Source organism: Diabrotica virgifera, chromosome 8 (assembly GCF_917563875.1).
Source record: "Diabrotica virgifera virgifera chromosome 8, PGI_DIABVI_V3a".
In the NCBI taxonomy this organism is placed as follows: Eukaryota; Metazoa; Arthropoda; class Insecta; order Coleoptera; family Chrysomelidae; genus Diabrotica; species Diabrotica virgifera.
The window spans coordinates 19,472,325-19,544,413 of record NC_065450.1 but is presented as its reverse complement, the minus strand read 5'-3'; the positions used below and the strand labels follow the sequence as shown (position 1 = coordinate 19,544,413).

Here is a 72,089-nt window from a genome sequence, read left to right as displayed (position 1 = left end):
CAATACAGAAGAATACATAAAATTGAGAAAAATCATAAAAAGAAAATGTAGAAGCAAAAAGAGAAAATACAACAAGAACAAACTGAAAGAAATAGAAGAAAAATTAAAAAAAAAATAAGATCATTCTACCAGGAAGCAAAAAAACTGGAAAGAGGATATCAGAAAATCAACCCATATATTATGAGAGATGATAAAGGAATGTTGCTAAACGAGCTAGAAAAAATAATAAGAAACTGGCCAAACTATTTCACACAACTGCTAAATAAGAGCGAAGTACAAAAGGAAACAAACCATGAAATTGAAGATGATCATATAGAGAAATACCCACAGAACAAGAAATAAAAAACGAAATAAAGAGCTTAAAAAATAACAAAAGCCCAGGAATAACAGAAATATCGACCGAAATTATAAAATCAGGAGGGAAAAGACTACAGAAAGATATATATGACCTGATAAAAAGGATATGGGAAGTAGAAAAAATGCCAGAAGAGTGGACCATAGCAAGGATATGCCCTATACATAAAAAATGTGATAGAATGCTATGCGAAAACTACAGAGGCATCGCACTACTAGAAATAGTTTACAAAATCTTAGCACAAAGTATAAGGAAAAGGCTAAGCCAATATTCGGAAACAGTACTGGGAGAATACCAGGCAGGTTTTAGAAACAACAGATCAACGACTGACCAAATATTTGCCTTAAAAGTAATACAGACTACCTGTTACGAACATAAAATAGTACTATATACGGTTTGTTCATTGACTTTAAGGAGGCCTATGACACAGTAAACAGACAGCAGATGTACGAACTGTTGAAAGAATTGGGGATATCAAGTAAAATTGTCAGAATGGTAAAGATGACGATGGAAAACACAACAAACGAAATAGCTTGGAAAAGGTATACATCCAAAAAGTTTGAAACCAAGAAAGAATTACGACAAGGAGACCCACTATCCACAACTGCATTCAATCTAACATTGGAAGGAATAATCAGGAAAAGCAGAATAAACATGCAAGAAACGATATTTAAAAAGGGCCACCAGCATATGCAGATGATCTGACGCTATTAGCAACAAGCAAAAAAGAAATACAAAAGTTAATGAAAAACATAACAAGAGAAGTTAAAAAATTCTAACTTAAAATAAATGAAGAAAAGACAAAGTATATGATAATGGGAGAGATCCAAAAAGAAAAAGAGAATAACTTCATAGTACAAATATATGGAGAAAAACATACTCGTTCAAAAGAGCAAAAGAAATTATTTACCTGGGAGCCAAAATAGAAGAAAATGGTCATGAAGAAGGGGAGATAAAGGCAAGAATAGCTAAAGGAAAAAAATATGGAGCAGTACGCACACTATTAAAATCCAAATACGTATCAAGAAAAACAAAAATAAGAATTTATAAGACTGTTATCAGACCTTCAGTAACATACGCATGCGAAACAAGGGTGCTCAAAAAGTCAGAAATAGACCTTTGGAAAGATGGGAGAGAAAAATGTAAAGAGCAATATATGGAGGTGTGAAAATAGGTCACTGGAGAAGAAGAACCATTAAAGAATTGGAAGAACTATATCAAGAGCCAGCGATCACGACGACGATCAAAGCACAGAGAATACGATATTTGGGGCACATCGAGAGAATGGGAAGTAAACGAATGCCAAAAATGGTACTCTCACGAAAACCAATACAAAAGAGTAGGAAAAGCAGGCCAAGGAAAAGATGGAAGGACAGTGTCTACGAACACTTGAAGAAAAGTAACATTGAGAGATAGAAAGAACTAGCATTGGACAGAAGGAGATGGAGGGAGGTGGTGAAGGAGTGTATAAAAATACTGAAGTGCAATTAAATAAAATTTATAAGTTATGTAAGTTATATTCAGTTATTTATTATTTACGTAATCAGAAATTTAAACATTTTAGCCCTAGGCCTACAAGGCCTGTGGCGCTTAATAAATAAGTAAATATACGTAGAATAATAAAAAACCGCTAAATGCCGTAAAAATTAGTGGCGCACACAATATTCCAGCTACAAAAGAGCTGATATAAATATTACGTGGCGCAAAAAAGTATATTCATTTTGATGTAAACTAAAATTATAATTTTAGTTTGAAAGATTTTTCAATAATATTTGTTAGATTTGAAGTAACGATTGTCATTCTCTATCTTGTGATATCGTCAAGTTCTGGGACAGAATGTTAGGATGTTACCTAAAGATGATTTTCTATATAAATTTTTATTTACTAGGTACTAACAGTCTAGATGATTTTTGGCATTCTATACAATACAGGCTATATAATATATATTTATATACAAAATTGTTTTTTTTTGCGAGGAATAGATTTCTCCTTGTTCAAGATATATCTCTGGTATTTAATGTCCTCTTGTTGCAGCCAGTTTTTACTACCTAGAGTTATTACAGGTGAACACTTTTTGATATGAGTAGTTGAAATAACTTAAGTGGAATTGCTAAAAAAAATCACCGTCCAATGAAACAACCGAGGTTCCCCGGTACACTGTACTTCCATAATAAAACAGTGAACTAATTACTTTTTGTGTGGATAACGTTTAATCAAAAAAGTTTGGCAAACCGAAAGTTGATGCGTTAAATCTCTTTCTCCCCTGTTTTATGTAGACACTTCACGATCATGGATTCTTCGTGTTAGATGATGATTGTCAAAATATAATAAATATTTACGGAAAACATTTAGTCCTGTCGCCAGGGGGGGTACAACGGCCTCGTTAATTCAGATGGACTTACCCAAATTTTTTTTATGTATTTTGACCCGTAGAACACGAATTTTTTGGGTAACAGTTGATCCGGATGTCGATAAGATTGTTATAGACCAAGAACTTGAGGAATCAAATAACAGCGATTTTTGGCAAAACAAAACAATATTTTGTATTTTTTGGGTCATTTTAAGCAAAAAATATTTCTACAAGTTTTTTAGTAGGATGCACAGTTTTCGAGATAAACGCGGTTGAACTTTCAAAAAATCGAAAAACTGCAATTTTTAAACCCGAATAACTTTTGATTAAAAAATAAAATAGCAATTCTGCTTAGCGCCTTTGAAAGTTCAAGTCAAATTATGTCGGTTTTGATTATTTGCATTGCTAAAAATTTATTGTGTTATTGCTAAACAAAGCTACAAACAACTAGTGCGTGAGTGATGTTTCTATGATTTCTCATTTAAAATCGAACGAGTAGGTAGAATAGGTACTAGTGCAATCAAGACTATTTCTACGTTACATGCGTTAAAACGCATGTAAAAGCACGGGAAACCCTACGTGTTTATAGCTTTGTTAAACAATAAAAAAATAAATTTTTACCAATGCAAATAATCAAAACCGATATAATTTGACTTAAACTTTCAAATGCAGTAAGCAGACTTGCTATTTTATTTTTTAATCAAAAGTTATTCGGGTTCAAAAATTGCAATTTTTCGATTTTTTTAAAGTTCAACCGCGTTTATCTCGAAAACTGTGCATCCTACGAAAAAACTTGTAGAAATATTTTTTACTTAAAATGGCCCAAAAAATACAAAATATTGTTTTGTTTTGCCAAAAATCGCTGTTATTTGATTCCTCAAGTTCTTGGTCTATAACAATCTTATCGACATCCGGATCAACTGTTACCCAAAAAATTCGTGTTCTACGGGTCAAAATACATAAAAAAAACTTGAGTAAGTCCATCTGAATTAACGAGGCCGTTGTACCCCCCCTGGCGACAGGACTAATTGTATCGTTTCGTAAAATTTTAAAAACGTAAATCAAGTTATAGGGATAATTCGGATATACACTCGCGATCATAAAATCCGGGTCACCCCGAAAATTTCAACTTTCTTGAACATTTTTGCCTCTGGTACAGTAATAATATTTTTTTAGGCTAACCTAATGTATTTTTTATTTGTCATCAATGTTTGTTAGAAAAAAAAAACGGTTTTTTATTGAAACAGTAGATAACAAACAAAATTGTTGATAATTCAGACAAACGAAGAAAAAATGGAAAGTACAGAACGTGGTAGAACATCAGTGAAATTTCAATGTCTAATATCGTGTATTGCCTCCCCTTGCTCTAATAACCTCTTGCAGATGACGGGGCATACTCTCAATTTTACTCCGGATTACATGTTGTGGTATGTTATTCCACTCTCTAACTAACAGATCCTTAAGCTCCTGTGCGTTGTTAGGAGAAGGTATATGGGTTTGAATACGTTTTTTTTAAATCATCCCAGATAGGTTCGATAGGATTAATGGCCGGAGACCTAGCTGGCCAGGGTAACCTCGTAATTCCAACCTCGTCCAAGTATTGTATACTGATCCTGGCAACGTGCGGTCGCGCGTTGTCCTGCATAAAAACGGTATCTTCTCCACGCCCCACCATGGCGGGCATAACATGTTCCTCCAGAATCTCCGTAATGTACCTTCGTTCAGTTAAGGACCCATTTTCGACAAAAGATAACTCTGTGCGGAAGTCGGAAGCCACACCTCCCCAAGCCATAACCGAGCCACCACCAAATGGCATTCTTGGAGCAATGCAAGCTTGTCAAAATCGTTCGCCGGTTCTCCTCCAAATTTTTACAGGTCCATCGGATCGAGTTAGGCAGAAACGGGATTCATCTGAAAATAATACTTTGCTCCAATCGTTAATTCCCCAATGCGCGTATTGTTGAGCAAAAGCTAGTCGTGCAACTCAGTCCTCCCGGCGAAGTGGCGGTCCTGTAGCCATTACCCGAGAAGATAGTCCAGAAGAGCGAAGTCTTCTCCTGACTGTTGCAAAGCTAACGTTGCAATTTCATACTTCCTGTAGACGATTTCGATGCATAACTGCAGTTGAGGTCCGGTTTCGTAAAGCTTGACTCACAAGGAAACGGTCATCTCGTGCCGTGGTCTTTCTTCTTGGTCCAGAGCCAGGCCGTCTGGTTAGCAAACTCGTCTTCTGAAATCGTTGAGGTACTCGCTGAACCGTAGAAAGGCTTACACCAACAGTTCTTGCGACTTGCCGTTGAGCGTGACCGTCTTCCACAAGCGCAACAATTAGTGCCGTTTCAACAACAGTCAAAGGCATTTTTGGCAAAAAATAAACAATAATAAACAGTAATAATGACACTAATGAACAATTATAACGGCAATAATAAACGGTTTTCGCTGCGTTTGACAGTTATAGATACCATTCATTTTGACACGTTTGCACTTTTCTGCGAGATCGGCAATATAGGAATTCTTTGTTACAAAGGAAATCGCTAAGCCGACAACAATTGTCAGAAACATGTATTAGTTTGTATTTGTGTTACTATTATTTACGATAAAGCTCGTTAAAAATGAAATATCGGTGATTTTTAAGGTGACCCGAATTTTATGATCGCGAGTGTATTTTCTATTTCAAAAATTTGCATAGCTATTGAAACAAAATAGATTTTCAGAAACAGAATTCGGGCTATGTAAAGCTCACAGACTCAAAAGGTGTCGGTGAGGAACGCCGTATATAGGGTGAGGCAGATAACTGGCCTATTAGAAATATCTCGAGAACTAAAGGTAACATAATCATGAAAATTGGAATAAAGGGGTTTTGAGGAATGGTCTATTAAATGAAAATATTTTCATCTTTTTGCAACTTCCGGTTATACCGGAAGTGGCCTATAACTTGGTTTTTTTTAAATGGGACACCCTGTATATTTTTACATTTTTGGATTCTCCTCAATATCTTCTTTCTTAAGATATGAAATTTTGTAATACTATACAGGGTATTTTAAAAGATATTTACGTTTATTTTATTAATTTCGTAGCAATATTCACACCCTGTAGAATTGTAATAGTTTGACATTAAAAACTCTGCTTACGTTCAAGTGATTTCTAATATAGTTTATTATTGTTAAGAATTATTAGTATAGCTTATTTTGAAATTTTAGTATACAGGGTTGGTCGAAATTCGGAATTAATATTTTCTGAGTTTTCTTAAATAGAACACCCTGTATTTTAGTATTGTAATGAAATGATATTTCATAGTACTTTTTTATTTTGTAAGTATTCCCTATACCTAACTGCTTTAATTTGTGAGTTATTGGTGATTAAAGCTAAACATTAATTGCAACAAAAAATACGTAAAATTTTATTAGGTTGGCCGTGAAAATAATCAATTACAAGTAATTTTTCAGAAATAAATACATATTAATCCAGACTGATCCTTAAAATTACCAATAATGGTTTAGCTATCAAAATACATACGTAAATAAGATTGTTGGTGCGACTAACAATTAAGCACAAATTAAAGCAGTTAGGTATAGGGAAAGCTTAAGAAATAAAAAAGTACCATAAAATATCATTTCATTACAATACTAAAATACAGGGTGTTCCAATTAAGAAAACTCAGAAAATACTCATTCCGAGTTTCGACCAACCCTGTATACTAAAATTAAAAATTTAGCTATACTAATGATTCTTAACAATAGTAAACTATATTAAAAATCATTTGAACGTAAGTAGAGTTTTAGTTGTCAAACTACTAAAATTATACAGGGTGTGGAGATTGCTACGAAATTAATAAAAAAACGTAATTATCTTTTAAAATACCCTGTACAACATTACAAATCCTCATATTTTAAGAAAGAAGACATCGAAGAGAATCCAAAAATGTTAAAATATACAGGGTGTTCCAGTTAAAAAAACGAAGTTACAATTAACTTCCGGTATAACCGGAAGTTGCAAAGAGATGAAAATATTTTCGTTTAATAGATCATCCTTCAAAACCCCTGTATTCCAATTTTCATAATTCTGTTGCCTTTAGTTCTCGAGATATTTCTAATAGGCCAGTTATCTGCCTCACCCTGTATACACAGTGTTATACATAGTTGTAGGAATAACAAAATATATGTTGTATCTATTTGCGAAAAATAAGTGAAGCCCATGCTTTCAGGTTTAGTGCGGGTGTTGTCCGCTAGGAGAAATAAATAAGGGGACAAAAAATGTAAAAATTTTGAAAATTCAATTGTTCACCGTGATATATATTATATTATGTGAAATTTTTGAGGTTATGAGTGTATTATTAACCATCATTATAGATAAAGCGCTTATTGTATAAAGGGTATAAGTCCACAATACTTAGTTTTGACAAAATTGAAAAAACTATTTAGGTTAGAAACTTGATGACCTATCAAATTTTGTTCTACAGATGAAATGTAGGAGACTAGTAGAGCGACATGCGATACATCAAAGTTGGCTTTAAAAACCATTAAGGCCAAAAAGTCGTTTTTAAAGGCTGGGACTTGTTTCCTTTATACAACCAATGAATAAAAGACGAAATAATGCTGCTTCTCTACAGTTAAATTATCAATTTATTTATAAAAAAGGTTTATTATTGCAAACAAGACCTAAAATACATTGTATGAAGGATTCTACATATTATCATGCACTCATCGTTTCCGGCACGTAGCGTAGTCTCCGAAAAACCTGATTTTACAAAGAAGTGTCTGATACAATACGTTCCGGACAGTATGAATTGTTCATATTTAAAACCATTAAAATCAATATTTTTCGGAAACTAAACGCTACGCGCTAGAAAAGATGAGTGCATGATAATATGAAGAATCCCTAACTAACGTAAGCTAACCGAAGTAATAAAATAAACGACTCTGAAACAAAATGACACAAACGGTGGTGGCGTCACAAGAATCATTGTATAAAGGAGTCCCGGACTAGTTCCCTTTATACGCTCAACAAAAATTTTATCGTGCTAGATTTCGCTTATGGTGAGAGATACAAATTTCGTTGGTTTAACAAAATGTATATCTCACTTTAATTTCGTACGGAAGTGGACTTATTCCTTTTATACAATAAGCGATTCAAATAGGATATAGTTTTTGTAATATATTATGTATATTATTTAATCTTTGGATGTGTGGTTTAGAATAATTAATTGTATAAAAATATTGATTGAAAAATACATTGCGTTATCAAACAAGAAATTTCAAAACACAACATATCCGTAAGTATTAATACCTATTAATTTAAACTCTGCCTATTATCTTCAATATTATGAAACGAAATGATATCCTATCTCACTCTATCATATCTATCTCACGAAGAGTGCTGTGGAGAAGAATAATAAATTACATTCTATGATATTATGAATTGCATAGAATCTTCTTTGATGATAATAAAATAGAATCTGACATAGATCTGCTCCAGAAAGAGTAAGGATTTGACGTTTCGAGTTCTACTCTGCAGATCGTCCTCAGGAAATTAAAAAGAAAATTAGGTTTGAAAATTCTGGAAAAGTTCTCATAACCTGATCGTTTCAGGTTATGTGCCCCTTCCTTTTAGTCCAAGATCCGAATATAGGTCAAACTGGACCCATCTGCTTGCCGGATGAAAGATATTTTTATTAAATTTCATACATAGACAAATATTTCTAGCACGGGTTGCCTACCAAAATCGTGTCATAGCTATCCTTAAGGAGGGGCCGAAGAGGTTGAAATCAATATTCCAAACACATTTTTTTGTAAGTACGGTAGAATTATTTTATTTTTAAATTAAATAGTCATATTGAGTACACTTCATGGATTCCTCCAGGAAAAATTCAAGGAAAAATAATGAAGAATAATCCAACGGTGGCAAATTTTCAAAAAAATCCTCAAAATATTATGAATTTTACGGTGGAAATCAGAACTGATCATTGGATAATGGTGAACAAAAAATTCAAAAAGGTTTTATTAGCATATGAGTTTCTCGAGGTAACGCTATCGAGTTTTTTTTAGTGTTATCTAATTTTGACGTTTAGATATCACTCGATATCACTCAGAAATCAAAACAACGAATTTTTGCAAAAAGGGTGAAAATTAACATTTATTATTGTTAAACAAAAAATGAGCATACAACAAAAAACATCTCGACAGCGTTACCTCAAGGAATTTCTAAAGAAAATATATACAAAATTCCAGGTGGGTCGGTCAAGTAGTTTTTCAGTTACAATGTCTACAGTCTTTGAAAAAAGCAGTTTTGAGAAAAACGCGTTTAAAGTATTGTCAACTTTTATTTTCAATTTCTTTTTTGTCTGTCAAATCGTAAAATGATGCACACCGGCATATATTTTTGAATGGCGGAGTAATTTACAAAAGAACATGAGAATAGCTGTTGACCGTTGTTCACTACGTTGAAGCGTGCTGGCGCGAACCTGCTGCAAATCTAGTTGAAGGTAGGGCTATTACACACTATATCCCTACCTCCCTACCTTCGACTCGCTTTGCAGCAAGTCCGTGGCAGTGCGCTTGCGTGTAGTGAGAAACGGTTAACAGCTGTTCTTATTTTCTTTTGTAAATTACTCAGCGATTTTAAAACCTGTTCCGTTGTGCATCAAAACCTCGCTGGGTGAACCACTGTATAAAAGATAACGAACTGTGATGTTGTAGTTGCTGTTTAAAAGTGAGTTCACATTATGCTGATTGGCATGGCCGGTTGGCAAATTCCACGCTTTATGTAGACATGATACCGCTCAGCTTTTTCGATGCAGCTCTAAGCCGATCGGCTTAAAATACCTTTGGGCTTAATGGCGGCCTGTTTCAAAGGACGCTCTCTCTCGGCCTGCATAGTCTGGACACTCTGGCTACACATACACTCTGTATTTGTTTATTGGTGCTAATGCAGTCATTGAAGTGAATTATGGAGTGGACTAACGCAGATATTCTAAATTTCATCGAAATATCTTATGAAAAATAAATATTAGACAGAGAATTGTTCACAGATTAAAAAAAACACAAAACGGCATGATGCTCATATTGATTCCCATTTATTTCAAAGTGGAGAAGGTGTAAATTTAAAGGAAATTTCAGCAGAAGGAAAAAATAGCTGAACATGTGGAAATTGTATCGATAAAAATTATAAGTCGAAAATGGTTTTGTTTTAAGGTCATTATTTTAAATAGTTGGAATACACTGAAAAATCGTGAAGACACGAAGGTGAGTTAAAATGTATACTATTTATTCTAAAATTATTTTCTAATATAACACAAGATCCACGAATAATTATAATATATTCTGATCTTTAGGATCATCCAAACTTCCGCATCCAAAGTTGGACTGTCACTGAGAGCCAGTCCAAGTCCAACGACCGTTCCATTCTTCTTTCGGCCACTCTGAGTTTGGCTGCTGTTGTCTGGGTCAAAGCATAATAAACGGAACCAGCAAGGAGACACTACGATGCCGCCTTTGAAGTTAGAAAATACGAAGCCGACATTGATTGAGTTGTACATCTGAGTGGTGATATGTGATGTGTTCGTTCTTCAGTGTTGCCGATGTCACTATATGAAATTATAATATTAAGCCACTGCTAAAATGATCAGATTTTGCCAAAAAATATGTTAAAATTTTTGATCTTGGTACTCTCTAAGGATAATAAAAATACATTAAGAGAAAAGTTATTTTATTCAACTTAACATATTAATTCAAAAATACTTGTAACAAAATTATATGTAATATTATATATTATACTATAATAAAACTACATCTGAAACGCTTTCAAATAAAATTTTCTCATCTTGTGAAAAATAAGAGTTTATATGATTAAAATAATTTAACATTTTTTGTCTCTTTGAAAGGAGTAACATTCTTTTATTCCTTTACTTCTGGTAACACTAATTTAATATTTGCTCACATATCGCATTTAAACGTCGACAGACAACGATATCTAAGAAAATGTGATTTTTTTTATTTTTGCATTGCAGACAGGAAGTAGAATGATTCTACTTCCATCTTGTAACAATGTAGCACCTTAGTAGTACCCGGCACTCAAATTTATCTGTTTGTCCTTTGTTAAGTGTATTCGTAGTTGTATGTTAATTTAAGTTGCCACCAAAATATTTTCATATTAAATGACATTCGAGGATATCTTCATTTTATTGACGAAATGCCCCTGAAGATGCTCTAGATAGCAAAAGTATACTTGGGCAAGATTAAATAAATCCAGTGCTTGATATCTGCCTTTGACTTTGTAAAATTCATATATTCGAGCAGTCAAACATTTCCTATTTTATTCTCAATTTATTTGCATAGTATTTAGTCAAAATTATGGTTTCGGAACTATATGCATAACTAATAAAACATAGTACAGTAGACTCTCTCTTAACGGACACCTCTCTTCGTCGGACACCTCCTCTATACGGACGATTTTTAAAACAAAAATCATTCGGCGATATATGAACCTGTACCCTTTAACTCCCTTCGACAGACACTCTTAACAACGGACACGGACAGTAATAAATGAGGTGTAAATGCGGACAGTAAATGAAAAAAGATTAACATTTTTTTTTCAAATATTTTACAATATAAATGTGTATAATACATTTATTATTTCAAATCAATACAGATATGCACGACGTGATATTTAATACTGTTCAAGTTATTAACACTAAGTAATAAAAATTTAAGGTGTGTGTTCGGTGTCCGTCGATGAAAGATTGCAACACCAGGAACTTGTTAAATTATTGTTTTGACTGGAACAAGGATTTAATAATTTCAACCAAAATACCTGATTAAGCCTATTGAATAGAGGTAATAGTAGTTTTATGAGTGTTTTTGCAACGTGAATAATATGAGGTCCGCCAAAAGGAAGTTTTAAGTTTGAAAGGAAAAGTCGATGTGGTTCATTATGGGGAAACGCACGGGGAAGTTGTGTTAGCAGAAAAATTTGGAGCTGGAAAACCTCAAGCCAGTGAAATTTTAAAACATAAAAGTGATTTAATTCATCAGTTTCTAAGAGCTGCAACCTGAAAGCGAAAAGAAAATTTTTACCGAGGATGCTGCATTATACCTAGAAATAATTGTTTTCGATTGATTTTGTAAAGTGCGGTCTAAAAATATTCCTGTTTCTGCTAAAATTATTCAATAAAATGCATTAGAAGTTGTAAGGAAACTAAGTGTTGATAAGAAAGCTTCTGGTGGATGGCTCGAGAAGTTTTGTAAACGACACAATATTTTCTTCAAACCTGTATGTGGCAAAGCAGCTGCTGTAGATTTATCAGTGGTGTCTAACTGGAAGGAAAAACTGCCCACTTTAAAAAAAGTATACTCTCCGCGAGACATTTTTAACGAAAATGAGACGTGATTATTTTTTAGAGTTTGGAGCATTACCCAAGAAAACTTATACCCTGAAAGGACAAAGGTGCACTGGAGGTAAGGCTTCTAAAGATAGGATCACAATTCTATTTTGCACCAATATGATGGAGGACAAAGAAAGGCCACTGGTAACCGGGAACAGTAAAAGTCCTCGTTGGTTCAAGGGTTCACACAAAGAACAATTACCTATCGAATGGTACAGCAATAAGAAATCGTGGATGACAAATGACAAGGGAAATCATTACAGACTAAATAAATTTAGTATAAATAATGCAGAAAGAAAATCGAAAAGTTCTTTTGTTCCTAGACAGTGCTGCGTCTCATCCACAACATGTGTTATGTTATGTTAAACCATATGTATATACAGGGATGCGCGCGCTAATAACCTGCAAAAAAACGCAAAAGATGGAAAACATATTAACTTGTGAGATAAAAAGAGATGAAACTAGTAAAGGTGGGAAATTGAGCGATAAAAACAAATAAATTTACATTATATTGATTGTTTCTCACCTTTGGACGTATCAGAGGATTATGTCAAATAAAACTGTCACTGTCAGAGTGGTATAGTCTGTTCGCTAAACTCAGACGCAACTTTCTAGATATTTTAGTCGGTAATTTTGCCAATTTTAGTAAAATTGGCAAAAATAATTACAAAGTAGTTAATAATCACTAAATAGTTAGTAATTTTGCAAATTTTTGCAAAATTGGCAAAAAACAAAAAAATTATCGACTAAAATATATAGCCAGTTGCGTCTGAGTTTAGCGAACCGACTATAGTTGCCAAAACTCGTCCGATACGTCTAAAGGTGACAAGCAATCAATATAATATGTAATATAAATTTATAGGTTTCTATCGCTAAATTTCCCACCTCTACAAGTTTTATCCCTTTTTATCGCACAACTTAATATGTTTTCCATCTTTTGCGTTATTTTGTCGGTTATTAGCGCGCTCATTACTGTATATATAAATATATATATATATATATATATATATATAAATATATATATATATATATATGGATTCCGACTTTAGGAAGCCAAAAACGCTATATCGCACCGGTCATACGAAGCCCGACACCTCCTTACGAAGCCCGGATTCGGGCTTCGTAATTCTTTAATGTTATTTCCCCAAAAAACGTACTTTACACCATCTCTCGATATTTTAACCAAGCTCAGAACATGTGAATACGCTTGGGCTTCATATATATTCGGACAAATTTTAGAAATGTACCATAGGTAGCTCTGAAATCATGATTAACAATACGAAGCCCGGGCTGCTTATGCCTGGAATTATTATCAAAACATACACTCGTAGTTCATGGTATCTACCACCAGTTTGCGCTGCGAAAAGAAGTATATACTCTGTAGAAGTTCAGCAGCGTTAGGAAGCCCACATTGAGCTACCGATTATAAGAAGCCCTGAAGTTTGGCAACGTTTTTGCATATTCCTCAAAGTACTATTAGCTTGTAAACATTTTTATTATTACCTGGCAATGCACATTTTTTGTATTTTTGGGTCGTTCATCGTCATTAATCTTGTGTACTAAGACTCCCGAGAACAGATTATGGTAATTCTTAGCATTACCTGTACACAGTAAGATACCGACAGAAAAAAGATTTAAAAATTGAATCGCAAAAGAATTATTTATTTTAATTGATACAATTAATACAAATTAATACTTTGTATTATTAATTTACTATTTTAGTTTGTAATAAGCCACATAATTTGCTACCAAATTGGAAATTAATATGACAAATTAAATTATTGTTTTTTTTTATTTAAAAAAGGTTAATGCCTCGACAACTAATGGCCATTGGCATGGTAGGTACGGTAATTTTTAACAGTTAGGTACCTAGTGTAATGTGTAGTGTGTGTGTGTGTGTGTTGAGTAAGTGTCTTGTTACTTTGCAAAGTTGACGTCATTGTCTTTGCAAAGAGACGCTAACTGTATCCGAACGTCTGCGGTTCCTCCGGTGAGTACCGATCCCACAAGGACAGAAACTATTTTCATTTATTAATTTATAATAAATGAAACATTTCTGACCCTGGTGAGATTCGAACTCACAACCATTCGGATTTTTCGATCCAAAGGTAGGCGCTCTTACCACTCAGTCAAGGACGGAGTTAAAGTTATTATTATTAAATATTACTTTATAAAATTAAAAATAGTCATTCTTATGAATTATGCGTATTATTCTGATTCTGATACGATGAACACTTGTTTGATGGGTCTGAGCCACACAATTGAGGGTTAGGCCACTGTTTCATTCGTATTTTTAGTATTTGTCAAGGCAACAATACATTATGTAGTGCCATATTGCCAAATATAGAGCTAGATTGTGTAGACCACTGTTGAACCATATATCCAATTTTTCTGCTTTTATTGATGTATTAATCTAAAAATGCTCAATTTGTGGACTGTGCCACTGTTGCTCTGAGCGCCTCATTTAATACAAATACAAAATATTTAATACAATAATGCATATAGATTTTCCCTTCGGAAAAAATCAAACAATATAGATGTTTTTTAATTTCATTAAGGGAATGGGCACGTAGTTTCTGCTGAAATGCTACTCAAATGGAATTCATTTTTTTTTCGAATTCTGAGAAAACTAATAATTATTTTTGAAAATTTTAAACTCAGAATAAGAGATTACGTTATTAGCGAGGGCCGAAAGTCCCTGAGAACTTCTATAATGTTTATTTTAATAAGTTACAGGGCTAAAAACTAAAAGAAAATTTAGTGTGACTTTTAATTTCAAAATATCTCATTCAAAATAAACTTTTTATTTATTGTAAGAGACTTTCGGCCCTCGGTAATAATTTAGTCTTTCATTTTGCGTTTAAATTTTTCAAAAATATTTATTGTTTTTTTTTCAGGATTTGAAAAAAAATGAACACAATGTCCGTGGTAATATTTTCCAAATCTTTGTCAGTAGTAAATAGAATATTGCCAGCATATTGTCAGTCAGACAGTGACAATTTTAAATATTTGACCTGGCATTGGGAATATTTTCAGTTGTTGATTAAATAATATTGATAATGTGTTTAATAAATGCTTGATTTAAGACGTGAACTTAATAAAAAGTTATTTATTGTTTATTATTTATGGAAGATCCAAAGCAGAGAATACACCAGGATATATTCAGTGATCCAAGTATTGTGTTGTTACAGATGTTCAAAATTGTAAGCGTTTCATAGTAACAATATATTATTAAAAAATCACTTTATCACTTTTCCTCTTTTCTCGATTGATTATTAGCTTTTGTTGTACAGTAGATAAATTATTACTGAATACATAGGTAGTGAAAAAATTATCAGTAGTAATTGCACAAGAGCTCTGAAATTATCGAATTTTTCCCGAGTGACACTTTGACAGTATTAATTTCACGACCCGAAGGGGAGTGAAATTACGTCAAGTGGCACGAGGGAAACAATTCGATAATAATTTCAGAGATCGAGCTGCAATTTGCTGCGATTATTTCATGAATAAAACTGTTTAAAACCAAAATTTTATTGTAATTTATTTATGTAAGTACAAATTAGTACAATTAAACACACAGTTGTTATAAATATTTGACGATTGAAAGTCATCACTTTTGTAAGTTTTAAAACAGTAATTGTCATTAATGTCACTGAATGTATTTTTTCACAGCAACGAAGGGCAACTGACGTAATATACTTGACGATGGGATATTATCAAAAATGATCAATTTAATTTGTATTTCTGTAGCTTTCTATTGGTCGGATATATGAAATAATCATATTAATTAACTGAATTAACAATTAAGGCAATTAATTATACTAGTAAAAGTTATCCAAGATGATTCAAAAGCCATCTTTACAGTTAATGATGAAGTTGTCAAGTAAAGTTTAAATATCCATACCAGTGACAATTTTACTACACGTAATTTGCGGTGTAAAGACAGAAAGAGTGGGGATAGCCTTAAAATATTTGCGAATTATGTACCGATGGCCCTAAGAAATGTTTAATAAACAACATATTAAAAAGTTCTACTCTAGAAGTGGGCACTTAATTTTTTATTAAACAAATGAACTGCGAAATTAGATGTTTCTTTAAATAACCCCGAAAATATAAATTTTAGAAAAAAACTGACTTGACTTGAAAAATTCAGACAATTGAAAAAAACCTAAATATAAGATTAAAATTTTTATAAAATTAAATCTGTAGCTTCTATAATTTTTTATTTATAACGCTAAAGTCACCCTTCTCACAAACATTGGCGCACTGTAAACTAGCGAAGTGCACGGCTGAGTTATTTCAGTGTATTTCTCTAATTAATGGATCAAATAAAATTTTACAAATTGGACAAGAAAGAAGGAAATTAAGAGAAGGAACAAGAAAGAATAGCTTAATTGGAAAGAAGAACAATTAAGCTATCTTATGGTTATAATAAAAAGAAATAAAATGTATGGGCATAAGTACGGTGTGGGCTGAATTTTGTTTAAACATTATTTAAAAATGTGTAACTAATAAAATTTTTCTTATAAAGCTCTCAAATTTGCACAACTTACCTTTCAAACATCTTACTAAACAATGTTTCATTCAAAAAAATGCCAAAAATTTAATTCAAATGATATGACGTAAAAATGCAATTTTTGAAAACTTTTACGTAAGTTTTAAGGAAAAACGTAGTTTACAGAATTACCAGCACTTTAAAACGGTATTACTCAAGTCTGAAAAGATTTTTTACAATTTTATAGGTGATTTTTTAAAGCATTTGATGTATTTTTAAAATTTACTCAATAATTTTATTTTAGAAATGAAACTATGAAACTATGAATGAAACTATTCCTTTTTGACAAAAATTAAGAAAGATAACAAAAATGTACCTAATACAAAAACCGAAAATTACCAACTAAAAAATTGTTTATAAAAAGTGATCAAAAATGTTTTCTGTAAAACTTACCTAAAATATATTTAATAATAAGCTTGAACAATAATAAATTTTCAACAAAAAAATATTTTTAGCTCTTAAACATTATGTCTGCGTAACTTCGAACCTATTAATAACTTTTTTATTACCAGTTTTACGAAAAAAGTTATTCTTTATAAAATACTCTGCATCGTATATGATCTCAGATGCAACCATCAAATATCAAATTTTGTTAATTTTACATACGAGGTTTTACATACGATTTTACATTTTGACATACGAGGTATGTAAAAAAATATGAATTTCACTCAAGAGTAAAGTACCTTTAGATTTCACAATATCGAAAATTGTTATTAAAAAAAGTTGGTTGGAATTACAAAATATGTTTCACTGTTTAATTACATTCTTCTAAATGAGATATTGTGAACTATAAAGGTATGGTATGTTTAACAGTAAATGGTCGAGTTCAATTAGTTACCACTATAAACATCCTGGAATAACCGATAATAGTATAAAAGGTCCGGTTTCAGGTAAAATTTAAATATGTTTTCTGGTACAATTTCTTTGCTTTATTATGGGATTACCGTCTAGTCAGTGTTAATTGTCAAAAGACCAACTCTGTCTACCTCGGTTGCTTATCGCTCCGGGTGGGTCTTAACAATGGGCCAGGTCAGATAAATTTAATAATATTTACGACCGCACTAATTGAACTCAACCATTTACTGTTGAACAAACCATACTGAACTGTTAAGCAAAAGTCATATTTGTTTGATATCTGATGGTTGTTTTTTGGACTTTAGACCAGAATAGAGTATTTTATGAAGAATAACTTTTTTTCGTAAAATTAATAATAAAATAGTTGAAATAATTGAAATAAAATAATGATGATGGGTATCCGTAATTTGAGAAAACATTGAATTTTTTTTTCAATTATAATGATGTAATTATAATAAAACATAGTTTTTAATTCCCAACAACTTTTTATAATACCCATATTTTGATATTCTGGAATATAAAGATACTTTACTCTTTAACAAAATTCGTATTTTTGACATACCTCGTATAAAATTGATAAAACTTGATATCTGATGATTGGGTTTTAGATTTTAGACTATGCAGAGCAATTTATGAAGAATAAACTTTTTTTCGTAAAATTTGTAATAAAAATGTTTCAAATATGGTTCCTTACTACGCAGACATAGTGTAGAAGAGCTTCTTTATAAGCATTTTCAAATTGTAATGCCATATTCGGATTCAGCATAATCAAAAACAAAATAGAAACAAAATTTAACAATATTTTTAAAATTATTTTAAATTATATAATTTAACATGATTGTTTGGAATTAAGAACTATATTCTGATATGCAATTTCATCCTTCTAATGGAAAACAAAAATTTTGAAAATTTTTCTAATCAACATTATTTTTAGTTTTTTATTTCAATTATGATACATATAGATATTTGTATAACAAGGGAGGAAAGTGCTTCTTTTCCTCCCGAGAATGAAGTTTACTGCCCGACGCGTAGCGGAGGGCAGTAATCATTCAAGGGAGGAAAAGGCACTTTACTCCCATGTTATACATATGGTTTTTCCACCTTCCTCAAATAACAAGTCATTTTTTCATTTTTACTTAATTTATTTGTGTAACTAACCAACAAAATTTATTAGAACTAAAACTAATAAGTACGTACAATATAACTGTCAACTGTCAAATATAAGTCAAAATAAAATTGTAAACATTGTTAAATCAAAATAACAATTTACAGTTTTTTACCATTCTGTGAAATACAGAGTGTTTTATAAATAAACGTTAAAATGTATACAAACTTACGTAATAGAAAATAGATATTGTACAGGGCGTCAATAAGTTATATTTTTATGAATGAAATACCATGATGTCACTTTTACTTTTCTTCCCTAGGGAGGAAAAGTACAACTTTGCTCCCTACAATCAGGTCCGGAAAAGTATACTTTCGGTAGAGGTAGGTGGAAAACTCTTTTATTATTCATTTTACAAAAAACAGTTATTCTTTATAAAATGTTCTACAGGGTCTAAAACCTAAAATACAACCGTCTAATATCAAATTTTGTCAATTTTATACGAGGTATATAAAAAAAATATGAATTTTCCCAAGAGTACTTAAATAATATACCCTTATTTTTCACAATATTGAAAATTGTGCTTATGTAAAGTTGTTTAGAACTAAAAACCATAATTAACCCGCCAGTGGTCGCTATATGAGATTTTCTCTCACGGTTTCAGGAAATTGCACAGAATTTTTTTCTGGGAAATTATAAGATCTGTAGTTCCTTCTAGTCTCCTAACTATCCTCCCTCGACAATCTAATAGAATCGTCCGCTTAGATAGTGACTCAGTTGACCTAATATCACCCAATTGTTGAGTCAGCGCGCTTCAAGTGAGACATTCTCTCATCAAGCGACCACCCGCGTTACGAACTGTACATAAAAATTAATTTTATTTTGGCACTTAAAACCTAAAATAATGTAAAAAAAATTGTAATTGTCATCAATCAATTTTTCCAGAGCATTCTTGTTATATTTGTGTGCTGTGCCGTAAATTATCAAGATACGGAGATTGATTAATATTGGTTTAATTCCGATTATTTCTTTTTATTTTATTATATTATTATCTATATTATGTTACATTTTTTTTTCCTTATTATTAGTTAAGAAAAAAAGTTTAAAAACTGTTTTAAAAACTTTATTTTGTAAAAAAAGGTAAAATTTGGATATGTGAGAGAAAATCTCACGCGCGACCACTCGCGTAACAATCTACCTAGCGACCAATGCCGGGTCGCTAGGTTGGGAATCTATCTTTGGTTGGGAAATAAGCCACAATTAAATTGAACAAATAATTTTATTCGCGTTTGGACGCCCAAATCGGATGTCGTTGTCAAAATATAAAATATTACTAATATTTACTCGGTAATATTTTGTATTTTGACAATGACATCCGATTTGGGCGTCGAAACGTTAATAAAATTATTTTTTCAATTTAATTGTGGCTTATTTCCGAATCAAAATAATTATAAAAATGCCACAAGAAAATAGCTTCAGAACAACACTAAAAACCATCTTCCAATATTCCATCCTTCTCATTGAAATATTCTGAACTATAAAGGTACTTTATTCTTGATCGAAATTTATCTTTTTTGACATACCTCGTATAAAATTAATCAAAATTGATATAAGATGGTTGTATTTAAGGTCTTTGGCCATGCAGAACTTTTTACAAAGGATAACTTTTTTTTCGTATAATTAATAATAGACCAAGTAAGGATCTGTTTTTAGATGGATGTGAGAGGTGGCATTCAGATTTTTGCGGATATAGTTAGGTGATAACTTCGTTATTAATAATTGATTAATGCTCCGTCTCAAATATGCCCGGAACATTAATAAAAAAAATAAAATATTTAAAAATTTCAAAAAATTTCGTTTTTTTTTTCTAATTTTTTTGCTTATAACTTTAAAACGATTCATTCTGGAACAAAGTCGTATAGGAATAAAACAAAGGTAATTAAATTTTCTATCAGATGCGATTGGTTAAAAGTCTCTTAATTAATCACCCTTGCTGCAAAATAGCAATAAATATAAAATAAGAGGGCAAAACAAGCCTGTTATTATTCAATTATTTTCCATCACTTAGGTTACACTTGGAACCTTCCTAATTCGCTTAGAAAATTTTTGTAATGTGCTAAAACCGTACACCAAATTTCATTAAAATTGACTTACTAGATTTTGAATAATAATTTTGCAATCTAAACTTTTTTTAAAAAATTAAACTTTTTTAAAATCTTGCACAACAAAAACTAGTGTATACAAAGATTTGTAAATTTTTTTACATATAAAGAAGCACTCCACCTATCTAATGCACTTTACAGAATTAAAATCGGATTGTTTAAGCAGCCTCAGCAATGTTTTAAAGTTATAAACAATTTTTTGGCTTATAAACAAATTAGTCCTGTGGCCAGGAGGGGGTGCTGCGGGCTCCTTTATTTAGATGCACTTACCCAAGATTTTTATGTATTTTTTGACCCGTGTACACGATTTTTTTGGGTAACAGTTGATCCGGATATCAATAAAATTGTTATAAACAAACAACTTGAGGAATTACATAACATCGATTTTTCGCAAAATAAAACACTTTTTTATATTTCTTGGGTAAGTCTAAGCAAAAAATGTTCTTACAAATTTTTTCGTAGGATGCATAGTTTTCGAGATAAACGCAGTGGAACTTTCAAAAAATCGAAAAAGTGCAATTTTTGAACGCGAATAACTTTTGATTAAAAAATAAAATAGCAATTCTGCTGACAGAATTTGAAAGTATAAATCAAATTATACCGGTTTTAATTATTTGCATTGCTAAAAATTAATTTTTTATTATTAAACAAAGCTATTTGTTTATAAGCCAAAAAATTATTTATAAGTTTAAAACATTGCTGAGGCCCCTTAAATAATCCGATTTTAATTCTGTAAAGTGTATTAGATAGGTAAAGCACCTCTTTATATGTAAAAAAATTAGATAACTTCTAAATGGTCTACTTTTTGTTCAGAAAGATTTTAAAAAATTTGAACTTTTTTAAAAACATTTAAATTGCAAATTTATTATGCAAAATCTATTAGGTCGATTTTAATGAAATTTGGTACACAGTTTAAGTATGTTACAAAGAATTTCCTAAGCGAATTACTAAGGTTCTAAGTACCACCGAAGTGGTTAAAAACATTGAATAACAACAGGCATATTTTGCCCCCTTATTTTGTATTTATTGCTATATTGCAGAAAAGGTAATAAGTTAAGACATTTTTGACCAGTCGGATATCATACAAAATTCAATTATCTTTATTTTATTTCTCTACGACTTTGTTCCAAAACGAATCGTTTTAAAGTTATAAGCAAAGAAACAGAAAAAAATCGACGTTTTTCGAATTTTTAAATACTTTTTTTTTTTTATTAATGTTCCGGCCATATTTGAGAAGGAGCATAAGTAAATTATTATTAACGAAGTTATCACCTTACTTTATCTGCAAAAATTCGAATGCCACCTTTCACATCCAAAAATAGACGTTTTTTCACAAATCCTTACTGGTCTATAATAAAATAGTTATCATAATTGAAATAACTGAAAATAATGTTGTATATCCATAATTAAAAAAATTCAACTTTTTTTTAATTAGAAAGATGAAGTGGAACATTAGAATATAGTTCTTAATTCCAAACAACTTTTCATTAAAACAATTTTTAATATTTTGAATAATAAAGCTACTTTACTCTTGAGTAAAATTCATATTTTTTGACATAATATCTCGTATACGGCTTAAAAAAAATGAACTGATGGTTCTATTTTTAATTTAGACCATGCACAACTTTTCACGTTGACGAACAGAACGTCTATAGTCGTCTAATTTCCATTGATGTAATGTGACACAACGTCTATATACGTTGAATTTTTCCCTATTCTACTTTGCAAAATACATATAGTGTCACAACACTTGCTTATACATTTGACGCAGTGTCCGACAACGTGTTAATTGGACACACTGTACAAAACAATTATTGTTATTGTTTAAACAAATAATAATCAATTAGCGGCAAAATCTGTGAGTAGAACTTTTTTACTTTAACATGTATATAAACTAACAAAAAAAGTTTTAGAAAAAGATAATCTTGTTTGAATTGCTCCGAAACAATGCATCTTTTCGTTCTATCTTGACTCTTCTAAAATGCTTCGTATAGATTGCTGAATAGAATTGGGCTTCTTATAACAGGCAATATGACGACTTATATACACATATAAGGATCTCGTAGAACAGTCGTATTATTTAAACGTAAATTAAAACATGGCAACATCGTCGGGCTTCGTATAATGCGTAATCCATATACACTGTGAACGCGTTTATACGAGTGGGCTTCGTAAGACTGTAGGAATAAGACAGTGCTACAATCCTCTTACCCCGTAAACCGCGGGCTTCCATTCATCGGCAGGTTGTAGCGGGCTTCCTATCATTTGTGAGCCATATATATATATATATATATATATATATATATATATATATATATATATATATATATATATATATATATATATATATATATATATATATATATATATATATATATACAATATATCAAGTGAGTGAGAAGAAGTCTCACTGTAATTGAGGTTATCAGTCAAGGAGAAATAAAAAATGAAAAAACTATTTCAATCTTTTAATAGAAGACATTTTAAATCCATTTAATGACAGACACCGAACAGTTGGTTTTTTGCTTAGGTTTTTTGTGCGCTTTTTTTGGTTAGAATAAGAAATGGATTTAAAATAATTCTTTTGACTCTAACAGAATATTTCTTCTCCTGGCCTCATGTTTCAAAACAAAATTTTATGTAACTGTTCAATAACCTTAGGATTTTAACCACTAAGGACCTTTGTGACATTTTTTGCGTTTATGTATTTTTAGCTTAAGAAATTTTATGTATTTTTTAGCTATTAAGTTTTTAACAACACAACCCATTGTGATGACATTGTTGTGTACATCTTATATGTAACTTCACAATCAGTAGAACTGATGAAGTGCAGGAAGACTGCACGAAACGTCTTCTATTAAAAGATTGAAATAGTTTTTTCATTTTTTATTTCTCCTTGACTGATAACCTCAATTACAGTGAGACTTCTTCTCACTCACTTGATATATTGTTAATATTAAACAGTCGTACTCCTTGCTATATATATATATATATATATATATATATATATATATATATATACATCCTACTATCAATTTGGCATCGATACATTATGCATTTACCATCGATTTGGCATCGTCTTGCAAAGTGGCATCTGTATATCGATGCCACTTTACACTACCTTAATAACTTTATTCCTGTACTTGCTACCAGAAGTCTAATCAGCTCGGTAGTTAGAGATTTGATTCCTTGATGTTACTTTAATATATCAGCTTTCCTTGTTTACCTCTTACTAAGTTATATAAGTTTATTCCATAAAATGTTTGAGTCCAAAATGATCGTACAGTGAAAATATTATATACATTTAGTTCAGTGTTTTACCGTTTTGTCGCTGCCGTTATATACATGGAAACGTATATCCCACTTTCATTATCAATCATTTTGGCATCAGAAATTTGGCATCACTGTTGAATACAATATTATTCACAACGAAAAATAGACAATTTGAGAATGTATATATTATTTTCATAAAGAAATCAGTCTGGCATCATGTTTTATTGTTTTCACCCAATTTTGAAAAAATGTGAAAACTTTGTATTATCCACGTCCGTCTGTCCGTCTGTCTGTAACCACAACTCCTCCGTCAATATACCAGCTAGAATGACAAATGAGGTATCAAATGAAAGCTGATAATCCAAGGATGGTACTAAAGGTGAGATATTTGACCTTGGCGGTCTGTCCGTCGGTCTTTACGACCGCGAATATAACTCCTCCATCATTATACCAGGTAGAATGACAAATGAGGTGTCAAATGAAAGCATATAATCCAAGGATGGTACTAACGGTGAGATATTTGACCTAGGCTGTCTTTCCGTCGGTCCCTCCGACCGCAAATATAACTCCTCCGTCATTATACCAGGTAGAATGACAAATGAGGTGTCAAAAGAAAGCTTATAATACAAGGATGGTACTAAAGGTGAGATATTTGACTTAGGCGGTCTGTGACTCGGTCCCTCCGACCGCGAATATAACTTATCCGTCATTATACCAGGTAGAATGACAAATGAGGTGTTAAATGAAAGCTGATAATCCTAGGATGGTACTAAAGGTGAGATATTTGACCTAGGCTGTCTTTCCGTCGGTCCCTCCGACCGCGAATATAACTCCTCCGTCATTATACCAGGTAGAATGACAAATGAGGTGTCAAAAGAAAGCTTATAATACAAGGATGGTACTAAAGGTGAGATATTTAACTTAGGCGATCTGTGCGCCGGTCCCTCCGACCGCCAATATAACTCCTCCATCATTATACCAGGTAGAATGACAAATGAGGTGTCAAATGAAAGCTTATATTCCAAGGATGGTAATAAAGGTGAGATATTTGACCTAGGCTGTCTTTTCGACGGCCCGTACGACCGGGAATATAACTCCTCCGTCATTATACCATGTAGAATGAGAAATGAGGTGTCAAATGAAGGCTGATATTCCAAGGATTGTACTAAAGGTGAGATATTTGACCTACATGGTCTGTCCGTCGGTCCGTCCGACCGCGAGTATAACTCCTCAATCATTATACCAGGTAGAATGATAAATGAGGTGTCAAATGAAAGCTTATAATCCAAGGATGGTACTAAAGGTGAGATATTTGGCCTAGGCAATCTTTCTGTCGGTCCGTACGACCGCGAATATAACTTCTCCGTCATTATACCAGGTAGAATGACAAATGAGGTGTCAAATGAAAGCTTATATTCCAAGGATGGTACTAAAGGTGAGATATTTGACCCAGGCTGTCTTTCCGTCGGTCCGTACGACCGCGCATATAACCCCTCCGTCGTTATACCAGGTAGAATGACAAATGAGGTGTCAAATGAAAGCTGATAATCCAATGATAGTACTACAGGTGAGCGATTTGACCTAGGCTGTCTTTCCGCCGGTCCGTACGACCGCGACTATAACTTCTGCGTCTTTATACCAAGTAGAATGACAAATGGGTGTCAAATGAAAGCTGATAATCCAATGATGGTACTACAGGTGAGCGATTTGACCTCTGCTGTCTTTCCGCCGGTCCGTATGACCGCGACTATAACTTCTGCGTCTTTATACCAAGTAGAATGATAAATAAGGTGTCAAATGAAAGCTTATAATCCAAGGATGGTACTAAAAGTGAGATATTTGGCCTAGACAATCTTTCTGTCGGTCCGTACGACCGCGAATATAACTTCTCCGTCATTATACCAGGTAGAATGACAAATAAGGTGTCAAATGTAAGCTGGTAATACAAGGATGGTACTAAAGGTGAGATATTTGACCTAGGCGGTCTGTCGGTGGGTCCGTCCGACCGCGAATGTAACTCCTCTACCATTATACCAGCTATAATAATAAATGAGGTGTCAAATGAAAGCTTATAATCCAAGGATGGTACTAAAGGTGAGATATTTGAGCTGGGTACACTTTCTGTCGGTCCGTACGACCGCCAATATAACTCCTCCGCCATTATACCGGGTAGAATGACAAATGAGGTGTCAAATAAAAGCTTGTGGGTGAAAACCTAGGACTTACGAAGTCCAATTTAAAAATAGGGCATATCAGAGATATGCCTTAGACATCATAGAAGACAATGACACAGAAAAATCAAACAAGCAATATGTCAAAAGGGCCTTAGTTATGTATCTTCGGTCCTGTTGGTCCAATCGTGATGTATAGCACCTCAAATGATAGGATTTGACAAACAGAATACAATGAGAGAAAAATCAAATACAACCTCATGTCAAAAGGGCCTTAGTCGCGTATCTTCGGTCCTATAAGACCAATCGTGACGTACGGCATCTCAAATAATAGGACTTGACAAATAAAATACAATGACACAGAAAAATCAAATACAGCAACAAGTCAAAAGGGCCCTAGTTATGTATATCTAGTCCTATTGGTCCAATTGTGACATACAGCAGCTCAAATGGTAGGGTTTAATGAACAGAATACAATGACACAGAAAAATCAAATACAGCAATATGTCAAAAGGGCCTTATTTACGTATCTTCGCTCCTATTGGTCCAATCGTGGCGTACAGCACCTAAAATAACTGGATTTGACTAATATAATACAATGACGTATGAAAATCAATTACAGCATCATGTCAAAAGGGCCTTAGTCTTGTATCTACGGTTCTATTGGTTCAATCGTGACGTACAGCGTCTGAAATGATGGGATTTAACTGGCAGAATAAGATGGTGTAGACAAATGAAAATGACGGCATGTAATAACACTTTAAAATTGTAGAAATACAATGGATTAACACACATGGTATGACATATTAGGTGAGAGTATTTAACAAATAGAATACGATTACATACGTCCAGTTTTTGACAAGCGACTTCTCTACATATGATAAACGCGAAAGGGCCCCAACGTTCACTGCTCGACATAGGCCTCCCGTTCACTGCATATACCCACTGCTTTCTGACGCTGTGACTTGAGAGGATAGGATTTAACGAATAGAACGACAAAGAAGACTAAACAAGGCAGCTCACGGGAAAAACACAACTGTCCGTTTTATACTCTACAGGGAAGCATCAAATATTCAACGTAAGAATATATTAGAGTATAACGGTATGATAAATCTTTTTCTTCTTTTTTCATTTAGTGCATTCCGTACGTTTTTTAAACATAATCAGGAGAAGTTGTTGAATTTCTGAAGTCTATAAAAGAATTTCTTAACAAACCTTTTTTTAATTGTGTTATGGATTATTTTTAAGAATGTGTTTAAAAGGCAGTTCGCAGGCTTATTGTTCAATGGTCTTATCACTTTCAAGCGCCTGTCTTTTTTGTAGGACTATTAATTGTTACTTGTGATTTCAACCATTCTAGCGGGGCAATGCCTTTTCTATAACTGAAATGAATATTGTTATCCATTTAATTTTTTTCCTCAATTAATTGAATGCCTCCTACTGGTGTTTGGTCTAAGCTTACCGCTTTTCCCCATTTAAGCTAAACAGCTCGTCAAAAGTTAGGGATATAGAAAATTATGCTCATTTTCATAGCTAATTTTTTCGAGAACAGATTAACGGATTCCACTATTTTTTTTAATATTTTAGATTTTTCTTTAGTATTTACACAGTTGTGCAAAGGTTTACACAAACTTCTTTTTTGTACTTATACCGAGTGGTAGGTATAAGTACAGAAAAGAAGTTTGAGTAAACCGCTTGATAGGTATTAGTTACGTATCTTCACTCCCATTGGTCCCAACGTGTCGTACGGCGGCTCAAATCATTGGAATCAGCCAACAGAATACAATGACTAGGGAGCGGATTTATATGCGATCAATTTTGATGAAATATTCGCATATATATGCGGTAAAAAATTACGAAATATGCGCAAGATATGCACAAAAATTCAAAAAATGCGCATTTCGGGAAACCACAAATTTTCTGTCTTATTTAGTAATCTTATTTATTATTTTTCAAATAAAATCATTTTTTATATATGCAATTTATTCACAGTTTTTACAAAAACTGCTACCAATAGTTACCTATTTAAAATAAAACAACAATATCACTATAAATATATCTTCGATTATAATTCACTACAATGTGTTTTTCCAAATTCTTTACGAGGAAACATATTCTTTGATCAGACAAAATATTTTTATAACTTGAAAAACTCCTTTCAACATCGATAATTGGTGCGTATTTAAAATAACTTGTTAATTTCCGTTAGAAAATCGTAAAACTTTGGCTAAAGGTGTAAATTCTCTTAACAATAGAGGATTTAAAAAATCACCAGAATTATAGGTAGGTACCTACCCTAATAGCACAAGGACGTCCAATGGACGTCCTTCACGGACTTTAGGGACGTCCATTGGACGTCCGTTTTCGTCCGAGGAACGTCCTTTATACGTCCTATTTTGGTCCAAATGTCGCGCTACCGAACGTCCATTGGATGTCCATGTAATGTCCGAGGAGACATATATTGGATCTTAATCGGACGTAAATTGGACCTTAATCGGACGTTCTAGGGGACGTAAATTGGACCCTAATCGGACGTAAATTGGACCTTAATCGGACGTAAATTGAACCTTAATCGGACGTAAATTGGACCTTAATCGGACATAAATTGAACCTTAATCGGACGTAAATTGGACTTTAATCGGACGTAAATTGGACCTTAATCGGACGTAAATGGGACCTTAATTGGACGTAAATTGGACCTTAATCGGAGTAAATTGGATCTTAATCGGACGTCTTAGGGGACGTGAATTGGACCTTAACAGGACGTCCAATTTTGGTCCAAATTCCACGTTGCCAAACGCACAATGGAGGTCCACCTAACGTCCGAAGGGACGTTCGGTGGACGTCAATTGGGCCTTCATAGGACGTCCCAGTTTGGTCCAATGTATTGCTGCCGATCATCCATCTAACGTCCTGGGAGGACGTTCGGTGGACGTCTAGAGACGATATTTATACCTGTGGAGAATGTATTGTGGGAAATAAAAAATATATTTTTTAAGGAACTTATATTACATCTTATATTAATTTACAATTATTGGATATTAGATTATTTACATTAAATTATAATTACATTTCTCCAAGAAATTAACGCACCACCTTAAAAATGGGCCATTTTTGATGTCTCGAATTTCCTAAAGCCATTGTCCCATCTAAGTGATTTTTTTAATAATATTATAGCCTAGGCTATATGGGCTACCTCCATAAGCTTGTCATGCACGGGGAGCTATACTGTAATAATATTATATCACATCGCTGAGGGAACTCTACATTACATATACTTTTCGAATCAAAACTTTTATTCTCTTAATATTATTACTTAAAAAATATATACTACATTCGTCTCGCTAAACTCGAAAAATAACTTATAAACCATAAAAATCTCCAAAAATATAAATGACATAAATGAGAATTGGCACAATTATTATTATGGTTTTAAGTTGATTTTTCGGATTTAACTACAATATTATGCAAAAAATTATGTTATATCGCAGATTTAAAATGGGTTTATCTCGAAAACAGTTATATTAAGTTTAGCGAGATGATTGTAGTACACTTTTTTTAAGTAAAAATATTAAGAGAATAAAAGTAGACTGGTACGCAGTCTGATTTTTGCATAAGAGTTTAATGAAATGGTAACAAATCAATTGGAAGTTCTGTCCGACAAAATACATGGAACGTTTTCGGTAGTCTGATGTTCCAAGTTTTTAACCTGTTCCACAATTAAAACTTCCCCGGTTCCAGTATTCCCGTACATCAAAGTTTGTCCGACTAGACACCGTGAAGCTATTAACAAATTTTCAGCTTGCTGTTAATCAACTTTTTTTATTACGCGGGATCCAGGTCTATAAATGAATACAATAAATAAGTAGGTAGGTACATATTATACACTTATTTATACGAGTACAATTAATAGTAGAGCTGGTTTTTGGGATGTTACAAGCAGCATTTGCATTTCCACAGAGATACTTATGACAGAAATAATAAAATACCGAGACGGACTATTATTATAATAATTTACAATAGGACCCGACGGCCGACGCTATAGGGACAGGTAAAATTTATGACTGAACAATGCACCGAGCATCGATACAAGCAATATGTACCGGTCGAAGGTTATTTTTTATTGTGCCAAATGGACGTATATAGTACCTACCTTTAAAAATCGAATACACAAATTAAAAGATATTTAACAACCATAAAGATTTGTCAAACTCTATCACCGACTTCATGAAAACAAGTATTACTACATTCTTTGATGGTTTTTGCTGTAAATTTTAAAGGATTGACATGAAATTTGGCATACGCATAGCTAACATGCCAAAGAAAAAAAGTGATATTGTGCCAATGTGTGCTATTGCCCTGGGGTGAGTTTCACTCTTTCTCTGGGGTGAAAAACGTTCAAAATAAGTCCGGACTTCGATAAACTGATTAATATTAAGCAACCTTTATTCCATACTTACAAAGTATGTGTACTTACAAATTAGTATGTGAATTTGGGGGGTGAGTTTCACCCCGAGGAGGGGTGATATACAAAATATAGATAGATACACAAAAGATATACAAAAATGTTTCAAAACATCGAAAAAATGTGGTAAAATGCAAATATACATATCATATTATGATAAAATTGCAATTTTGGCGATTTGCCTTTTTGGATAGAATGATGATGATGTTGATTAGGATAAAACTGCGAAGAATTTTTTTATCGAAATATAGTAAAAAATATGAAAAATATACCAAAAAGCTTGAAAAAATATGTAAGTATGTAAGGAAAAACATAAATAATTAAATAAACTTTTGACAACACAACACAAAAGTTTGAAACACTCACTATTTGGATTGGTTGTCCTGGCTTGTGATTTTCTTCTTTGCAGATGACGCTCACGGATCGATGTCAATGTCCAACGGACGTCCGAGCACGGACGTCCAATGGACGTCCAAAGGACGTTCATATTTATTCAACACGTAAGTACGTCCAACGTCGGACGTCCGAAGGACGTTCATTTATAGTCCATCCGCATTAGGACTAAAACTGGACCTATTTTGGGCACACGTACGCTCAACTTCAAAAAGATGCTCTCAATATTCATCTGTAGTAAGGATACATTGATAAAAATTATATTTTTGCTTATTAGAATTAACCACCAAACTTCTATCATCTTGGTAACGGGAATAATAAAACATTATAAAGTCCACTTTACATCAACAATAATTGAACAAGAAATTGACGACAAGTTATTCAAGGTCAAATTTGGCTTATACAAAACACAATTCTACTTCCAATTTTGCCGTGAATAAACAGAAAATAAAGAAATTTGACAAAATAAAACATATCCAATTGTTCTATTTCATCAAATTCCTTCATTTTCTTTTACAAATCATACATTTTGTGCTCGTCAAATTTGGCAATTTCTCATGCGGCTTACTCTCCTGACTTGGCCCCCTCCGATTATTATTAAGTGTTCCCAAATCTGAAGAAATGATGGGCGAGTCACAAAGTTTCACAAAAAAGCGAATATTTCGCGAAATGAACGTCAGATCGAAAAACTAAAAAATGCGTGTTCAATATTTTTCAAAAGTCTATCGAATGATACCAAAAACGAACCCCCACGGAAAGGGGTGAGGAGTAAATTAAAAATTTTAAATACGAACCCTGCGATATTTCGCGAAATGAACATCAGAGTGCCAGTGTGTGCCTTTTTTCTGGGGATGAGTACCACCCCCTTCTCGAGTGTGAAAAAATATAGGTCCAAATAAGTCCGTAAGTGGATAAACTAATTAAATTCCTTGTAACTTTTGTTTTTAGATGGTTTTTCGCAAATAAATCAAAAAGTAAGTATTTGATCGAAAAACTATTCCTAGCAAATATAAAGCTTATAAAACAGTAAAAAAAATGATGTATGTATGAAGTCTGGACACACAATAAAAACAGAGTTGGAGCTAATCAAAAGTTGGTTCTTATTCGTCAAATTCCAAATCGACTAGTTCAACGTAAAATGTCCAAAAAATAACGCACTTTTTTCTTCTGCTTATGGAGTCGTTTTTCATTCATCACATACCGGAACTCACCACATAAATTTTGAAGACCCTGACATCAAAACTGTATTAAATTATATGTGATCTAAGTAAGTTAATGAAAAGTCAGAATAGATAGAGTAGAACACTTATAAAAAAAATTGTAACAAGCAATTGGACATCGTAAGTTCTAATTTTTCACAAAAAGTACCGGAAGTTGAACCGGCAGTCGATATTTGAACCCTTCGTGTAACTTTTTGTCAGCTGATATGACGGATGAATTTTGTTCACCTACAGATATGGACGAACAGACAGGCATGAAACCGGAAGTATGTATTTGTTCTGGTCTTTCTTAGTCGTGTTGACCAATAGTTTGTACTATTTCGACGAATTTAAAACAGTACTTTCGGTTGCAACTCTGGAACAGGCAGTCCGAGGTCAAACTTCTCACATGTAATATCATATTTTGGTTATAGGCTTTCATTTGACACCTTATTTGTCATTCTTTCTGTCCTACTAATAGACGAGTTGTGTTTATTGACGGACAGACATGGATAATTCTAGGTTTTCACATTTAATGATAAAAACAATAATTATACAATTCAGTTAACCTGACTATATCATTGTGATAATGACTTCTTATCTAAAAGTGACAACGGCAATAATTGCCGTTGTAATAATTATTATTCCATTCACTCACGATAAAATATCGCAAAACCTCCAGATTTTAAAGAACCGCTTGGATTGACATAAAATTTGGCACACACGTAGCTAAAATGCCAAAGAAAAAAGTGAGATTATGCCGATATGTTCTCTTGTCCTGGATGTGACTTTCACCCCTTCTTGGAGGTGAAAAAACATACGTGCAAAATAAGTCCGGAAGTGGATAAACTGACTAATTCTAATTCTAAGCAAATTTTGTTCTATAAAAGTTTTAGGTCAATACTTTTCGAGGTATGTGCGAGTGAATATGTTTATTTTTCATAGAAAAACACGTTTTGGACGGATTTTCGCAAATAACTCAAAAAGTAAGTATGTACATATTTTATCGAAGAAAATATTCCTAGCAATAATATAGCTTATGAAAAAGAGGTGTCAGTATAAGGTCTGTAGACCCAGTAGAAGCAGGGTTGCAGCTAATGAAAAATAGGTTCTTATTCGTCAAATACCAAATCGAATATTTCAACGTAAAATAACCAAAAAAATAAAGCACTTTTCGGGAAACACTCATCATAACTCTTTTAAAGTGTTTAAAAAAAATTTTTTTTGGTGTTTTTAAAACAGTTTCTAGCGTGAAAAGTAAGCAAGTTACGCTGAAAATAAAATCGTTCCCTTTTTTTTGGCAAAAGAAAGTCATGAAAATTAATTGTTACCGCTTCACACGTTACTTTAGATAAATGTATTGTTTATACAGGGTGTCTCCGAAAATAATGCGTTCCTTTAAGGTGTGGATATAATACACAATTTAGAACAAAAAGGTGTTGTAACATTTTTTCCTAAAGTTAACCGTTTCAACAAAAATTACGTTGTTCTCCATAAGAGTAAATTTTTATTTTCATAAATTTATATGACCTGGCAACATGGCGTAGAAGAACCTGTGACTGTGAAATTTAATCTAATGGGACCCCTTGTTTATTTACTAATTGAGTATCAATTTGCATATCAAAATGTATTTTCGTTTTTTGGTCAAACGGCTGAATTTAGAATAAAATGTTATAAGACTTTTTTGCTCTACATTGTGCTTTCTATCTATACCTTTAAGGAACGCACTATTTTCGGGGAAACCCTGTATATGATCTGTAAGTTGCATTGGTTCAAAATGCTTATTTTTGAAAGGGGTTTTGTTGAAAGGCCTCGAACGAATCACTAGTCACGAGTATGTATATGCAAATTTTGAACAGCCATATCTTAACCAATTTTTGTCTTCCAGAAAATCAAAAAATTCCAAATATTTAAAAAAGCAACACCTACATTTTTTACTCTTTAAGATATTTGGTATCACTAATAATTTTTAAGTTATTTTGACAAAAGTCTTTTTTTCAAAATTAAAGATTTAAAAAAATTTACTTTAAAACCAAATTTTTCCACAAATAAGCACTTTGAACTGATGAAACTTACAAACACAAACAATACATAAAGTTACTTGTGAAGTGGTAACGATTAATTCCATTTGGTCTGTTAATTAGAGGGAGTTTTTAGAATATTTTTAACCAAAAAAAAAGGAACAACTGTATTTTGAGCGTAACCTGCTTACTCTTGCTGCTGGAAACTTTAAAAAAAAAAATAAAAATAAACGTTTTCTTAAACACTTTAAGACAGTTGTAATAAGTTTTCCCAGAAAAGTGTTTCATTTTTTTTATTTCACGTTAAAATATTCGATTTGGAATTTGAGATATAAGAGCTTATTTTTCACTATAGTCTGTTTTTAAACAAGAGGAGTCATTCAAATTTCCCGCGCCGTACACCTTGTTTGTAATTGGTACAACCTCAGGCAATTTTACTCATATCAAATTTTGACACTATTGGCATTTCATAGGTTAGTTTATTTATTTTATCAGCAATTTTTGTATTTTCTGCGTTCTTCCTTTTATTTTTAGATTTTTAGTCAAGATTACCGTCAAAGGCCGATATGATCAACCAAAAAAGAAGATTTATCTGATGATATTTCTAGTGACTTTCTTGGGTGTGAATCTGCCATTTAGTTTACCTACTCCTCTTGGTTTTACAAAGCTTAGCAATAACTCTGCTTCTACTGGGTCTACAGACCTGACACATATACCATTTTTTCACTTTTTTATAAGCTATATTTACTATTTGCTAATTTTTTTTCAATAAAGTACCTACTTTTTGAGTTATTTGCGAAAAACCGTATAAAAACGTTTTTTTTTTGTTGAAAAATGAACATATTCACTCGCAAATATCTCTAAAAGTATTGACTTAGTGAAAAACGCTATAAAATAGAAGTTGCTTAGAATTAGTCAGTTTATCCAATTCCGGACTTATTTGAACGTATTTGTTTTCATACCCTATAACCGACGAAACTCACCTCCAGATCAAAAGCACATATCGGCACAATATCACTTTTTTTCTTTAACATATTAGCTATAGGTACGTGTCCCAAATTTTATGTCAAACCAAGCGTTTCTTCAAAATTCTGACCAAAAACCCTAAGTAAATTAAACGAAAATATAAAATGAATTTTTCAAACAAATATTTTAAGTCGGTATGAGAAATTTTAATTTAACAGATGAAATCAAATAAACACAATTCAACTCGTAAAATATTTAGACCCTTGCTTGGTAATCCAGCTGAACAGGTAAAGAACCTACCTTTTATGTAGTTTATAATCTGAGAGGATGGAATATTTTACCAAAATATTCCATCCTCTAAGTTTACAATAGACCTTTTCTACCTGTCCTCAAAAGATCGGTATTTTTAACTCGTGGCAACGTCGAAAAGCGGCAAAATGATGGGAAATACACATTTTTATGTGGTGGAAGTCAAAATGGTTATGAAGTGTAAAAATTTTTGTATATAATTTAAATTTTTAAAATTAAAATTTTAGAAAACCGAGAACGATACAGGGCGTTAAAAAATGCGCTCAACAAACATACACGAATTAAAATTCGAAAATGATAGTATTTCTTGGTGATGCCAAATGACTGCAACATGAAAAGATGACATAATGATAGCGGGATGTATATATATATATATATATATATATATATATATATATATATATATATATATATATACATGCACTTATTTTTAATAATTTCAAGTTAATATATTTTTTTTTCTTCAACGGACACCTCCTTTAAACGGACACTTTATGCGGAACGACTACTGTTCGTTCAAGGGAGAGTTCACTGTACATATGAACTATATGTTATTACCGGCAGTATGCATTGTTGGTAAAGTTTTTTCTTCAAGCAAATCGGTAGCGTTCCTTTTAGAATAATTCGCATCTTTCCAAATGCTGCCCATTCCCAGTCTATAGGACGCTTGATCTCACAAGTTTGATTGTCTCTGCATATTCTAGATTCATGCCCTACTCATAATAGATATAGCTGTTGTATTTTCATTTAAATTTGAATTAACTTATTTACACGAGGAAGGCAAATAGTCCCAACTCTAGTTATTTTGCCTTTTATCGCGATAGAAAAGAGGTTTGCTTTAATGAGTGCAAAAACTGGAGCCTAGTAGTGTTCGTCAAAAGTAAGAGAAGCTAGTGCCTCTACAATCAATGGCTCGCAAGTTGTTCTACAATCAACCGCTCGTAAGTTGCCACTCAACCAACGGCTCGCTCGTTTGCCGGTGTAAAAGCCTAGCTGGTAAGGCTTTTTTCGTGTATGGACTTGGTGCAGTGTTAAATGCAGCTGAGGGCCCTCTTGAAGACCAAATGCAGGGATTGAATTGGTAAGTGGACCTCTTTGCGCCTCATTTAATTATTCTATTCCTTTTTTGCTCATGTTTAAGTTTTTTTATTGAACCGGTGTCAAAACTCCTTTAGAAAACAAAGAATCAGCCCCTATTTGAGATCGTAACATGAAAGAGCGCACATTTTGGTCACTTCGAACGTGGATATTGTTTTTTTGAGGTGTTTTGATAGTCGGTTTTTTAAAGAATTTAAACTTTATTCTTTTTATAATTAATTGTTCATTAATTGTTGGGGTGACTTGTTTTTCCTCGTTTGTATACAATTGCTTGTTAACAATTAATTTTTGAGTATTATAAAAAAATTTGCATTTTGGAATAACGCCCAAAAAAAAACATTGCCTACAGTTTTTTGCCTCTTTATTTCGTGTAGCAGGTAATGTTAATTGGTTGACCTTGAATGGTTTTCAGGTATTCAATACACAGAATTTTGTGAGTTTTCAAATTTTAAAGTCCTCGCCTTTACGGCAGCTTGATAAGGATTCTTGTTTTTTGATAAATTATTAAATTCAATTGTTTAGGTCATTAAACTTGTAAAATATTAGCTATTTGAATTTAATTATAGTTAAAATTGCGTTCTCTTTATGCCAGTGGCAGCTTGACCAGGGGATCGTTGATTATTTGTATTTTTAATTTTATCGTTGATTACGTTAAACAAATTTTTATTCTTTTTTCTCCATAATGGCTGATAAATTGAAAAAATATACGTTTCAAAGGAGAATGGCAATGAACGATTTAGAAACGTTATTGCGTTTATCCAATTCTTCTCTTACAGAGGTTCATAAGCAGTCGCTTTTTCGTGTTCGGTACTCAGAGTTAGACGATGTTTTGGAGAGTTTTAATAAAAATCATCAAAACATCGTTACAAATCTTTTGAACTCTGAACCTACGGGTGCTCAATTAGATTCTGAGGACATTATTCGTTCCCAATTTTTAAATGATTATTATCAGATCAAGGCTAATTTCGCGGATCTCTTTGAAAATGATGATAATAGTCAAAAAAATGAGCAAAATATCGCCGCTTCGAATGCAGTACAACCTCCTAGTAATGTTCGCTTGCCGCAGTTAGAATTAGTTAAATTTTCCGGTGAGTTTACGTCAGCAATTACTTTTTTTGACTTGTTCGATGCGCTTGTGCACCGTAGACCTAACGTTGATGATACGGAAAAATTAACGTATTTGATTCAAAGTTTAGAAGGGCCTCCTTTAAGGTTAGCTAAATCCTTGCCTTTAGCTAGAGAAAATTATGTTAGGATTTATGATAAATTAAAAAATAGGTATTTAAATAAACGTTTGCGTGCAATGGCACATTGGTGCAAAATTGAAGAAGCTCCCGCAACTATGTTTAAGAATTCTGATAGTTATAGTAATTTAATTGATACCTTTTCGGAAAATTTATCAGCTTTAGAAAATTTGGGTTATAAAATTTCGGATTTTGTGTTAGCTTACAAAATTCTCACCAAGCTTGACGAGGAGACTCACCAACGGTTTGAATTATTACATGGGTCTAGTGAAATGCCTACTTTTATTCAATTATCTGATTTCCTGGAAAGTCAATGCATTTCGTTTGACTCATCCTTGTTGTCGCCTTGTTCTCCCAAGGATTCTAATAGAAAAAATAAATCGCCTTCTAAACACAATGCAAATAAAAATGGTTCTAAAGTCAATAATCGCTATAGTTTTTTTTCGAAACCTAATGCGACGACTTGTTTGTTATGTTCTGCCGATCACCATTTAAAAGATTGTTCTTTATTTTTAAATAAATCTCCTTATGAACGGTACAACGCTTGTAAGAGAATGCGTCTTTGTTTTAAATGTTTAGAAAAACACGATTCTCGTAGTTGTAGTGTCACCTCTCGTTGTTGTCATTGTAATTCATCCCACCATAGTCTTTTACATTTTAAAAGTTCTGAAAGTGCCACTCAAGGCGCTACGTCTGTTGCTGCCGTTCCAACTACTGCTTCTTCTGATGCTCAGGTTAATACTGGAACATTGAGCTCACATGCTGCATCATTAGGTAGTGTTACCTCAAAAAACTCGAGCGTTTTGTTAGCTACTGCTGTGGTAGAAATTATGGATGGTTGTGGATTGTATCAACCTGTTCGAGCTTTAATTGATGGGGGCAGCATGACCTCTTTTGTATCTCAGTCTTGTATTCGTCAGTTAGGTATTAGACATTCTTCTGCTACCTTATCGGTACAAGGTATTGGTGCTATAAAAAGTACAGTGGTTGGTCGAGTTGATCTTCAGATAAAACCTGTGGATAGAGTGGATCCTATTTTTAATTGTGAGGCGTTTGTGTTGCCAAAAATTTGTGAGGACCTACCCGTTGTTAGTTTGGATGTTGGGCATTGGTCTTATATTGCTAATTTAAAGTTGGCAGATCCTCGGTTTCATCTATCTGGTAAGGTGGACTTATTGCTTGGAGCTGATATCTTTTCTCAGTTATTATTAGAAGGTAAAGTTCAAACTCCTAGAGGTATGCCTGATGCTCTTAATACCGTTTTTGGCTATGTCCTTATGGGTCCCTGTAGTTCGGTTCCTATGACATCTGCCACCTCGTTGTTTTGTCACGTGGATCAAATGGTTTCGTTGGAGGAGTCTGTAAAGCAGTTTTGGAGTTTAGAAACTGTTCCTGAAGTAGAATGTTCAGCTCCTGAAGATATTCTTTGTGAGAAAAATTTTGTTGAGAATGTTTGTCGAGACGGCTCTGGTCGTTATACCGTTGCTCTACCTTTCAGGGAATTATCTCCTGTTTTTCCAGGAATGTTTGAGTTAGCTGTAAATCGTTTTCTTTCCTTAGAAAAAAGGCTTTTGAAAAATCCTAGTGTTTATCAGGAATATTGTACCTTTATGAAAGATTATTTGGATTTGCATCATATGGAGCTTGTGTCAGAAACTTCTCGTCCATTATCTTGTTACTATATTCCTCACCATGCTGTATTAAAACCTGATAGTTTGACTACCAAGTTGCGAGTTGTATTTAATGCTTCTGCTCGAATTGGAAATCAGAATTCTCTTAATCAGTGCTTGTTTACTGGAAAGAAACTACAACAAGATATTTTAACTATTTTATTGGGTTTTCGACTTCATAAATATGTCTTATCCACGGATATTAAGCAGATGTATAGGCAGATACGAGTTGAGAAAAGTCATTGTGATTATCAGAGGATTGTTTTTAGATCCTCTCCTGATGAAGAGTTACAGGAATTTCGGCTATTAACTTATGGTGTATCGTCTGCTCCTTTTCTTGCTTTAAGGACTTTGTTGCAGCTGAGTGAAGATGAAGGTAGAGAGTTTCCCCTTGCCGCTGAAGTTTTGCGTACGAGTACTTATGTTGACGATATAGTGTGTGGTGGTGATACCTTAGAAATTGCGCTAGATCTTCGGAATGAGTTGATATCCTTGTTATCTCGAGGTCAGTTTGAATTGCGTAAGTGGTCGAGCAATGATATGCGATTATTAGAAGGTCTACCGGAGTCGTATATTGGTAAGAAACCTATTTCCTTTGATGATAATAGTTGTTCGTCACCTCTAAAAATCCTTGGACTTGTATGGAATGCACAATTGGATTGTTTTTCTTTTGAAGTGACAGCTCTGGACAAATCTTGTACTAAGAGAAGTATGTTGTCTGAATTGGCCCGAGTGTTTGATCCTGTAGGGTTTCTAGCTCCCATGACTTTGTTCACGAAGCACCTTATCCAACGTTTATGGTTGTCCGGAATCGACTGGGATGACTCTCCTCCAGACTCAATTTGTAAAGTTTGGAACCAGTATAAGGAACAACTGTTATCCCTTGCACAGCTTGAAATACCTAGGTGCATGTTCGTGTCCAGGTATATTTGTTGTGAGGTACATGGGTTTTGTGACAGTAGTGAAAAGGGTTATGCCGCTGTTATTTATTTGCGTTTTGTTCTACCAGATGGTCAGGTTTGTGTCTTTTTTGTTTGCGCGAAGTCAAAAGTGGCTCCCATAAGAACTGTAAGCATTCCACGTTTGGAGCTGTCCGCTGCAGTTCTACTATCTAAACTCATGCAGTTTGTAGTCAGAGTATTAGATCCTAAACTTAAAATCGCAAAATTTGTAGCTTGGTCCGATTCTCAGGTAGCTCTAAGTTGGATAAAATCCTCTCCTCATCGTTGGAAAACTTTTGTTTCTAACCGGGTTTCATATATACAGGAACGCCTTTCTCCTAACAGTTGGTTTTATGTTCCTTCTGCTCAGAATCCCGCTGATTTGGCTTCCAGAGGTGTTTTACCTGCTCTAATGTTGGAGCAATCTCATTGGTTTGCAGGTCCTGAGTTTTTGTATAACACCGATCCCATTCCAGACGCTTCCTGTTGCTTTTCTGAGTGTGCTGAAATGTTTGATGAGGAGCGTACGGTAACTTTGGCTTGTGTTAATGATGATAATTTTCTTGAGAATCTATTGAATGACATTTCCGATTTCTCGTTTATACGGCGACTTATAGCTTGGATCTTGAGGTTTGCTTGGAATTCAAAATTCCCCAATGATAAGAGAGAAGGTCCCTTAAGTTCAAAGGAACTTTATGAGTCATTGATTATGCTAGTTAAATATACTCAACATCGATATTTTGAAAGGGAGTTCGAGGGAAATGTTTTTTCCAAACCTTTGCGAAAGTTGTCCTGCTTTATCGATGATCAAGGAATATTACGGGTTGGAAGTCGTCTTAGATATTTGTCTGTTTCGATTGATAAGAAATTTCCTTGCATCCTACCTCGCGAAAGTCGATTAACTTATTTGCTGATTCATTATTACCATAAACGATACTGTCATGCTGGGCTGCGTACAGTTAGTTTTTTGCTTGCCCAGTCATTTTGGATTTTGTCTCCTAAGCGTGCTATACGCTCGGTTTTGTCAAAATGTATACAGTGTTGGAGGCCCAATCCTAGAAATTACCAACCTCCAATGGGTAACTTACCCCTAGTTAGAATTTCCCAGGTTAAACCCTTCCTGAATTCAGGTATGGATTTTGGTGGACCGTTTTATGTTGTGATGAATCGCTATCGAGGAGCTAAATCTTGTAAGGTGTATCTTTGCCGCTTTGTTTGCATGGCCACCAAAGCTCTTCATTTAGAGTTAGCTAGTGATTTATCGAGTGAGACTTTTCTCTCTGCTTTGCAGCGTTTCATAGCTCGTCGTGGTAGGGTTGATAATTTATATTCTGATCATGGCAGTAATTTTGTTGGCGCTTCTAAATACCTTAACCTCATGAAAAATGCTGCTTCAAATGAAAATATTTCCTTCCATTTTAATGCTGCATCTGCTGCCCACTTTGGCGGTTTATGGGAGGCGGGAATAAAGTCAGTAAAGACGCACCTAGCTCGCGTTATAGGTGATCAGATCTTGTCATATGAGGAACTAAACACGGTCGTAATTCAGATTGAATCGTATCTTAATTCTAGGCCCTTGACCCCTATAAGTACTGATCCTAATGATTTGTCAGTTCTAACGCCGGGTCATTTTTTAAATCTAGAACCTCTTTCGGCTGTGTTTGAACCTCTTGATGGAGCGTATATTCCTGCATCTCATTTGATGAGATGGAAGTTAATAAATCAAATGCATAAAACTTTTTGGGAACGCTGGAGCAAAGAATATTTGCATACTTTGCATCAGCGCAGTAAATGGACTTCATCCGATAATTTAAAACCTATCGAACTAGGAACGATGGTCCTTATAAAGGATGATAATATCCCTCCGTCGCAATGGCGTTTGGGACGAATATCCCAAGTATTTCCGGGACAGGATGGAATTATAAGAGTTGCGGATGTTAAGACCACAAAGGGAATTCTTCGACGCCCCCTGGTCAAGCTTTGTCCTCTGCCTATCTAAATAATTCCTTAGTTTTTTTGTTGATCTTGTTATTAGTATGATATTGTTTAATTTTTTTTGGGATTTATTCCAAAGTGCCATGATTTAAGTTATTTTTTTTTTGTTTATTAGCTTGTAATAGTTTTAAAATGCACCATTCAAAGCTGCATTTTGGTGGGGGAGAATGTTGTATTTTCATTTAAATTTGAATTAACTTATTTACACGAGGAAGGCAAATAGTCCCAACTCTAGTTATTTTGCCTTTTATCGCGATAGAAAAGAGGTTTGCTTTAATGAGTGCAAAAACTGGAGCCTAGTAGTGTTCGTCAAAAGTAAGAGAAGCTAGTGCCTCTACAATCAATGGCTCGCAAGTTGTTCTACAATCAACAGCTCGTAAGTTGCCACTCAACCAACGGCTCGCTCGTTTGCCGGTGTAAAAGCCTAGCTGGTAAGGCTTTTTTCGTGTATGGACTTGGTGCAGTGTTAAATGCAGCTGAGGGCCCTCTTGAAGACCAAATGCAGGGATTGAATTGGTAAGTGGACCTCTTTGCGCCTCATTTAATTATTCTATTCCTTTTTTGCTCATGTTTAAGTTTTTTTATTGAACCGGTGTCAAAACTCCTTTAGAAAACAAAGAATCAGCCCCTATTTGAGATCGTAACATCAAAGATCGCACAATAGCTAAAAACCTGATGAACTCTATTAGGACAGGAAAACCGGGTGTCTATTAGGATACAACTATTGAAATACCTGGAAAATCCTTAAGACAGAAAAAATTACAAAACAAATAATCAATGCTGAATTAGAAGTGCCAAGAAAATCGGTCTAACAAAGATCTTCAAAATTAGACAATTGCCAGAACAGAGAGATACTAGCTGCAGAATACAATAAATCCTTAAGACAGAAAAAATTACAAAACAAATAATCAATGCTGAATTAGAAGTGCCAAGAAAATCGGCCTAACAAAGATCTTCAAAATTAGACAATTGCCAGAACAGAGAGATACTAGCTGCAGAATACAATAAAAATCAAAAATGCAGGATCCTTTGTAAAAGGTATATTTAAAAGACCCTAATAAGGGTTACATCACAAAACAAAATGTTTTCGGATTAACAAGTAATCCATCATCAGTTTTAAGCCCCAAAATGATATGTATAACCTAATTAATAAGAGACAATGTTGTAAAAGTTGACTAAGGTTAAGAATTGACCAAGTTCATACTTACAATAACATGCATGCGTGAGACACCAAAAAGTTATGGGTAAAAACCCTTTAAAAGGTATAAGATCTTATATTATACTATATATTATGTTTAAAATAATTGGATGTTGCAAATATTCCTGGATATTACCCAGGGCAACACAGGACTCTAACCCACGTGGATGTGATATGAGAGGGATGAACCTCACATATTGAAAATTGAGTGTCAACTGGACTGAAAGGTGAAGGAACTTCAGAAGTATGACAGACGCAGATTGTAAATAGGACGTTATGAACTGTTTTGTTACTTCAGCCAATGAATTTAAAATTTATGTTGATGTTAAAAATAAAACATTATTAAATATCCATATAGTGTTGTTGGAATTAATCGAACTTAAATGTAGAAAATTGTGAAGTATGTAATGATTAAACATACGAACATGAAAATTGATAAATAGGTACTAGGAGTTATGCAGTCAGCAATACATTAGAATGAAGATGTTTAAATAAACTTAGAATTATTGAAAATGCCTTTTACACATTCATGTCTATAGGATATCAGAATTTGTTTAATGTGTTCATAATATGTTCATTAAACAAATTTTGATATCCTATAGACGTGAATGCGTAAAAGGCCATAATTCTAAGTTTATTTAAACATCTTCATTCTAATGTATTGCTGACTGCATAACTGCTAGTACCGATTTATCAATTGTCATGTTCATATATTTAATCATTACATACTTTACAATGTTCTACATTTAAGTTCGATTAATTCCAACAACAATATATGGATATTTGATAATGTTTTATTTTTAATATCAACATAAATTTTAAATTCATTGGCTGAAGTAACAAAACAGTTCACAACGTCCTATTGTCAATCTGTCTCTGTCATATTTCTGAAGTTCCTTCACCTTTTAGTTCAGTTGACACTCAGTTTTCAAAATGTGAGGTTCATTCCCCTCATATCACATCCACGTGTGTTAGAGTCCTGTGTTGCCCTGGGTAATATCCAGGAATATTTGCAACATCCAACTGTTTTAAACATAATATTATGTAGTATAATATAAGACATTACAGGTTTTAAAGGGTTTTTACCCATAACTTTTTGGTGGTTCACGCATGCATGTTGTTGTAAGTATAGACTTAGTCAATAATTCTTAACCTCAGTCAACTTTTACAACATTGTCTCTTATTAATTAGGTTATACTTATCATTTTAGGGCTTAACACTGATCATGGATTACTTGTTAATCCGAAAACGTTTTGTTTTGTGATGTAACTTCTATATATAACCGGTTCTATAGCGTTCTACGCCTTCCGGTACCCAATCGCCAAGCCTGTCGATCTAGCCAGTCTCTTTCTTGTAGATTTCTTTCTGACATGGCTTTTGTAATTCCTTGTTTCCAGGAGGTCGGCGGCCTTCCTCTTTTTCGTTTTTCTGGCGGTATCCATCTCATTGTTATTTTTGGAAGTCTTTCATCTCCCATTCGTTGAACGTGTCCATACCAAGTGAGTTGGTTCCGTTGTACCTCTTCCGCCATTGTTTTCTGCCTACCTACTTTTTCTCTGATATTTTCATTTCGAACATGATCAAATTTCGATATTTTGGCAGCTCTTCTAAAAAAATCCATTTTGGTAGTAAGCAGCTTATTTTTCGGATTTTTTTGTCATTTGTCACACTTCGGAGCCATAGGTTAAAATTGGTTCCAGAATAGCGTCGTACATCCTCATTTTTGTATTTAAGGTAATGGTATGTTGCCAAAAGACAGGGTTTAGGGCTCTAGTAACCTTTCTAGCTTTCCTCACTCTACCATCTATACTGGGTTCCATTCTTCCACTATTTGTTAATTTAATCCCTAGATATATATACTCTGTGCATCCTCTGATGTAGTCACTTCCGTCAAGATCTAGGTCTTCCTGTTGTATTTGGTTACCGATGTGTAGATATTGTGTTTTCTTTATATTTACCTCTAAACCCTATTTCATGTATTCTTCCATCAATTTTCTCGTCATATCTCCCTTATCTTGGGCAACTACCACCTGGTCGTCTGCGTAGTTCAAAGTGTATAGTGTGATGTCTCCGCTTGGTATACCCATACCACTGCATTTCTGCTTCCAAAGTCTGAGAACACCGTCGGTATATATATTGAAAAGAATGGGAGATAAACAGCACCTTTGTTTAAGGCCTTTTGTTACTTGGAATCTAGTTGACAGATGGTTACCTCTCTTTACCCTTGAGATAGAATTTTTATAGAGGCATTGTATGGTTTTGATGATAGTTGCAGAAATGTGTGTATTGTCCAAATCCTCCCACAGTTTTTCCACGGGTACTGCGTCATATGCCTTCATTAAGTCGACAAAAAGTATATGTGTGTCTTGTCCACGTTCCAATCTTTTTTCCATAACCTGTGTTAGACAGAATATATTATCGATCGTAGATCGACCGGCCCTGAAACCACACTGTTCTTCGGATTCATAGGGTTGATATTCTTCGCAAATAATGGTTTTCAGTATTCTGCCATATAAACGGCTCATTGTGCTTGTTACAGTTATTTCCCTATAATTTTTGTGTATGGAAGAGATCCAGCCCTCTTTCCAGCTTTTCGGAACTTGTTCTCCGTTAATAATTCTGTTAAGGAATTCTGTGATCACTCGGATTAATTTCTTCGAACTTGATTTTATTAGTTCTACAGGAACATTTTCAGGGCCAGGTGCTCGACCATTTTTTAATTGTGACATAGCTTTCTGTACCATTTCTGTTGTTATTGTTATTTCTTCACCTTCTACTCTTATTGGGTTTGATTCTTTTTGCATGTGTTGGGGGCGGTCTTCAGTCAGCAAAGATTTATAATGCTGTTCCCATGTATTTGTTGTTTTGTTGTCGAGCCTTACATTTTCTCTTGTATCTGACCTCAATGTTTTGATAAATCTCCACGATTCTCTACTTCTCCTACCACCTATATACGTTTCCAACTCATTACATTTCTTTTCCCATGAATCATTTTTTATCTGCCATATATCCTGTTTAGATTTTTTGAGGGCGTTTCTGTATTTTTCCTTGTCTTCTATCCGGCCAGTATTTAACCATTTTTGGTATAGTTGTTGTTTATTTTCTTTTTGTGATTTTAGATGTTCATTCCACCAGCTATTACCTTTATGTATTCTATTTTCTTTTATACCTAGCGCCTCTTTGGCGGCTTGGTGTATACTTGAAATAATGTGTTGGTGTACGTTTTCTATGTTTTGTGACAATCTTCAATCAATCAATGTAACTTCTATTAGGGTCTATTAAATATACCTTTTACAAAGGATCCTGTATTTTTTGTGATTTATGGTATACAGCCATCTACAGGAATTATATTTTCCTCGTGGATTTTTACAATAAAAATACTTGTATAAAATCTATGTTAGAATGTTAGTTTTCTTCAAAACCATCAATGAAGTATTTTACTAAATCAAAAATAAATAAATAGCTATTTGTAGAAAACTGCAATTTGCTGTCTTCTTTAGAACGTAGGAGAAAAGTTCTTTATTATGGATGTATAGAGAGTGAGTTTTAAGTAAACAATGCCTCAATTACCTCGGAAACGGCTTGCCTGATTTATGTACGTTTTGGTTGGTAAGTGTTTTGAAATATGCTCCATCTTAGGGTAATATTTAGAGTAGGTACATAGTTTGCAGTTTTCTGGAGATATAATAAAGTTTGATAATTTAACCTTTAACATTTTATGATAGTTAAATAGACGTTTACACCTTTTGAAGTCCTATAAGTACACCATACATTTTTTTAAATTCCATGTGTAATTTTCAAAGTTCTAATACGAGAAAGCTATTTTTATTCTACATAGCGACAGGCAAACAATTAGTTTTTAATTGATGGATTCGACCGTTGCTTGATGGAAGTTAATTTTATCTAACAATAAAACACCAGTTTTCAGAACTAACAACAACCTAAGCAGATATATTAAGAACAATAAAAACCGAAAGAGAAAACAACTACAGAGTGGTGTTTACAAACTAACTTGTGGTGACTGTCCGAAAACTTACATCGGTCAAACTGGCAGAACTTTTGACAAACGGATAGCAGAACACAAAAGGGTTTTCAACATAGAAAAACCGACACTTCTACATACGCACTTCATCTTCTAGATCATAATCATTCTTTTAATGAACAGTTTCTAATTCTGCATATTTAAAATAAAGGCCTTAAGCTATCTTTATTAGAATCTAGGGAAATTAATAAATTGAAAAATACAAATATAATTCTGAATGACCAACTCGAGACAAACAGCTCCCCACTCCTCAACCTCTTCAGTTAAAGACTTAAAAAGGCAAACACATAGTAATCTAAATCACTTGAGAAAGGCACTCTGCCGAAACAGCAGTAGTCACATAGTTGTAATAAATTTTGTGGAAGTATAGAAAACAAACGTTTTCAGTGTTTTATTGTTAGAAGCTTTTAATAATCTTTTAATAATAATGCACTTCTAACCATCAAACTTTTTACATAAAAATAAATAACTGTGATTTTTTTGTGACACTCACAGACACTCATAATACCTGTTACGTTTTCTTCTTGGAATTGTCTTTCAATAAAAATAAGATTTGTAGTGTTGATGCTATAATGTCTCATAACTTCATGCAATTTATTGTTTATATACCTATTTGGCTTCTAGGTTTATATTATTGTGAATAAGGGAGAAGAATGAAGAGGAAGTAGATATGAAGATTACATCCGCTAAGAAGTTTCGATGTGCCGTAAACAAAGTTACAATATGCGGCAAAATAAACAGTAATAAACAGTAACTGTTTTGAAATGCGTAGGCCTTAAATTGTTTTATGAACGTTGTTAAAACTTATGTGAATATGGTGTTAATCTAAGGTGCTTCAGGATAGTTCTCAGTTTGTCAGAAAAAATTTTTATCGTGTTGTACTATTTTCGGTCATATGGAAAATATCGCGAAAACGGTCAAAGTTTAACATTAACAATGGTTTCAGCAGGACGGGGCAACCTGTCATATGGCCAGGGAGTCTCTACAAATACTGCTCGAACATTTTGGGAGATCGTCACTCATCAGATTTAACGCCATCTGATGCGCACATATGGGTAATGCAGAAGAGGGCAGATCTATCCACCGTCTGACATTCTGGAATTGCGGACTAGAATTAAAGATTTTTTTCGTGCCAGAGGGCATATTTAACGTCTGTTTTATTGGGAACGTCGTCGGGAATAATGTTTGCAAATCATGTATACTAAATATATTAATAATCATATACATTTAAATATTAATTTTAGTACTGTTATTTTGCCACATAATGTATTATTGCGGAAAATATATTGAAAAAAGCTATTGAGGGTCAAACCTCTGGAATAAAGATAAATGGAGTTCCCATTAACAACATTAGACATGCGGATGACACTGTCATCTTAGCTGAAAAGATTGCTGATCTTCAGAGGCTGGTGGCCGGAATAACGCCGTTTGGATTAAAATTCGGGCTAATAATGAACGTCCAGAAGACAAAGTTTATGAAAATATCGAAAACTAAAAGAAATAACGAGAATCCCTTCATAAGCGGATCCAATGTCGAACGAGTCGAGCAATATGCATATCTTGGAACAATGATTAACTCCACGGGTGACAGCAAATTAAAATCACAGTAGAAAAGACTAGAGCAGATTTTAACAAAATAAGAAAAGTGCTCTGAACAAGAGATTTGAAGTTGGAGCTAAGAGTTAGTTAGTTAAAAAAAAAAAAAAGAAAAAAGATAAGTTAATAAGTTGCTGGTGTGGGAACGTAAAATTCTTCGAATGATATATGGCCCTTGCAGAGACAGCGTGACAAACGAATGGAGGCGCAGATACAATATCGAGCTAGAGTCTCTATTCGGAAAAGAAAATCTAGTCAGATATATAAAGGCCAATAGACTGAGATGGGCAGGGCATGTGATACGCAGTAACAACAATCGCCTTATAAACAATGTGTTATGGGAAAGGCCAGATGGAAGAAGGTCTGTAGGGCGGCCTAGGAAAAGGTGGAAAGATGCAGTCAAAGAAGATTTAGAGAAAATGGGAGTGCGACAATGGGAATTAGTGACACAGGACCGTCAAACATGGAAGGCAATAGTAAACGCGGCAAAGACTCACGAAGACTTGTAGCGCCATTGATGATGATGATGATGCTAAGAGTTAGGTTTGCTTGGTGCTACGTTTTCTCGACTTTGTTTTGTGGAATGGAAGCATGGACCTTGAATGCTGCATTGATGAGAAGACTAGAATCATTCGAGCTGTGGGTAATTTCGTAGACAGAATACGTCACAAACAAAGAGGTTCTGAGAAAGATGAATAAAGAAATGGAAAACTTGAATACCATCAAAACAATAAAATTTGAATATCCCGGACATATTACACGTGTAAAGAAATACAACTTGTTCCAGTTGATTATGCAGAGAAAGATTCAAGAAAAAAGAAGCTTAGGGAGACGCAGAATATCGTGGATGCGCAACCTGAGAGAATGGTTCGGATGTACATCAAATGAAGTTTTCAGAGCAGCCATCTCTAAAATCCGAATAGTTATGATGCTTTCCGATCCCCTTTGCGAAGATGACACTTAAAGAAGAAGTATTATGGCCAATACGATCGCCAACGTTAGATAAATCGGACAGCGTACTGGTTTGGGTGGGTCGAAAAAAAAAATAATGTTTCATTTTTTAATCGCTATACCGCGGGAAACTTGCTTTTGGGGTATATAAGTAAAATGCAAAGTAAAATAAAGTTATATATTAAACCCCCAGCTAGCGCATCCTTCCTAAAAATTTAGTTTTTTTCAGTAAACAAGACATTTGTCAATTATTTTTACAATCTTTAGCTAATAATTTGAACGTGCTATAGTGAAAATTGTTTAGTTAATGGTTTAAAAATAGGAAATAAATTTGAAACAGGCAATATTTTTAAATTGGCGGTAGAGTAAAATACTCAAAAATTGGAAAAATTCACATATTAGCACCTTAAAATAAGGTGTGGTCTAGTATGTTGTGTTGGGTGTTAATAGCACAATCCATTTTTTTCTTTTATTTTACACTCAATTTAATTGGAATAGAATTATTACAGTGTGTTTAAAGTTATAAAAGATATAAATAAAACAACTTATATGTTTAATAACATGTTTAATTAAAACAAAAAAGAAACCAAATTGTAGCCAAACAATGCCAACAAATTAAATAAAATTTTGACTTTAGAAAGAGTTTTTTACTCACTTTTTCTGAGTTGGTACGTTGAAGCTGGGCTTGCTGTCAAACTTGACGTAATGGGTTGACTTGACGCAATGAATGTAACTTGACGTAATGGGATGTGACAGTACCGTTACTAACACGGGTTGGAAAAATTTTGTGATTCGTTCTATTGAAGAAAACTTAAAAAGAGCCCTGCAGTGGGCAATATGCCTTTTGCATTTCAATGAGTTGCCGTTCCGGCATTTATTTCAAACTCTGTAAATGTTGATTGTGAATTACTGGACATTAATCGCAATCTTTTGAGTAAAGATCAACAGCATATTCTAGACATAAGTTGTTCGATAGTCAGGCATCTGCCCTGTTGACTTATCTGTTCGAGAACCGGGTCCACTTTCCCACTCTCGATGGTTGACTACAGCTAACTGAGTTTTGAGAATATATGTAAGTGTGGAAACGCCTTCAGTTGAACATAAATTGTTAGTATCCTTCATTCAATCATACATGCCTGTATGGTTTAAAATAAAGAACAGCAAATACATAACAGATAGACCTGAACACGATTTTGAGGCTATCAAATCAACTAGCTTTCTACCAGAGAATTTGATTAAAGTAGTTGATCCTGTGATCGAAAGAAATGCATTTTTCCCACCCAGAACATTTGCTACTGAGGATGATAGTTAAAGAAAGAAAGGAGAACTAGAATTACGAAGAATAATCAAAGCAAGGATGTTAGCTACAAAAACAGAAACAATTAGGGTTTTTCGACCTCTAAAAGTCAACTTTCATTCGACTGACTATACTGAATTAATTGATTGGAACACCACTGAAATTATATCACCACCACTGTTACGGAGCATCTTTGATGATACAAATTGGGCTAAAATCACTGCTGGTAAAACACCCGAGGATTGGAACTTTGGAAAATTTCCATGCCATACTCAAGCCGTGAAACGCTGCGTCAAGTAAGTGACTGAAGCATCTAAAAAAGTCGTCGGTGCTAAGGAACGAGATGGTTTCATAAGATCTGCCGTAGCATCCAAAGCTTCGATGCCAAAGTTTGACACCAAGCGCAGCTTCAACGTACCCACTCAGAAAAATAGAGTAAAAGACGCTTTCTAAAGTCGAAATTTCATTTAATTTATTGACATTGTTTGGCTAGAATTTGGTTTCTTTCTTGGCTCAATTAAACATTAAAATTACAAGTTGTTTTATTTATATCCTTTATAACTTTAGACCCACTATAGTAATTCTATTCCAATTAAATGGAGTGTTAAGTAAAAGAACAAAAAATGGATTTTACTGTTAACACCCAACACAACATACTATACCACATAACACCTTCTTTTAAGGTGCTAATATGTGAATTTTTTCAATTTTTGAGTATTTTGCGCTACCGCAAATTAAAAGATACTGTTTAAAATTTATTTCCTATTTTTTAAACTATTCACTAAATAAAGAGTTTTCACTATAAGACGTTCAAATATTATTGGCCAAAGATTATAAAAATAATTGAAAAATGTCTTGATTTCTGAAAAAAAAAACTAAGTATGATGCCCTAGCTGGAGGTTCAATATATAACTTTATTCTACTTTGCATTTTACTTATATACCCCAAAGGCAAGTTTTCCGCGGTATAGTGATTAAAAAATTAAACACTATTTTTTTTCGACCCAACCTAGTAGCCCAATAAATGACCGTTTTGGAGTGTAATTTCCAGGGGCAACTCCGAATTGCATGAAAATTTGGATTTAGGTTCTACTTACCCTCCACTTCAAAGTTGAATTTGTGCCGTTGATTGTTTTTACTTGGGGGGTGACATTTACCCCTTCTCGGGGGGTGAAAAACGGGCGTATAAAATAAGGCCGGAAAAGGATAAATTGACTTATTTTAAACACCTTTTGTTCTATAAAGTTTTTTACGTAAGTCAATATTTTTCGAGCTATTCGCGATTAAAAATGTTGATTTTTCGACAAAAAAACTACGTTTTCAGACGGTTTTTCGAAAATAACTCAAAAAGTATATATTTTATCGAAAAAAATATTTTTAGCAAAAGTGTAGCCTATAAAAAAAAGGAAAAAACTGGTGTACCAATAAAGTCTCCAAATTAAGTAGAAGCAAAGTTGTAGCTCATTAAAAATACGTTCTTATTCGTCTAATTCCAAATCGAATAATTCAACGCGAAATCACCGAAGAAAGAAGCGTTTTTCGGGAAAACCCTATTAACATGTTTAAAGTATCGAAAAAAAGCTTATTATTTGTTTTTTACAAAAGTTTACAGCATCAAAAATAAACGAGTTACACTGAAAAAAAAAGTTGGCCCCTTTTATTGGAAAAAAAAAATTGTGACAACCTCCCTCTATTTAGCACCACCCTATTTTGAAAAATTTAATTTTTTCAAAATATCTTAAAAAGTACTAGTGATAAGAAAAATCTTAAAGAGTAAAAAAATGTAGGTTTTGCTATTATAAATATGCTAGTTTCATTTTGTTTCTCCGTAAGACAAAAATTGGTTAAGATATGGCTGTTCAAAATTTGCATACACTCGTGATTAGTGGCCCATTCAAGCTTTCTCAATTATAACCCTTTCAAAAATAAACAGTTTTAAACCGGTGAGACTGACAGATCATATAAAAAATAGATAGGTAAGTAAATTGTTTTTAAAGCTGTAGCGATTAATTTCATTTGGGGAGCTAAACACGGCAATATTTTCATGATTTTTTACAAAACAAAGAGGGCCAACTTTATTTTAAGCGTAACTCGCTTATTTTTAATGCTAAAACTTTCGTTAACAATTAAAACAAAGCTTTTTATAAACACTTTAAAAAAGTTTAAATGGGTTTTTCCCAAAAAGTGCTTAATTTTTCGGTGATTTCACCTTGAAATATTCGATTTGGAATTAGACGAATAAGAACGTATTTTTCATGAGCTACAACTTTGTTTTTATTTGTTTGATAGACTTTACTGATACACTATTTTTTTGGGTTTTTTATAGGCTACACTTTTGCTAAGGACATTTTTTTTGGTAAAATATTTACTTTTTGAGTTATTTGCGAAAAACCGTCTGAAAACGTAGTTTTTGTCGAAAAATCAACATTTTCAATGGCAAGTAACTCGAAAAGTATTGACTTACGTAAAAAACTCTATAGAACAAAAGTTGCTTAGAATCAGTCAATTTATCCATTTCCGGTCTTATCTTGAACGTATGTTTTTTCACCCCCGAGAAGGGGTGACTGTCACCCCCCAAGTAAAAGCAACCAACGGCACAATTTCAACTTTGAAGTGGAGGGTAAGTGGAACCTAAATCCAAATTTTCATGCAATTCGGAGTTGCCCCTGAAAATTACACGGTATCGCCGAATTTTCCCGTTCATTTACTGGGCTATAGTACTGGTGCACATTTTTGGTTAGATCAGTTTTTAAGCGCTTGTATAAACATTATTTTTGCACTTATAATCTGCTTAAAATCATTCAGTTTTATAAAAATTGCACAGAAAAATTTGTACGCACATAGGTACATATCGATGCTTAAGATGTGATACCGCGTATCTGCAAAAACCCCTTTTTACAGGAGACGCAAAAAACGTTCTGTTGTGTGAGAATTAAATATTTTAATACTATTTTATATATTTTTCATCATCATATATCATTTCTTTTAATATTTTGTATATCATTTCTTTTAATATAATCTCATTAACAAAAAGCTGCAGATACGTAGAATCACTATTGTTTAATTGTTGGTTAGAGGAGGATTGCGTGAAATCACTACCAAATGTAAATATTGCAATTTGTTATTTGTGTGGGAGAAAGAAATTTATTGACTTGAAATATTTATTTAAAAAATGCAGAAAACACAAAAATCAATAAAACAACAAATACGTTGTTAATTCTTCTGTTTACTCTCGTGAGGCAAGGTGTCGTAGAAACCATGGCAGTCTTTAGGAATTACACTTTTAAGTTGCTGTAAGTGATTATATTTTGTGTTGGTTATTTTGATAGGAGCGTTACGTAATGGTTTAAACTGGCCTAGTTGTGAAACATTGGTTTTTGCACTTCTAGGTTTTCTTGTAGGTAGATCTATAAACTCACCACAATAATCTAATTTTACTTGGATGATTCCATCAGGCGTATACTTGATGACTTTAATATCAGTTACGGTTGGATCGTTAACTTTTCGACCTGGTCTAATGGAAGGGTATACTAAAGTTTCGGAAAAATTTTTGATAAAGTCATAAGTGACCTCTTTTGTCTGGTATGGTGTTTGTTTCCTCGACTCCTTTGTGAGTCTGATATAATCACTTGGAAGATAAATAGACTTATATTTTACTGCCTTTTCTATTTGAGCGTGAACGGAATCGGCCTCCCTTTGTGTGTGGCCACGCTCAAGATACTTTTGGTAGATAATAATATTGTTTTCGACACTAAAAGATAGAAGCGCATTTGACAATGTAGCATTCCTATTCTGATAGGTGCAACCATCGCTCCAAATAATAATAGGAATATTTACAGGACAGAGGTCTAACAAGTAATCAGTGATACAAGTTGCAAAGGTATTGGCGGATAGGTCAGCTTCTGTTTCTGTATACCAGTAGCATCTTACATGATGAGTATTAACATTAAATATGGTAAAGTTGTGACAGCAAAGTTTTGTTTTATAGTATAAAGCCGATGCATTTAACATGGAACATACTTTTACTGCCTGAAGATCTTGTGTTAGGACAATGCATTGTTTTACATGCCCTGCCTGTTTGTCGTTCTCCTTTTCTTGCCTTGCTTTTTCTTTGTTGTTAATGTGCTTCTTATAGACATTCTCATCTAGATTATTTGTTTCATAACTGCAGCATGTATCACAACGATCTTTTTTTGGTATGTGGAAGAAAATATGTTTTTCTTTTACCATTAAATCAAAAGTGTATCTTGAAACTGGTTTCAATTCCTTATTTTGTTCACGGCACATTCTGGAATATTCCTGGTATACTTTGCTCATATTGTCTCCAAAAATAGGCTCAATATATAATTTACTTGTAGATTTGCGACAATAGTGAGCAGGGAGTTTCGGAAGAGAATCTAAAAAATTACGCAATACATCTTTGGCGCTGTTACTGGACTTATTGCATTGAGTTTCTTTTTGGATCTCTGCTATTTTTCTCTTCTCTCTTCTTCTCTCATTATTTACCTCTGTTGCTGCTATCACTCCATGCTTTGTTTCTGATGTCAAACAGTTAAATACATAATGTTCTGTAAGAGCAAACGTTGACAAAAATAACTTTTTGCAAACAGTCAAAATCTTGCCATCTAATGTTTTAATTGTGTAGGTTAATGTATTTTTCCTCCTTGATCCTTCAGTCTCTTTCTTTGTATTTCTGTTTTTTTCTTTTTTGCAAACCAGAGAAGCGATATAGATTTTTTTCTGGTCCCATGTGAGATTGTTCCAAAAGTTGTTGAAAAGTTCTTTTCGGTCCTCTTCATTTAAATCTTGACACTGCCTTACTGTGGATTTTTTACATACGGAGGATAAGCAGACTGGTCCCATTTGTTTTTCATTTCTAGGTGTTCCTCTTTTCGCTGTCTTTCCAACCCTTGTCCAGCCAATATATTTTTTTCCGTGTTGTCTTAGTCTTTTATTTTTAATATCGTGCCATTCGTTGATATCTGCTATTCTTTTTCGAGCTTTTTTATTTTCGTTGTTACCGTCATTATCGGCTCTTGCTACTGGTTCTTCCCCTTCTTGTTGTTTGCCTTCTTCCGAACTAGTTGAGTAATCTGACTTATTTTCGTTTTCTGGCAACCACGATTCATCAATCTGATCAGCAATTACAGACGATGAGCTCGACATCACTTCATTTAAAATACCTTCGTGGTTTAGTGCAACGTCATTTCTTAATTCTTCTAGATGTGTTTTGTCCCTGGAGAGCTCATTTGTCGAAATTTCATAGGAAACCGTTTCTAATATTGCGTCACAATCTAAATCTTCCCCTTCTTCTTGTTTGCCTTCTTCCGAACTAGTTGAGTAATCTGACTTATTTTCGTTTTCTGTCAACCACGATTCATCAATCTGATCAGCAATTACAGACGATGAGCTCGACATCACTTCATTTAAAATACCTTCGTGGTTTAGTGCAACGTCATTTCTTAATTATTCTAGATGTGTTTTGTCCCTGGAGAGCTCATTTGTCGAAATTTCATTGGAAACCGTTTCTAATATTGCGTCACAATCTAAATGTTCATTGTCAATATTCCTTAGCCAGTTACTCACTTTTTCAAAATCAGATTCCTTTGGCAATCCATCAGTAACATTGTTTATGTCTGTCGAAAACGTTTCGTTTGTTACTGCAGACTCCCCCAATAAAATCAGATTGGCTGCGGCAACCTCTTGTTCCAAAGATAATAATGTAGGTCCCAGCTCATCCGCATCGGTATTTTCCAATACTGTGCCTTCTTCATTGTTTGTTTTTATGGCACACTTAATGGTGTCCTTGATATTATTGTTTAAAACGTGAACTATTACGTCATTTCTTGCATTTGTTACCATTTGACGACCTCTAGAGGTACTCATTTTAATCTGGAACAAAACAGTAATCTAAAATATTTAATCGAATTATAACGAAATAAATTTAAAATAAACAGAAGTCTTTGGATAATAATTTACTATTTATAAAAAATATTATACTCGTATACTGCTTTAGTGATTTCAGGTATCTGAAGGTATACCTATTTATCAAAAAAGTGGTTACTGTGATATCGCGTATCTGTTTTCCTGTTCTAACGCCGAAGTTTATTGATTTATGATGCAAATAACAAAGGTTTTTAAATAATACCACAATTCGACAACATCTGTCTGCAACTTTGAACATATTTTATGATGCTTTTTGTTTCTTTATAAATAAATTATGGTTTTGTAAGTACATACCTTTATCAACACAATGTTACCACAGCACGTTACTATGTCAACTAATTCAGATACGCGCTGTCACATTAAAAGATATTCAGCTTACCTATACCAGATGTCACTACTAATCACGTTACTCATTCAAACTGTATAGATCAAATTAGCGCTTTCACCACAATATGACAGAGTACTTTTTACATGCAATAAGCAATAAAACTCATTTTGTCAAAAATTGCAGATACGCGGTATCACATCTTAAGCATCGATATATTATTTTCAAATGTTGACTTTTAAACCTTCCTTTAACTAATTATTATTCACCCCATAACAGACATGCCATTCTGATCTGATAAGGCATTAGCATCGAAAATGTGCTCCCACCCAACTTTTCTAAGGGAATAGATCCCTGACGTATAACCTCTTGAAGAGAAAGCAAAAACTGAACAGGGCGAGAAAACTCTTTCTGCAAAAAGCAGATTGATTGAATGTGTAAGTGAAGCTGATACAAAGACCAAGGAAAAGAAAATTATTTCCGAGGCTAAAAGGAAAAAATACGGTTCACGTGGCGCTGTTTCCTGTGGTAAATTATTCACTCTTTATGTTGATGTAAGAAATTATATCAGGTGAAAAGGAACTAGATATAACACCATAAAGTTTGTTTTTTATATGTCTGTTTATTAAGGGATTACAAATTGGAATTTTCTTTTGGCAATTCCATTGTAACAAGGTAGACAATCATTAGTATTTAACAATGCTGACGTAGTTTGATAATAATTTGTTACCTTCTTTTATTTGAGATATTAATTTGTTGTAAAAATTCATTAAATTTTGTAGTTAATATTAATTTTCTGAAATAATTTTAGCCCAGTAAATGACCGTATCTAACCTTACTGGAGTGTAATTTTCAGCTTAACAACGAATTTTCTTGAAAATTTCGATGTAGGTTCTACTTATCATCAACTTCAAAGATGGACTTGTACCATTGGTTGCTTTTACTTGGGTGGTGAAATTCACCCCTTTTTCTAGGGAAGGACAGTATGCTAAATTTGCAGTTACTCGAGCGTTATTGGGTTGTGAAGAGTAGATCCTAAAACCAAAAAAAGTTAAGTTAAATTTTCCATTTTCAACAATCGTTTTTCCCATTATAGCACCACCTATCCATAATTCGTAAAAATGTTTTAAATAAGAGTTTCTTATTTTTCCGTAAAGAATGCAAATCTGCAATAAAAAATGGAGGATCTTATTTAAGATTTTACAGTAACACCTCACCCCACCTCCGTGGGGTTGTGTTTGGTACCATTCGATAGATTTTTGAAAAATATTAAACACATATTTTTTAGTTTTTCGATCCGACGTTCACTTCCCGAAATAATCGCTTTTTTTGTGAAACTTTGTGACACACACATTTCCTTACGCCCCGCTCAAATCGTCAGATTTTTGAAATATACACTGTTTTGCATCTACTTAACTTACCTTATCTTAATCTGACGGTTTTGAATTTTTCTAAGGATAGATTTTTTTTTCGGACTCCCCTTAATACACTCCCCTGTATTAAGAGCCAATGTATGGTAGAAGTACATTATTTACTGGGTACAAGGTTTCCCCATGTGATAATCTGACGCGCTCGAGTAACTGCAAAACTGTAAAATACATACATTATAATATCCACAAGGAAGAATTTCCTGTAGCTGGCTGTATACCATTAATTACAAGTAAAATTTAATTAAAAAATTTTGGCTTGGTAAAAGGTATATTAGTTTAAAAAGCCCCTATAGGGCTACCAACATAGAAACAAAACGTTTTCGCTCTGTAACAAGAACATCATCAGTGTTACAAGAACATGGTGAGCCAACCAAAAAATACAAATGTCAAAGCCTTACAAAAACAGACTAAAAGTCTAACATAGATACAAACATAGCAAAATCCAAAGGATGGATAAAATTCCTTAGGCTACGGCCCTAGGGCAACATATGACTCCCACACGTGGTAAGTGGGTCAATAGGTAACAATTAGGTCATTATGTTACAAGAGGTGACAGGCAACTAACAAGTTGTGTTACAAGAGGTGACAGGCAACTAACAAGTTGTGTTAGTTGCCTGTCACCTCTTGTAACATAATGACCTAATTGTTACCTATTGACCCACTTACCACGTGTGGGAGTCATATGTTGCCCTAGGGCCGTAGCCTAAGGAATTTTATCCATCCCTTAGATTTTGCTATGTTTGCATCTATGTAAGAATTTTAGTCTGTTTTTGTAAGGCTTTGACCTTTGTATTTTTTGGTTGGCTCACCATGTTCTTGTAACACTGATGATGCTCTTGTTACAGAGCGAAAACATTTTGTTTCTATGTTTGTAGCCTATAGGGGCTTTTTAAACTAATATACCTTTTACCAAGCTAAATTTTTTTTATTAAATTTTATATTTAAAGGAAGTCCAAGAATGGATAAATAAACAACTTCTGTTCCATATAGTTTTTTTATTAAGTTAATATTTTTGAGTCAAGATCACTGAAAAAATAATATTAATAAATATTTACTTATAAAAGATTTAGAAAAAAAAATGGTGTACGTAGACTCTTTAGACTTTTTAAAAGCAAAGTTGTAGCTCATGAAAAATATGTTCTGATTAGTCAAATTCCAAATTGACACTTTATTAAAATGTTTAAAATATTTTATTTTTATGTAGGTATTATAAAAGTTTATAAAATTAATACTTAGCGAGTTGGCCAAAATAAAGCTGGCCCCTTTTTTTGCTAACAAAAAATCATGAAAATCTCCCCTTAATTAGTACCCCAAATGAGAATAATTATTACCGGTTTACAATTTATTTTGATATAAATATGTAAAATTTGGCTTTATAGTAATTTTTTCAATAGGCACTTGCATGGAGAACCAGTGCCACAAAGTTGGAAAGAAGGATGGATTACATCTATCCATACGAAAGGAAATAAGGAAGATTGCAATAACTATCGGGGTATAACTGTTACGAGTACGCTTAGCAGATTATATGGAAGAATTATAAAAGAACGCATATGCGAAGAATACCGCCCTTTTGAGTCAGAAGAACAAAACGGATTCAGAGCAGGACGATCCACAATAGACAGTATTTTCTGCTTATCCCAAATACTTGAGAAAAGAACACTGAGATCTCGAGAAGTGCATTTACTCTTAGTCGATTTAACAAAAGCATATGACACCGTGCCTGTTGCGAAGTTGTGGAAAGTATTGGAGAAAACCAGTATCAGCGTTACACTAATCGATGCTATTAAAGAGCTTTATAAGAACACAATAGCAAAAGTTAAAATAGGAAAAGAGGTGTCTAATGGTTTTCAGGTAACAAAAGGACTGAAGCAAGGTTGTTGTTTATCTCCCATACTGTTCAACATATATATCGATGAAGCACTCAGGCACTGGAAGAAGAAGTGTAAAGGGATGGGGCTATCTATTGGGGATGAAACGTTATATACGTCACTATGCAGATGACCAGGTAGTTATTGCCCAAGACAAAGAAGACCTGGAGTATATGGCTAGAAAACTAATGGAAGAGTACAAAAAATGGGGCCTCGAAGTAAATGTCCAAAAAACACAATATCTTTGCGTAGTAGGAGAAAATACTCCAGATGACCTCGACTTAGAAGATGAAACTATTAAGAAATGTGGCCAATGTACATATTTGGGGGTAAAACTGACAAAGACAGGAAGAAGTGATGAAGCCATAAAAGACAGAATAACCAAAGGAAAACAAGTTATAGGTGCGTTGAATTCAGTATTATGGCAAAAAAATATAAGACCGGAAACGAAAAAGCGAATATATAATACCATATTAAAACCAGTAATCGTCTATGGCTCAGAAGTGTGGCAGTTATCACAAAAACTTAAAGGTAACCTATTGGCAGTTGAAATGGATTTTTGGAGGAGAGCAGCGGGAAAGTCTAGATTAGAACATGTGAAAAATGAGGACATCAGGAGACAAATGAAAGTACAAAGTTCAATTATAGAAGACATCGAAAAACAACAACTAATATGGTACGGACATGTTAGACGTATGGGGGAAGAAAGACTACCCAAAAAGGTATTAGAATGGGTACCACCAGAGAAAAGAAAACGAGGACGACCACCAACAACATGGATCCAAGGAATCTCAAAAGCAATGTCAGCAAGAAATCTATCTGAAGAAGACTGGCAGAATAGACAGGCTTGGCGAACGGGAACCCAAAGGCATATTACGCTGTGAACGGGATATATATAGTAATTTTTTTAATTTTGGAAAAATGCCCTTTTCTCAAAATAAGTTTAAAAGTATTTGTACTGAGAAAAATCTCAAATAGTAAAAATATGTAGGTTATGCTTTTATAAATATTTTGGTATTATTGTTTTTCTGTAAGACCAAAATTAGTTAAGATAACTACCTACGGTTGTTAAAGTTTCCATACACTCGTGATCAGTGACTCGTTCGAGCGTTTTCAAAAATAAACAATGTGAACCGGTGAAACTTACAGATCATAATTTAAAAAATACATAAAAATTAAATTTTAAAGCGGCAATGATTAATTTTATGTGGAGTGCTAAATAAGGGGAGATTTTCACGATTTTTTTTTACAAAAAAAAAGGGCCAACTTTATTTTAAGCCTAACTCGCTTAGTTTTAATGATAAAAACTTTTATGAAAAATAAAAGTGAAGCTCTTTTAGACAGTTATGAGTTTTCCCCGAAAAGTTCTCCAAAATATTCAATTTCGAATTTGACGAATATGAATGTATTTTTCATGAGCTACAATTTTCCTTTTACTGGATTTACAGACTTCATAGATATCCAATTTTTTTCAATGTTTTATAAGCTTAATTTTTGCTGAGATTAATTTTTTTCGATAAAATACTAATTTTTTGAAATATTTGCGAAAAATCTTCCAAAAACGTGGTACTCGCAAATAACTCGAAAAGTATTGACTGATGTCCTGTTTTGTATATTATGTTAATAATATTAAAAACAAAAATCTACTATAATGTCTAAGGTTTAATTATTTGTACATTTTAAGCTTTCTACTGGGATTTGGTCTGGATCTGATGGGTTGCTATTTTGCTGTATTTTATTGCCTTTTTAATTTTTTCTCTTAATATCTTTCCAACACACCATCTTCTACTAACAATAACATACTAATGTCAAAAGATATTAAGAACATTATGTATAATTTTGCTTTACTTTCAACTTTGTTATTTAAATTAAGAAAATCTTGGAGTAATAATATTTTAAGGCAGTTAATGCGTTTATTATTTAATATTACATTTATACTAACGAAAGATTAATTAAAATAACTTAATAATCTTTGAAAAGCATTTGACAGACCACATTGAGATAAAAACTATGCGCGCTTTCCTAAAAACTTGATCAATTCAATTACTGCCGAGTAGATGAATGGAAAACAAAATAGCCAATAATGCTCATTTGCGAGAAAGGATTTCAAAATCCCTACACTTGAAGTTTGGCGACAAAGGCGTATCCAATCTACCAGGGGGTAGAACTTTCGTAATCATTTGAATATTTATACCGTTATCCCCAATGGGTTTAAAAGCTGCAACGCATTTTTTGGTAAACGGTAAACTGTTGGAATATTTAGTTGGAACTAAATACATATAACGATTAATAACGATTTTATTTCATTCACTTGAAAACAAATTTGAATTTCACGTTTAGGGAGTCAATAGAGAATTTGACTTCGGAAAAAAGCAAACAAGATAGAACTTTTTGTAATTTGATTATGAAATTAAACAACATATGTATCAAAAAGTTTTACTCCAGAAGTGGGTGCTTAAATTTTAATTAAACAAATTGTTTTGGCCTCATTAAATTTATTTCATTCGAAGTACCTGGCCTATTTTCTTGCCCAGATATTGTACTAAATTTTTTGTTTTCTCTTTAATTACCTTTCGTTAGTACTAACTAGTCGTGGTCGTCAGTAAGTAAGAACAAATTGAATTGTTAAGTCGTTTCCTGTAGTTATCAAGTGTCGCCAAAAAACGCCGGTTTCAGTTATAGTAAAAAATAAATTAACCCTTTCTCCCTCCTTCCTTCACCTTACTAATAACTGAAGACTTCTCGACCTACCAGTTAAAATAAGGTAAGAATTTTTTTGTTATTATTTCCATACAGTCCGCTTTAAATTCGATTGCGTAATAGACCAGCATAGCCCAAACGCCACCCCATAAGTTTGGCCTTCTAGCCGGATCGTCTTGAATCAATTTCGTTGTTGCTTTGCCGGTTCAAGATCTGATCTATCGTATTTTTCGCATTGGATAAATTTATTTAAAATTATAATTGTAATCGGTATAGTATATTTGTCGTGTTAAAATCTAATTAAATCGTAGTGTACCCTTTTTTTGTCGTGTATCGAAAAACCTTGTTCTTCGGTCGACTATAGTTGGAACATTGAATTCGTGTTTTTGCTTCTGAACCCATCGCTTAGTGAAATCGATTTTGATTAAGTAAATATACTTGATTTGGATATTTTGCAAACCTAAAAATAATTTGTTTGGATTTAGTTTAATAAAATTTTAGTAATTGTTGAAAAAATATATACACCTAACTACTATTCTTGACATATTTTGGGTTTTGTTCCATTTTATTTCTTCATCATTGATAATTTTTTGAAAGAATTTCAATATTTATTATTAAACATGCCTAAAAGTCAAAACGAACTAAAATTGGAGCGATTATGCTCTAAACGTGAAACTATCTTTCGTAGGGCTCAATTATGTTACGATGCCGGGTCGGCCTTAGAAAAAGATCCAGAAAATGCCTCAAAAATGCGTAACTTTGCAGTTAGATATAGTACTTTCGAAAAAACTCTATCAGAATATGAGGAAATTGTTCAAGATATCGTTATATTAAAACAAGAGATGGAGCCAGATGCTGGCGTTGCATACCATACGCATTTAGATGCATTTTATGATCTCTACTCCAATATTGAATATTTAGCTTCATTATTAATAAATAAACCTGCTGTTTTGAGTAATAATCCCAATAGTACTAATAATTCTACTATTAAAATGCCCAAATTTGAATTAGTTAAGTTTGATGGTGAAGATATATGAAGTATTGATGGTGATTCTTTTGTTCTTGCTAAAAATAGATTGTTGTCCTTAGAAAATCGCCTAGCACCAAACCCAGAACTTAGAAAACTTTACTGTGATATCTTTCAAGACTATTTAGACCAAAAGCACATGAGTTTAGTTCCCATTCAAACCATTGATTCGTTGTCGTATTATATTCCCCATCATTGTGTTTTTAAATAAGATAGCTCTTCCACTCCTTGTAGAATAGTCTTTGATGCCTCTATGAAAACTAGTAAAGGACCGTCATTAAATGAAATTCTTTATAAAGGTCCAAAATTACAAAATAATCCTACCACAATATTGTTGAATTTTCGTCTTTTTCCAATCGCAATTGTCGCTGATTTGAAACAAATGTATAGGCAGGTTAAAGTGGTTGAATCTCATTGTTCGTTTCAAAGAGTTTTGTGGAGATTTGATACCAATGATCCTATTTCTATTTTCCAATTAAATACTTTAACTTTTGGAGTAAAAGCCTCACCATATCTTAGTCTCAGGGTAATAAAACAATTATGTAATGACGAATCTAAAAGTTTTCCTGATGCTATCATCCCAATTTTAAGAGATATGTATGTAGACGATTTTATAGCAGTTTTCCAAATGTTTCTGAAGCTATAGTTACACACACTCAGTTAGTGAATTTGTTTCAAAAAGGTGGTTTTAAATTAACCAAATGGATGTCGAACTCGAACGATCTACTATCGACAATCCCCGAACCCCTTCAATTGGTCAAAACCAAACAATTTGATAAGTCAGTCTCCAAAGTGTTAGGATTGCAATGGGAAGAAAAATGTGACAATTTTAGTTTTGGGTTAGAAATACCCTCATCGACCCGTTGTACAAAAAGAAACATGCTCTCACTTGTTGCTCGTATGTTTGATCCCTTGGGATTCCTATCTCCTATAACCCTCTTGCTTAAAATTTGGATAAAGAAACTTTGGACTCTAAAGGTAGATTGGGATAGTACCGTACCAAAAGAAATCGAAATAGCATGGGAAAAGTTTCAAAATGAATTTCATGTCCTATACAAAATACAAATTCCACGCCATATAGCAGTTACACCTAATTCGTCGTTGTCTTTTTTAGGATTTTCAGACGCAAGTGCTGCTGGATACGCAGCCATTGTTTATTCCAGGGTTGTTAATTGTACAGGTCAAGTTAAAGTTACTTTACTGTACTCTCAATCTAAAGTATCTCCAATGTCTAAAATAACTCTTCCTCGATTAGAGCTTTGTGGAGCGCTTCTTCTCTCAAAGCTTCTTTCACATGCTATTGAAACTTATTCTCCTAGACATAATATTGATAAAATTTTTGCCTTAAGTGATTCCATGATTGTATTAAATTGGATAAAGTCCTCAGAGAAAAATCTCAAAATATTTGTTCAAAATAGAGTTGTTACAATTCATAAGATGGTTCCGTCAGAGTATTGGTTTTTTGTTCCTGGAAAGGAAAATGTTGTTGATTGCGCCTCTCGAGGTTTGTTTCCTTCTTCGTTAGTCAACCATTCCACATGGTTTACTGGTCCAAATTGGTTACTGTTGGAGCCAGAATATTGGCCTCTTCAGTCTGTCAACGGACAGGAAATTATGATTTGTGATTCTGCATATAGTTTACAAACCTTCTTTGGTAATGTCCCTCGTGTAATTTCTCCGCTGTATACTCTTATTGAATATTTTTCCAGTTGGTCGAAACTTTTAAATTCCACAGTATACGTATTGAGATTTCTTAGAAAATTGTCTTTAAATAAACGGATATCTCTATTTGATTTAAAAATTGCAGAAATTGAATTAATTCGAGCTGTCCAGCAAAAGCATTTTTCTGAAGAATATAAAGCCCTTTCTCAAAATCTCGTTGTAAAATCTTCCATACGTCGTTTGAATCCATTTATTGAAAATGGAATAATTAGAGTAGGTGGACGTTTGTCCAACTCCCAATGTAGTTTTGAACAAAAACATCCGATTTTGTTGCCCAAAGCCGATCCTTTAACCATTTTGTTAATAGATTATTTCCATAAATTGCATTTACATGCTGGAGCGTATTTGTTGCAAAATCTTCTGAGAACAAATTATTGGATACTATCTAGTCGTCAGGCCATCAGAAATAGAATTTGGAGATGTAATCGTTGTTTTCGTCTTAATCCTAAACCTACCTATCCTATGATGGCTGACTTACCCGCCGTAAGAGTCAATCAGGCAAAAGCCTTTTTACACACTGGTGTAGATTATACTGGTGCGTTTTCCATTACTATAGGAAAATATCGTGGCGTAAAAACTCAAAAGGCTTACGTATGTTTGTTTGTTTGTCTAAGTACGAAAGCCATACATCTTGAATTAGCCTCCTCGCTCTCTACAGATTGTTTCTTAGCCACTTTCAAAAGATTTTTATCTCGTCGTGGAAATTGTAAGGTTTTATATTCAGATAATGGCACAAATTTTGTGGGTGCCAAGAGAGTCCTCGATGAAATATATCAATTAACTACTTCAAAAACTTATAAAGATGCATTCCAACAGGAACTTAATAATACCAAAATTTCTTGGAAAATGAACGTACCTTATGGCAGTCACTTCGGTGGTATTTGGGAAAGCAATATAAAAAGTGTAAAACTTCATTTAAATAGAGTTGTGGGGAATCAAATCCTTACTTACGAAGAATTTTTAACTGTTCTGACACAAATCGAGTGTCTTTTGAATTCGCGTCCTCTTTGTGTTCAAAGTAACGACCCTGAAAATCCAGTCGCGCTGACTCCATCGCATTTTTTATGTACAGAACCTTTAGTGTCATTACCCTCGATGGATATTGATCTTGATAAAAATATGAGTACTTTGAAAAGATATAAATTATTAGATTGCATTGTTCAACATTATTGGAAAAGATGGCAGTCAGAATATTTGTCTTCTATGCAGTCTCGTTTAAAATGGAACACTAACTCGAACCCTCCCAAAGAGGGAATGGTAGTTATAATAAAAAATGAAACTATCCCACCTTTACAGTGGCCTCTGGCAGTCATAGAGACTTTGTATCCTGGAAAAGATGGGATTGTTCGAATCGTAAAAGTGCGAACCAAGCACGGTAGTTACATGCGCCCAGTCGTTAAACTGTGTCCTCTACCCAGTCAATAAACTGGAGAGGATTTTTTTATTTTATTTGATAGTTAAAATTTTAGTTTAGGGTGATGGGTTCATGTGCAGACTTAGCATATTAAAATTAAATTAGTTTTCGTTGATTTTTCGTTTATTTTAAAAATAAACTCGGGGGGGCAGGATGTTTTGGCCTCATTAAATTTATTTTATTCGAAGTACCTGGCCTATTTTCTTGCCCAGATATTGTACTAAATTTTTTGTTTTCTCTTTAATTACCTTTCGTTAGTACTAACTAGTCGTGGTCGTCAGTAAGTAAGAACAAATTGAATTGTTAAGTCGTTTCCTGTAGTTATCAAGTGTCGCCAAAAAACGCCGGTTTCAGTTATAGTAAAAAATAAATGAACCCTTTCTCCCTCCTTCCTTCACCTTACTAATAACTTAAGACTTCTCGACCTACCAGTTAAAATAAGGTAAGAATTTTTTTGTTATTATTTCCATACAGTCCGCTTTAAATTCGATTGCGTAATAGACCAGCATAGCCCAAACGCCACCCCACAAATGAACTGCGAAATTAAATATTTTTTTAAATATCTCCGAAAATATAAATTTTAGAAAAAAACTGACTTGACCATCCAAAAACTCTGAAAATTTTACACAAAAAACCTTATATAAAGATTTTTCTAATATTAAATCTCTAGCTTCTAGAATTTTTTATTCCTAACGCTAAAGTCACCCTTCTCACAAATATTGGCGCACTGTATACTAGCGTTCGGCAAAGCGCGTGGTTGAGTTATTTTAATATAATTCTTTAACTAATTGATCAAATGAAATTTTTTCAAATTGAACATGAAAGAAGAACATTTAAGTTATCTTATAGTTATGATAAAAATAAATAAAAGTATGGGAATAAGTACGGTGTGGCGGGAAAATTAGAGTTTCAGTAAAGGTACGTTGCTTCACATGAAGCAGGAAGAGGTGTGGTAGAAATAAGTTCCGCGTTGACCGACTTAAAAAAACTGATTTAAGAATGGCTTTTTGGAAAAATGAAATTTTTTCAGCAAGCTGGACTTTGATTGGACTTAGTATGACAAAAAACATGCAGCACTTTCATTCGAAAAAGTTACAGGCATCAGTGGCATAAAAAGTATAATCATAACTCGATGCAAACAAACAAATTGCTGGGGAAAATAAAATCTTTTATAAAACAGAGGTTTTGTAGAGAATAATGACTTTTCTAAAAAGTTTTTAAGTTTACTTCAACCAAACTAACATAGTACTGCCGGAATTGCCAATGAAGCATAGTTAAGAAGAAAAAACTGAATAGCTTATCACAATTTTTAGTTAGTTTATCAGGGAAAGAATGGCAATAAATCTAGAGTTAACTTAGTTAGATCCAATTTTTAAAGATCACGGGTGCTATCCTTGACCGTTCGTAAACTTTAAGGTCGCTCGCGATTTATTATATTTTTATATTAAATAGCGAGGACCTTGAAGTTTACTATCGATCAAGAATAGCTCCTGTATCGTGAAAATATAATTAAAAAAGACAAGACCTGCCAACAATGTGAATATGGAGAAGAATGTTGCTGCCTTCTGGAGGATGACATACATGTCATATATGATTTTCTTTTAATTGTATATATTGCTTTAATGACACGCATAAATGCATCTTTAATTCGTATTTTTATTTTAATCATTTCGGGACAGTCAAGCTATATGTTGTCCTTTAAAAACAATCAAATGGCGTTTTGTCCACAAAAAAAATATTTTTTCGAAAAACTAATAACGATGTTCTGACTTATAATAAGGCAAATAAATAATAAAAATGTACAGTTTTGTGTATTTTTTAACTTCATTAATAACGGAGTGGTAGTTTTTCTCATTTACTGAAAAATGTAAAGAATGGACAAAGTGCGATTTGAAAGTCTGCTACTCATATTTTTTATACATATATCTAATTATTTCGATTGATTAAAATATGTATATTATCCTGTTGATATTGATTTAACCCTTTCGGCCCCCTCGGGATACATACTAATATGTCCCACTAAAGTTTAAAAATATTTACTGGCTCAAATATGTCCCGATTTAAACGTACCTAGTTTTGCTTTATTGGTATTATTAGTGCAAAAGCAAGAAAATACAACTGAATTAACAACACTGGGTGACTTACGGAATCAGTAACAGATTTATTTTCACAAGTTCTCGACGTTCTAATGCGTTTATATTCGTTTTTTACCATTTTCATCGAGATTTTTTAACAGTACATGAATATTTTTTAGCATATATATCAGTGATTTTCTAAACATGGTATAGTATTTTGATATAAATATTCCTGATTTTTTAGAAATAACCCTAGTGGATAATAATATCCCAGTGGTATTTTTAAGCGGGACATATTTAACCCATTGGGTTCACTTCAATTCAACTTCAATTTTTAGCCGATAAGAAATTTATTGAAAGTGAACTGGGCCGTTTTGAGACTGATGACGACAGCGACAAAAACTATGAAACAGAGATAACAACACTTGGACCTTTTTTTCATAGGCTACCACTGGACAAAAATATATGTCCTAGTTAAAAATACCAATGGGACACATATGTCCCATCTGTCAAAGTCGAACCTAAGAAAAAAATTGTATGAAAACCTGTTTGCTTAACCTAATTACATATAAAAAAGCTCAGAAATTACGATTTGAACTCCGTTTATTTAAGTAAAAAAAGTGTGGCTGAAAGAGAAATTGAAAAGTTCAGGAAGACTGGATCAATTGGCGACACTGATTATACAGATTGAATTATACAGATATAATTCTGAATGATCAACTCGAGACAAAAACAGCTCCCACTCCACAACATCTACAGTTAAAAACTTTAAAAAGGCAAACCCATAGTAATCTGAATCACTTGAGAAAGGCACTCTGCCGAAATGGCTGTTAGTCTGGGCTGATTATCGGAGAATAGGCCATTTTTGGGAAAAGATATTTACCAGCAATTTTATTGCTGGAATCGAAGCTTATGATTATATATAATAATAATATAGGTATGCAAAGTCCGCAGATAGTGCGCTACTTTTTTTATAAACAAAATGGCGCCCGAAAATCGTGTTTTTTCAATTATTGCTCTATAACTCCAAATATTTTAACTTTACAACAAAAACACTCAAACTAAAATTTACCGCAATTAAATTCTGCATAGAGATACGTTTTTCCCGATCTGTTCCGACAAAAATTTTCCTCGGAAAATGCGGGTTTTTCCAACAAATTCTTTAATTTTCAAATAAAGTTTTAGATAAGTAATTATCAACCAATAATTAAACAATTTGGTGACTTGAAAGCCTTCTTGGTTTAGATTATAGTTCCAGAAGCTGGTGAAAATTGAACGAATATGTTAGCAAAAATTCAATTGTTAATTAATAATTTACGGTCGCAATAATAACCAAAATAATTATGATACAGTGATACTTTGAAATCTTATAAAGATGAGATGTCTATTTAACATTTTGTTGACAAAATATAAATTTTTTATTTTTTTGCATAATATTTAAATGTTTAAAAAAAGTTATAAACAAATTAACGTTTCTCAGAAAGGATTTATTATATTCTAATTTTAAAAAATAGTTAAAATGCGCATTTTAAATATCTTAAAAATGAATGAATGAGTATAAAGTACAAGCTAATTATTTACAAAAAATATCGATTGTTAGTTTAATGGTTAAATTTTAATTAAAGATTATAAATATATTTTTTTTTTGTAATTTACACGCGCGAAAGTAGACTAATACAGTACTGTAGCTAAAATTTTCAATCGAATTGACGCGACGGCCGCCGCGCCACACGTACATTTAATAAATAAAATTATAGTATTAATGTATGCTGCGTGTCAATCGCTTCAAGTGAACATTTTAGCTCCGGCTCTGTATCATGCCTACATTCGCGCTAAAAATTACAAAAAAAATATTTTTAATCTTTGATTAAAATATAACCATTGAACTAATATTTGATATTCTTTGTGAGTAATTAGATTGTACCACAGACTTACTTTTAAGCTTTGAAACAAGAAAACAAATTATAAACAACAAAGCAATCGTATATTTACT

At 33.2% G+C, this 72,089-nt stretch overlaps 3 protein-coding genes across 3 annotated transcripts; 2 read left to right on the top strand and 1 right to left on the bottom strand.

Moving 5' to 3' along the window:
* Positions 1-37,338: 37,338 nt before the first annotated feature.
* LOC126890102 (uncharacterized) lies at positions 37,339-51,605 on the top strand. Its single transcript, XM_050658950.1, has 4 exons — positions 37,339-39,548; positions 39,840-40,509; positions 40,837-41,040; positions 51,450-51,605. The coding sequence occupies exons 1-4, from the start codon at positions 37,339-37,341 to the stop codon at positions 51,603-51,605; spliced, it is 3,240 nt and encodes a 1,079-aa protein (XP_050514907.1).
* A 5,321-nt stretch (positions 51,606-56,926) lies between these two features.
* Positions 56,927-58,048, bottom strand: LOC126889517 (uncharacterized). Its single transcript, XM_050657857.1, has 2 exons — positions 57,830-58,048; positions 56,927-57,481 (listed from the first exon to the last, which is right to left on the bottom strand). The coding sequence occupies exon 2, from the start codon at positions 57,473-57,475 to the stop codon at positions 57,056-57,058; it is 420 nt and encodes a 139-aa protein (XP_050513814.1). The 5' UTR covers positions 57,476-57,481; positions 57,830-58,048; the 3' UTR covers positions 56,927-57,055.
* A 7,542-nt stretch (positions 58,049-65,590) lies between these two features.
* LOC126890101 (uncharacterized) lies at positions 65,591-70,574 on the top strand. Its single transcript, XM_050658949.1, has 2 exons — positions 65,591-66,539; positions 70,435-70,574. The coding sequence occupies exons 1-2, from the start codon at positions 65,591-65,593 to the stop codon at positions 70,572-70,574; spliced, it is 1,089 nt and encodes a 362-aa protein (XP_050514906.1).
* Positions 70,575-72,089: the final 1,515 nt, after the last annotated feature.

Excerpts from the sequence above, each read along its gene's own strand:
- LOC126890102 (XM_050658950.1), top strand. The coding sequence starts at position 37,339 with ATGGCTGATAAATTGAAAAAATATACGTTTCAAAGGAGAATGGCAATG. Across the intron at positions 40,510-40,836 it reads CCAGGTATATTTGTTGTGAG|GAACGCCTTTCTCCTAACAG; the intron begins GTACATGGGTTT and ends TCATATATACAG. Across the intron at positions 41,041-51,449 it reads TGTTTGATGAGGAGCGTACG|AACAGCAAATACATAACAGA; the intron begins GTAACTTTGGCT and ends TTTAAAATAAAG.
- LOC126889517 (XM_050657857.1), bottom strand. The coding sequence starts at position 57,475 with ATGAGTACCTCTAGAGGTCGTCAAATGGTAACAAATGCAAGAAATGAC.
- LOC126890101 (XM_050658949.1), top strand. The coding sequence starts at position 65,591 with ATGTCGAACTCGAACGATCTACTATCGACAATCCCCGAACCCCTTCAA. Across the intron at positions 66,540-70,434 it reads TAGTTTACAAACCTTCTTTG|CCGATAAGAAATTTATTGAA; the intron begins GTAATGTCCCTC and ends TTCAATTTTTAG.